This window comes from Symphalangus syndactylus, chromosome 11, assembly GCF_028878055.3.
Source record: "Symphalangus syndactylus isolate Jambi chromosome 11, NHGRI_mSymSyn1-v2.1_pri, whole genome shotgun sequence".
In the NCBI taxonomy this organism is placed as follows: domain Eukaryota; kingdom Metazoa; phylum Chordata; class Mammalia; order Primates; family Hylobatidae; genus Symphalangus; species Symphalangus syndactylus.
In genome coordinates this window covers 53,183,057-53,251,424 of record NC_072433.2, presented here as the reverse complement: position 1 = coordinate 53,251,424, position 68,368 = coordinate 53,183,057, and the positions used below count along the sequence as shown (strand labels likewise).

The 68,368-nt window shown below is 50.9% G+C and overlaps 3 protein-coding genes across 14 annotated transcripts in view; 2 read left to right on the top strand and 1 right to left on the bottom strand.

The window, feature by feature from the left end:
* The window catches only part of ITGAX (integrin subunit alpha X), a 29,898-nt gene extending 5,525 nt beyond the window's left edge, over window positions 1-24,373 (top strand). For 3 of the 11 annotated variants that reach the window (XM_063611906.1, XM_063611905.1, XM_063611913.1), the window contains 22 exons: window positions 355-505; window positions 1,127-1,200; window positions 1,366-1,495; window positions 1,998-2,140; window positions 2,322-2,462; window positions 2,552-2,761; window positions 9,771-9,901; window positions 10,021-10,184; window positions 10,316-10,470; window positions 11,069-11,200; window positions 11,289-11,362; window positions 11,932-12,073; window positions 15,645-15,761; window positions 15,846-15,925; window positions 16,028-16,111; window positions 20,816-20,894; window positions 21,005-21,112; window positions 21,230-21,313; window positions 21,514-21,627; window positions 21,771-21,872; window positions 22,144-22,254; window positions 23,114-24,373. In XM_063611906.1, the coding sequence (XP_063467976.1) occupies window positions 355-505; window positions 1,127-1,200; window positions 1,366-1,495; window positions 1,998-2,140; window positions 2,322-2,462; window positions 2,552-2,761; window positions 9,771-9,901; window positions 10,021-10,184; window positions 10,316-10,470; window positions 11,069-11,200; window positions 11,289-11,362; window positions 11,932-12,073; window positions 15,645-15,761; window positions 15,846-15,925; window positions 16,028-16,111; window positions 20,816-20,894; window positions 21,005-21,112; window positions 21,230-21,313; window positions 21,514-21,627; window positions 21,771-21,872; window positions 22,144-22,254; window positions 23,114-23,191 (2,604 nt within the window). In that variant the 3' untranslated portion in view covers window positions 23,192-24,373. The remainder of the gene's footprint in view (window positions 1-354; window positions 506-1,126; window positions 1,201-1,365; window positions 1,496-1,997; window positions 2,141-2,321; window positions 2,463-2,551; window positions 2,762-9,770; window positions 9,902-10,020; window positions 10,185-10,315; window positions 10,471-11,068; window positions 11,201-11,288; window positions 11,363-11,931; window positions 12,074-15,644; window positions 15,762-15,845; window positions 15,926-16,027; window positions 16,112-20,815; window positions 20,895-21,004; window positions 21,113-21,229; window positions 21,314-21,513; window positions 21,628-21,770; window positions 21,873-22,143; window positions 22,255-23,113) is intronic. The other 8 variants (XM_063611907.1, XM_055297845.2, XM_063611908.1 and 5 more) reach the window with 5 other exon arrangements.
* A 9,174-nt stretch (window positions 24,374-33,547) lies between these two features.
* Window positions 33,548-67,292, top strand: ITGAD (integrin subunit alpha D). Of its 2 annotated transcripts, none has more exons than XM_055298198.2 (30): window positions 33,548-33,666; window positions 34,493-34,598; window positions 37,597-37,700; window positions 37,834-37,904; window positions 38,031-38,145; window positions 42,348-42,478; window positions 43,769-43,914; window positions 47,779-47,932; window positions 48,030-48,180; window positions 48,705-48,778; window positions 50,686-50,815; window positions 50,977-51,119; window positions 51,317-51,457; window positions 51,546-51,755; window positions 53,119-53,249; window positions 53,370-53,527; window positions 54,736-54,890; window positions 55,145-55,276; window positions 56,498-56,571; window positions 56,792-56,933; window positions 58,363-58,479; window positions 58,589-58,668; window positions 58,769-58,852; window positions 63,226-63,304; window positions 63,464-63,571; window positions 63,683-63,760; window positions 63,956-64,069; window positions 64,213-64,314; window positions 64,579-64,689; window positions 66,129-67,292. In XM_055298198.2, exons 1-30 carry the CDS (start codon window positions 33,636-33,638, stop codon window positions 66,240-66,242), a joined length of 3,486 nt encoding a protein of 1,161 aa, XP_055154173.1. In that variant the 5' UTR covers window positions 33,548-33,635; the 3' UTR covers window positions 66,243-67,292. The 2 variants fall into 2 exon arrangements, with proteins under 2 accessions (XP_055154173.1, XP_055154172.1); XM_055298197.2 differs by having other exon boundaries at window positions 33,586-33,666; window positions 51,543-51,755.
* Window positions 67,293-67,505: 213 nt separating this feature from the next.
* On the bottom strand, window positions 67,506-68,164 carry COX6A2 (cytochrome c oxidase subunit 6A2). Its single transcript, XM_055298990.2, has 3 exons — window positions 67,997-68,164; window positions 67,759-67,895; window positions 67,506-67,631 (listed from the first exon to the last, which is right to left on the bottom strand). The coding sequence occupies exons 1-3, from the start codon at window positions 68,067-68,069 to the stop codon at window positions 67,548-67,550; spliced, it is 294 nt and encodes a 97-aa protein (XP_055154965.1). The 5' UTR covers window positions 68,070-68,164; the 3' UTR covers window positions 67,506-67,547.
* Window positions 68,165-68,368: the final 204 nt, after the last annotated feature.

Sequence of the window (68,368 nt, the reverse complement as noted above, 5' to 3'; positions counted from 1 at the left end):
TCTTGCTATGTTGCCCAGGCTGGTCTCAAATTCCTGGCCTCAAGCAATTCTACCACCTTGGTCTCCCAAAGCACAGGGATTACAAGTGTGAACCACTGCCAACAACATCCCTTTCAAAGATAGAAACACCAGCTCTCTCTGCTCTTACTGCCTTAAGGATGAAAACTCTGCCCCAGACTGGAGACCATGATCTTTTCTCCTAAACTCCCTGATGCCGTCCGGGCTTCGTGTTTCTCCTGTGTCCACAGGGTGTAATCATGTTGATCTTGTGGGGTTATTGGAGGATGTTGCACCCAGTGCACACAGGCACATTTGATTTATTATTTTTACTGAGTTGATCTTTTCTGGGGACAGGTTGGATCAGCTTTTCAAAACACAAATTCTTGGAAAGAATTAAATGACATTGCATCGAAGCCCTCCCAGGAACACATATTTAAAGTGGAGGACTTTGATGCTCTGAAAGATATTCAAAACCAACTGAAGGAGAAGATCTTTGCCATCGAGGGTGAGTCTGAAGGGAGCTCTTCGCTTGGGGAATCCTCAGCCGTTAACACCTTTTCACTTAGAACCCGAGGCTCCGTGAAACAGGTAGACAGCATCCCGGTACTCCTGCTTTGCGGGGACCCTGATAGCCACGTCTGTCAGCTTGTCCCCACTGACGTCCCCCAGCACTGTCAGAGCCGCCCCAAAGTGGCCCCAGGATGGCCCTGCTCCCCACAGAGAATGATCTCACACCACCACCGGCTCCACTGCAGAACAAAAAGCAGTGCCAGGCCCAACCTAGGAGACCCTTCCACCCATACTGGGCCCTACCCAGCCCACGTCCCACCAGCCACTCACTCCCCTGGGCAAGGGGCACACGGACACCTGGCCCCCTCGGGTCTGCATGTAGACCTGTGGGGGGCCCTGATGAGGACCAGATCGGTGCTGCCATCGCTGTCCACATCCATGGAGCAGAGGGGGGCCCCGAAGTCGGAGCTGATCTGGAGGGCAGAGCCTGGTCCCTGTCACAGGCACCAGCTCTCCCTGTAGCCTCCAGTCTTAGCTTCTCCTAAAGCTGAAGTGTTCTTGGACCTGGCAAAGCCCGTCTCCCTCCCTGGCACTCAAGCGTCATGCCTTCCCCCAGGTACAGAGACCACAAGCAGTAGCTCCTTCGAATTGGAGATGGCACAGGAGGGCTTCAGCGCTGTGTTCACGCCTGTAAGTAGGGCCCCTTAGGCCGATGATGTGCTGTAAGGGGAGGGGGAGCAGGGAAGGCCAGGGTGGGTGTCAGGTGGGTAAGAGGCGCGGGCGGAAGGCATATCTCTGGTACAGGCTGTCTTCCTGCTCCGGCCTCTGTTCAGCCCTGGAATCCTTTTCTCCCAGGATGGCCCCGTTCTGGGGGCTGTGGGGAGCTTCACTTGGTCTGGAGGCGCCTTCCTGTACCCCCCAAATATGAGCCCCACCTTCATCAACATGTCTCAGGAGAATGTGGACATGAGGGACTCTTACCTGGGTGAGAAACAGCCAGGGGTTGGGGACAGGTGGGAGATGCACTGCCCAGGGTGGGGTCCAGGGTTCTGGGGAAGGGGGATGGGGGCTGTGCTGCCTGGGGTGGGTTCCAGGGTTCTGGGGAGGAGGGATGGGGGGCTGTGCTGCCTGGGGTGGGGGTCCAGGGTTCTGGGGAGGGGAGATGGGCGCTGTGCTGCCTGGGGTGGGTTCCAGGGTTCTGGGGAGGGAGGATGGGGGCTGTGCTGCCTGGGGTGGGGGTTCAGGGTTCTGGGGAGGGGAGATGAGGGCTGTGCTGCCTGGGGTGGCGGGCCTGGGGAGGGGAGAAGGGGGCTGCGCTGCCTGGGGTGGGTTCCAGGGTTCTGGGGAGGGAGGATGGGGGCTGCACTGCCCAGGGTGGGGTCCAGGGTTCTGGGGAGGGGGGATGGGTGCTGTGCTGCCCGGGGTGGGGGTCCAGGGTTCTGGGGAGGGGGAATGGGGGCCTTTGTGCTGAGGCCTGGGCCCCTCAGGTTACTCCACCGAGCTGGCCCTCTGGAAAGGGGTGCAGAGCCTGGTCCTGGGGGCCCCCCGCTACCAGCACACCGGGAAGGCTGTCATCTTCACCCAGGTGTCCAGGCAATGGAGGATGGAGGCCGAAGTCACGGGGACCCAGGTTGGGCGTGACAGGAACCAAAGGGGAGAATGAGGGTGGGGACAGTGGCCGGGGCTGGGGAGAGGATGGAGGGGCTTTGAGGGCCTTGGGGGAGGTCCTGGTACCTGGGGAGAGGTGGGACCTGGCCCACAGGGCTGCCTCTGGCAGGGACAGGCAGCATGATCCAGGCTCTGTCCTCCAGATCGGCTCCTACTTCGGGGCTTCCCTCTGCTCCGTGGACATGGACAGTGACGGCAGCACCGACCTGGTCCTCATCGGGGCCCCCCATTACTACGAGCAGACCCGAGGGGGCCAGGTGTCTGTGTGTCCCTTGCCCAGGGGGGTGAGTGGCTGATGGGCCTGGGCTGGGTGGGGTCTGGTGTGGGTGGAGGGGTTGGGCGGGTTGGGCCTGGCACTGCTTTTGTTCTGCAGTGGAGAAGGTGGTGGTGTGATGCTGTTCTCTACGGGGAGCAGGGCCACCCCTGGGGTCGCTTTGGGGCGGCTCTGACAGTGCTGGGGGATGTGAATGGGGACAAGCTGACGGACGTGGCCATCGGGGCCCCAGGAGAGGAGGAGAACCGGGGTGCTGTCTACCTGTTTCACGGAGTGTTGGGACCCAGCATCAGCCCCTCCCACAGCCAGGTGAGGCCGTGTCCCATTTCTGTCACTAGAGCAGCCTGCTTCTTGCCTCTCCCACTCTGTCATACTGGAAAACTCCTTTTTTACTTTTTCCTACCTCCCTTGCCCAGCTCTGAGCACCTTGTAGTAGTGGCGTGGTCTCAGCTCACTGCAACCTCCGTCTCCCAGGTTCAAGCGATTCTCTGCCTCAGCCTCCAGAGTAGCTGGGATTACAGGCATGCACCACCATGTCCGGTTAATTATTGTATTTTAGTAGAGACAGGCTTTCGCCACGTTGGCTAGGCTGGTCTTGAACTCCTGGCCTCAGCTGATCTGCCTGTCTCGGCCTCCCAAAGTGCTGGGATTATAGGCGTCAGCCATGATGCCCAGGCCCCTTCCAGTTTTACAAGGTACACAGGTCAGGCACAGAAAACCCATTTTACAGATGGAATCTGGGACACTGGGAAGACAAGGGCCTTGGTTTGTTGGAGGTTCAGAGTGGGTCCAAGACGGCGAAGGGTGCTCTGGCCTCCTGACCTCTAACCCGGTGCGCAGTCTTCCGGCTCCCTGCTGCTCACCACTTAGGTCCAGCTGTTTCAACCTTCCCTTCCACTCGCCCCTCGCCTCCCTGGGTGCTACATGATTTTATTCCCTTCCTGCCATCGAGGTCCCACCAAATGCCCATCCATCCCTGCAGCCGCCCTCCACCCAAGGGAGCAGGTTCCCTGAGAACAAAGGGCTGCTTTTCTTGGCAAAAGTCAAGAAAGCCCTGTTAAAAAATAGGCAAAGGGGCTGCTCCAAGTGGCTCAGATCTGTAATTCCAACACTTTGGGAGGCCGAGGCAGGAGAATCACTTGAGGCCAGTAGTTTCAGGCCAGCCTGGGCAACACAGGGAGACCCCATCTCTAGAAAAAATTTTAAAAATTAGACAGGCATTGTGGTGCTGTAGTAACTCTAGTCCCAATTACTCGGGAGGCTGAGGTGGGAGGTCACCTGAGCCCAGGAGGTTGAGGCTGCAGTGAGCTATGATTGCGTCACTTCACTTCAGCCCAGGTAAAAGAGCACAATCCTGTGTCAAAAAAAAAAAAAAAAGGGGGGGGGGGCAAAGGATTTGGATAGGGATAGACGTTTCTCCAAAGAAGAGGTACAAAGGGCCAATGAGTGCATAAAATGATTCTCAATGTCATTAGTAATCAGCAAATCGAACCCAGGAGGCGGAGCTTGCAGTGAGCCGGGATTGCGCCACTGCACTCCAGCCTGGGTGACAGAGCGAGACTCCGTCTCAGAAAAAAAAAAAAAAAAAAAAAAAAAACTATAACTATAATGAGATGCCACTTCTCACCTACTAGAATGGCTAGAAACAAAGGCAGATAATGACAGGTGTTGGTGAGGTTGTGGAGAACGGGGCATCCTCCCGCACTGCTGGGGATGATGTAAATCCACGCAGCTGCTTTGGAAATCAGTATGGCAGGTCCTCAAAACATTAAACACAGGCTGGGCACAGTGGCTCATGCCTGTAACCCCAGCACTTTGGGAGGCCGAGGCGGGTGGATAACCTGAGGAGTTTGAGACCAGCCTGGCCAACACAGTGAAACCCCATCTGTACTAAAAATACAAAAAAAAAAAAATTAGCTGGGCATGGTGGTGGATGCCTGTAATCCCAGCTACTCGGGAGGCTGAGGCAGGAGAATCTGTTGAACCTGGGAGGTGGAGGTTGTGGTAAGCCGAGATTGCGGCACTGCACTCCAGCCTAGGCAACAAGAGCAAAACTCTGTCTCAAACAAACAAACAAAAAGTTAAACATAGAGTTGCCATGTGATCTGGCAATTCCACCTATAAAACATGCTAAGTGAGGGAAGCCAGACACAGAAGGCCACATGTATTCAGGCCAAATGTCCAGAACAGGCAGATCTGTAGAGACGGAAAGTAGATGAGCAGTTTCACAGGGCTGGGTGTGGGGGAAAGTCAGGGGCATGAGGGTAACTGCTAATGGGTGTGGAGTCTCTTTTTGGGGTAGTGGAAATGTTCTAAAATTGATTGTGGTAGTGGTTTCACACCTCTCTAAACATACGAAAAGCCACTAAGTCATATACTTTAAAGGGGTGAGTTGTGTGCTATATGGTCTATAGCTCAAAAAAGCTGTTACCAAAAAGAAAAAAGTGCCAAGGAAGGTCCCTGCAGTTCTGTCACACACCAGCTGTCTGATCTTTGACAGGTAACTCACCCTCTCTGTGCTCAGTTTTCTCACTGGTAAAATGGTGATACTAATAGAACCAACCTTATTGAGCTGCTGCTGTGAGGATTAAATGAGTTAGTATGCATGAAGTGCTTATCACAGTGCCTGGCACACAATAGGTGTCATGTTGTTATAATCTGTTTTAATTATCATTAAGATAGTTTAACAACTGGCCAGGCGCGGTGGCTCTCGCCTGTAATCCCAGTACTTTGGGAGGCTGAGGCAGGCAGATCACTTGAGGTCAAGAGTTCCAGACTAGGCTGGCCAACATGGGGAAACCCTGTCTCTACCAAAAATACAAAAATTGGCTGTGCGTGGTGGCGCATGCCTGTAATCCCAGCTACTCGGGAGGCTGAGGCAGGAAAATGGCTTGAACCCAGGAGTCGGAGGTTGCAGTGAGCTGAGATTGCGCCACTGCACTCCAGCCTGGGTGATAGAGTGAGACTCCATCTCAAAACAAACAAACAAACAAACAAACAAACAAAAAACACATAGTTTAACAACTGAAAGGGAATCTAAAGAAGAGGGTGAAAGACTGTTGAGAATAACAAGGGCCCACGTGTTGTCATGAAACTGCAAAGAGTTCGTACCAATTCCCACGACCCAGCACATGCAGGCATACCTTGTTTTATGTGCTTTGCAGATACTGCATTTTTTACACGTTGAAGGTAGGCAGCGACCCTGCACTAAGCAAGTCTATCAGTGCTGTTTTCCCAGCTGTGTGCACTCACTTTGTGTCTCTGTGTTACGTTTGGTAATTCTCACAGTTTCAAACTTTTTTGTAACTATCATGTCTGTGATGGTGATCTGTGACCAGTGATCTTCGATGTTACTATTGTCCTCGTTTTGGGGCACCATGAAGCATGTCCATATATGAAGGTGAACTTCATCAATGTGTGTGTTCTGACTGCTCCACCACCGATAGCTCCCCTGTCTCTCTCTCCGTCTCCTGTGGCCTCCCTATTCCCTGCAATGCAATGATACTGAAATTAAGCCAAATAATAACTCTACAATGGTCTTCAAGTGTTCAAGTGAAAGGAAGAGTCACATGTCTCTCACTATTTATTTATTTATTGAGGCAGGGTCTCACTCTGTCACCCAGCCTGGAGTACACTGGTGTGATCTTGGCTTACTGAAACTTCCCCCTCTGGGGTTCAAGTGATTCTCCTGCCTCAGCCTCCTGAGTAGCTGGCATTACAGGTGGGTGCCACCATGCCTGGCTAATTTTTGTGTTTTTAGTAGAGATGGGGTTTTGCCATGTTGGCCAGGCTAGTCTCGAACTCCTGACTCTAAGTGATCTGCCTGCCTTGGCCTCCCAAAGCACTGGGATTACAGCGTGAGCCACCATGTCTGGCCACATATCTCTCACTTTAGATCAAAACCTAGAAATGATTAAGCTTGGTGAAGAAGTCATGTCAAAAGCCAACACGGGCTGAAGGCCTTTTGCACCAAACAGCCAAATTCTGAATGCAAAGAAAAAGTTATTGAAGGAAATTAAGAGTGCTACTCCAGTGAACATATGAATGATAAGAAAGTGAAACAGCCTAATTGCTGATATGAAGGAAGTTTGAGTGATCTGGATGGAAGATCAAACCAGCCACAACATCCCCTTAAGCCAAAGCCTAATCCAGAGCAAGATCCGAATGCTCTTCAATGCTATGAAGGGTGAGAGAGGTGAGGAAGCTGCAGAAGAAAAGTTGGAAGTCAGCAGAGGTGGAAGTCAGCAGGGTTCATGAGGTTTAAGGAAAGAAGCAATCTCCACAACATAAGAGCACAAGGTGAAGTAGCAACTACAGATGGAGAAGGCGCAGCAAGTTCTGATGAAGGTGGCTACACTCAACAACAGGTTTTCAATGTAGATGAGATGGCCATCGATGGAAGAAGATTCCATCTATGACTTTCAGAGAAGTCAATGCCTGGCTTCAAAGCTTCAAAGGACAGGCTGACTCTCTTGTTAGGGGCTAAAGCAGCTGGTAGGACTTCAAGGTATAGCCAGTGCTCATTTGCCATTTGGAAAATCCCAGGGCCCTGAAGAATGATGCTAAATCCACCCTTCTTGTGCTCTAGAAATGGAACAAAGCTGGGGTGACAGCACGTCTGTTTACAGCATGGTTGACTGTTTTAAGCCCATTCTGGAGACCTGCTGCTCAGAAAAATAGATTTCTTTCCAAAGTTTGCTGCTTATTGACAGTGCACCTGGTCACCCAAGAGCTCTGATGGAGATGTGCAAGGAGATTAGTGTTGTTTCCATGCCTGCAAACACAACACCCATTCTGCAGTCCATGGACCAAGGAGTAATTTCGACTTTCAAGTCTCATTATTTCAGAAATACATTTCATAAGGCTATAGCTGCCATAGATAGTGATTCTTCTGATGGATCTGGGCAAAGTCAATTGAAAACCTTCTGGAAAAAAATTCACAATTTTAGGTGCCATTAAGAACATTCGTGATTCATGAGAGGGGGTCAAAATATCAACAGTAACAAGAGTTTGGGAGAAGCTGATTCCAATTCTCACGGATGACTTTGAGTGGCTCAAGGCTTCAGGGGAGGAAGTGACTGCGGATGTGGTGGAAATAGAGAACCAGAATTAGAAGTGGAGCCTGAATTGCTGCGGTCTCGATGAAACTTGCACAGATGAGGACCTGCTTCTTACGGATGAGGAAAGAAAGTGTTTTTTTTTTCAGATGGAATACATTCCTGGTGAAGATGATATAAATATTGTTGAAATGACAACACAAGATTAAGCATATTACATAAACGGGCCGGGCACAGTGGCTCACCCCTGTAATCCCAGCACTTTGGGAGGCTGAGGTGGGCAGACCACTTGAGGTCAGGAGTTCGAGACCAGCCTGGCCTACATAGGGAAACCTCATCTCTACTAAAAAAATTAGCTGGGTGTGGTGGTGGATGTCTATAATCCCAGCTACTCAGGAGGCTGAGGCAAGAGAATCGCTTGAACCTGGGAGGCAAAGGTTGCAGTGAGCCCAGATCACACCACTGCACTCTAGCCTGGGCGACCGAATGAAAGTGTGTCTCAAAAAAAAAAAAGAAGAATATTATATAAATGTAGTTGATAAATCAGCATAGAATTTGAGAGGATTGACTCCAACTTTCAAAGAAGCTCTACTGTGGGCAAAATGTTATCAACCAGCATCGCATTCTCCAGAGAAATTTCATGAAAGGAAGAGTCCATCCAGGCAGCAAACTTCCTCACTGTCTTATTCTAGGAAATTGCCATAGCCACCCCAACCTCCAGCAGTTGCCACTGTTATCAGTCAGCCATGTCACCATCAGGCAAGACCCTCCACCAGCAAAAAGATTATGCCTTGCTAAAGGCTTAAATGATTGTTAGCATTTTTTTACCAATCAAATATTTTATTTTTATTTTTGAACTTTTATTTTAGATTTAGAGGGGGTACCTCTAGCCTTTGTAGACTCCCTCAGTAATTGGGAAATTTCTCTTTTTATTTTGTTATTATTCCTTTTTTTCTTTTCTTAATTTTTATTGTTTAGAGGCAGAGTCTCATCATGTCACTCAGGCTGGAGTGCAGTGGCACAATCATAGCTGACTGCAGCCTCGAATTCCTGGGCTCAAGAGATCCTCCTGCCAAAGCCTCCTGAGTAGCTGGGACGACAGGCACAAGCCAGTGTGCCCTGCCCATTATTATTACATTTTTTTTTTTTTTTCAAGACAGAGTCTCGCTCTGTCACCCAGGCTGGAGTGCCGTGGTGCAATCTCCACTCACTGCAACCTCCGCCTCCCGGATTCAAGCGATTCTTCTGCCTCAGCCTCCTGAGCAGCTTGGATTGCAGGTGTGTGCCATCATGCCCAGCTAATTTTTGTATATTTAGTAGAAACGGGGTTTCACCATGTTGGCCAGGCTGGTCTGGAACTCCTGACCTCAGATGACCCACCCGCCTCGGCCTCCCAAAGTGTTGGGATTACAGGCATGAGCCACCACGTATGGCTATTATTATTACTTTTAATGTCTGCTAGTTCCAGGGTGCACAGAGATTTAAAGGGCACATTCTTCCAGGGACTGGGCATAACATGAGCACTGGGAATGAAGGTGATAGGTTCTACAGGGGAGGCAGTGCCCGGGAGGGTGGATCTGGGTGTGGGTGCGACCACTCCCTACCCCACCCCAGCTTTTTCTTGTCCTTTGACGAGACAGTGACAGCAAGAAACAAAAAGGGGACTTGGGCCTGGGGTCGGATGGTCTGGTGTTAGGTCTGGAGTCGGCCTCTTAAAGGCTACATGGGGTTGACACTGTCCCAAACCTCTCTCCTGCATCTTTGCAACTAGGGAGGTGAGGTTGGACGAACTCTGAGGTCCCTTTCAGCCTTAATACTAATTGTGATATATTATTGACTGCTGGCCGTATCCTGGGTGCTGTTCTAAGAACCGTAGGAATTCCTCTCCTGCGCACGGCTAAACTCTGAGCTAATAGTATCATTATGTGAAAGATGAGGAAACGGAGGCACAGACAGATTGAGTCCTTGCCCTCAGCCTCGTGGCTCATACGTGGAGGAGTCAGAATTGGAACTAGAGACTGATTGAATGAATGACACTCGGGTCACCAGGACACCCTTCCAATCTCCACTCTTACATCTGTTTCTTAGCAATCATCTCCCAACTCCTACCTCCTCTTTGCAGGTTCTTCTTGGTGACATCTGTTCACAACTCACCCCTTCTCTCCCTTTCCGACGGTCCTACCTCCATATTCCCCTTGTTACTTATTTCCAACTTCTTCCCTCACTTTCCATCTTGATTCACCCTTCTCTCTTCTGGCCAGCGGATCGCCGGCTCCCAGCTCTCCTCCAGGCTGCAGTATTTTGGGCAGGCTCTGAGTGGGGGTCAAGACCTCACCCAGGATGGACTGGTGGACCTGGCTGTGGGGGCCCGAGGCCAGGTGCTCCTGCTCAGGTGAGAGCAGCCTTTCTCGGAGGCTCCCCAGGTGGTCCTAGGTCCAGATGGGGGTGCCCACCCCACGTGGTGCTCCCAGGAGCCGATGGCCTGTCCTCAGCTCGGTGCTCTGCCCGCAGGACCAGACCTGTGCTCTGGGTGCAGGTGAGCATGAAGTTCATACCTGCCGAGATCCCCAGGTCTGTGTTTGAGTGTCGGGAGCAGGTGGTCTCTGACCAGATCCTGGGACAGTCCAGCATCTGCCTTTACATTGACACACGTTCCAAGAACCTGCTTAGGAGCCGTGAGTCCCCTCTCCTCCAACCCAGGACACCATGACCTCTGGAGGCCCCCATCCCAGGCCCTGTCTCCCACCCTGCCCATTGTCCACCCAAGGAGTTCCTGTCTCAACGCTGTCCCTGCGACTGCCTACAGGTGACCTCCAAAGCTCTGTGACCTTGGACCTGGCCCTCGACCCTGGCCGCCTGAGTCCCCGTGCCACCTTCCAGGAAACAAAGAACCGGAGTCTGAGCCGAGTTCGAGTCCTCGGGCTGGAGACACACTGTGAAAACTTCAACCTGCTGCTCCCGGTGCGTCTGGGCATGAACGTGGGTGGCGGCCACGCTGGGGCTGGCAGAAGGCAAGGCAGGGAGAGAACAGGCTGCATTCCGGCCTCCCTGTGGCTCAGCCCAGCACAGCACCAGCCATGCAGGACATGCTTACTGCTTGTTAGCCAGAGAGTGAGTGAGGGAGCAAATGAGTGATGAGATTGGCTGCAATTGCCAGGGGCCACACGGTTGGATTTCAGGAAAGAGAATTGGGCAGCCTGAGAGAGCTCTGGGGCTTCCGGCTGGGCTTTTTTTCAGGCATTCACTGGACACGCGTTTTTCCAGCTGCTCCTGGGAGACAGGCCCTGCCCTGGGGGCCAGGGGCATAGGGGTGGCCAAAACAGTCATTGCTGATCGGGAGGTCTGGGGGGAGGAGGAAAAAAACAAAGACAAACCAGGGGAGAGAACAGAGAGGGTGTCAGGGAGGCCTCCTGAAAGCGGTGACGCTGAGCAGGCCCTGGAGGAAGCGGAAGCCGCGTGGGAGCTGGGCAGGGGCAGGATAAGAACTGTGGATGGGGCCGAGCGCAGCTCTGCACAGTGCTTCCCTTACCCTCCGCTGTCCCCCACACCCGTCCCCCAGACCTGCGTGGAGGACTCTGTGACCCCCATCACCTTGCGTCTGAACTTCACGCTGGTGGGCAAGCCCCTCCCTGCCTTCAGAAACCTGCGGCCTATGCTGGCCGCCGATGCTCAGAGATACTTCACGGCCTCCGTGAGTCCTGGCGCTGGGGTCTCCCAGAGAGGGCGCACAGCGTGAGGCCTGGGTTTTGGAGAAAACCCCCCGTTGCCTTCCCACGCAGCTACCCTTTGAGAAGAACTGTGGAGCTGACCATATCTGCCAGGACGATCTCGGCATCTCCTTCAGCTTCCCAGGGTGAGCGCCCCCACCTTAGACCTGCCCTACTGCCCCAGCCTCCTTCCTGGAATCTGGGACTCCTGTCTCTGGCTCTCCCTAACATTGTCTCATTCTATACTCAAAACCCAGGTGTCTTGGCTGGCACGGTGGCTCACGCCTGTAATCCCAGCACTTTGGGAGGCCGAGGTGGGAGGATCTTTTGAGGCTAGGAGTTAGGGATCAGCCTGGGCAACAGAGCGAGAACCCATTTCCACAAAAACAAAACAAAACAAAACAACAACAACAAAAAAATCACTTGAGTGTGGTAGAGCATGCCTATAGTCCCAGCTACTTGGGAGGCTGAAGCTTAAGGATTGCTTGAGCTCTGGAGTTGGAGGCTGCAGTGAGCCATGATCACGCCACTGCACTCCAATCTGGGTGAAAGAGCAGGACTCTGTCTCTCAAAAAAAAAAAAAAAAGAGGAAGAAGAAGAACCCAGGTGTCCTGTCCCCTGTCTGTCTCCCACATCCCCACCCACCCTTTTATCCCAGACCATTTCTAGCCTCAGTCACAGAATCATCTTCTCCTTCCCCTCCCCTGATACCCAGCTTGAAGACCCTGCTGGTGGGGAGTAACCTGGAGCTGAACACAGAAGTGATGGTGTGGAATGACGGGGAAGACTCCTACGGAACCACCATCACCTTCTCCCACCCGGCAGGACTGTCCTACCGCTACGTGGCAGAGGGCCAGGTGCTCCCTCTGGGGAAGGAGGAGGAGGCTGGGCTGGGCATTAGTGTAGATTCCCATGCGGTTCAGAACCTGGGCTGGGCTTGGAGGTGGTAGTGCCATCTGGGGCACGCCTCCGCTCGTGTGGTGTGCAACTTTGGGCATCACAGTTTAAGGACACTAACTATCAGGAATGATTTCCTGAGAGGCCACTAATGTGGAGACAGACGGGAACCTCCCCAAATTTCTTTCTATTCCATATTATATCAATATTCCTTTTTTAAAGGAAAACATATCTCAGCCTTCAAATATTTTAAAACACTGTTCTGTAGAAGCAAGGGGTTGAATTTATTGGTCACTCTACATTAAGGCTTGGCAACCTTTTTCTATAAAGGGCTAGATAGTAAATATTTCAGCTTCGTGGTCCACGTGGTCTGTGTCACAGCTGCTAACCTCTGGTGTTGTGGAATGAAAGCAGCCATTGACATGGATGAGTTTATGAATGAATATACCTGCGATGCAGTAAAACTTTATAAAAATAGGTAGTGGCTGTTGTTTGCCCATCTCTGCTTTAGAATGCAGAACTAGGACCACAGGGAGTCAAAGAGAACCAGATTTTTTAAACAAAAGTGTTATTATGGCTGGGAGTGGTGGCTCATGCCTGTAATCCCAGGACTTTGGGAGGCTGAGGCAAGCGGATCACCGGAGGTCAGGAGTTTGAGACCAGCCTGGCCAACATGGTGAAACCCCATCTCTATGAAAAATACAAAAATCAGCTGGGTGTGGTGGCGGGCGCCTGTGATCCCAGCTACTGGGGAGGCCAAGGCGGGAGAAGTGCTTGAACTCGGAAGACGGAGGTTGCAGTGAGCCGAGATTGTGCCACTGCACTCCAGCCTGGACAACAGAGTAAGACTCTGTCTCAAAAAAAAAAAAGTTATTAAGAAAAAGTTAAAACATTTACAAAAGTAGAAAGTAGTTCAACAAAACTCCCCAAAACTTGTCACCTAAATTCAACAATTAGCAACATTTTGCCACGTTTGTTTCATCAATTGTTCCCCTTTGCTAAGGTATTTTCTTTCTTTCTTTATTTTTGAGACAGGGTTTCGCTCTGTCACACAGGCTGGAGTGCAGTGGCACAATTTCAGCTCACTGTAGCCTTGGCCTCCTGGGCTCAGGAGATCCTCCCATCTCAGCCTCCTGAGTAGCTAGAACCACATGCACACACCACCACGCCTGGCTAATTTTTTTATTTTTTTGTAGAGTTGGGGTCTTACCATGCTGCCCAAGCTGGTCTCTAACTCCTGGGTTCAAGCAGTCCTCCCATCTTAGCTTCCCAAAGTGTTGGAGTTACAAAAATGAGCCACTGTGCCTGACCTGCTAAAGTATTTTAAAACAAATCTCAGACATGAGGGTCATTGTACTCCTCGTTATTCACTCTGCTATGGTTTGAATGCATCACCCAAAGTTCATGTGTTGGACACTTAATCCCCAATGTAACAGTGTTGAAAGGTGAAACCTTTAAAAGGTGATTCAGTTATGAGGGCTTTGCCCTCATGAATGGATGAATACTATTATCTCAAGAGTAGATTAGTTATTTCAGGAGTGGGTTTCCTTCCTTCCCTCCCTCTCCCTCCCTCCCTCCCTCCCCTTTCTTTTTCTTTTTCTCTTTCTTTCTTTCTTTCTTTCTTTCTTTCTTTCTTTCTTTCTTTCTTCTTTCTTTCTTTCTTTCTTTCTTTCTTTCTTTCTTTCTTTCTTTCTTTCTTCTCCTTCCTTCCTTCCTTCCTTCCTTCCTTCCTTCCTTCCTTTCTTTTTCTTTCTTTCTTTCCTTGAGAGGGTCTTGCTCTGTTGCCCAGGCTGGGGTGCAGTGGCACGATCTTGGCTCACTGCAGCCTCTGACTCCCAACTTCAAGCAATTCTTGTGCCTCAGCCTCCTGAGTAGCTGGGATTACAGGCACCCACTGCCACGCCCAGCTAAGTTTTGCATTTTTAGTAGAGATGGGGTTTCACCATGTTGGGCAGTCTGGTCTTGAACTCCTGACCTCAAATAATCCACCTGCTTCGGCCTCCCAAAGTACTAGGATTACAAGTGTGAGCCACGGAGCCTAGCCCAGGAGTGGGTTTCTAATTAAAGGATGAGTTTGGCCCCCTTTCCCTCTCACCCTCACATGCGCTGTCTTGCACATGCAGCACAAAGGCCCTCACCAGATGCTGGTGCCATGTTCTTGGACTTCCCAGCCTCCAGAACCACAAAGCTTCTATTGATACATTACCTAGTTTGCGGTAAACTGTTATAGCAGCAGGGAACAGACAAAGACACACTCTATAGTTCTGAACAATGGGGACCTCTTATATGACCTCAACACTGTTATCACACCCAATGAAATAAGTGATTCCTTGGTATTAAGATCATAGTCAAAATTCTGTAATTGTCTCAAAAATATCTTTTACTTCTGGTCTATTTGAATGAAAATTCGAACTAGGTCCACACATGATGTTTGGTTGTTATTTCTGCTGTCTCTCTTAGTCTAATATTCCCAATGGAAGCGCATTTTGATTAACGTAGAAAAGAACACAGCAGGAAAGGCCATCTCTTGCATGTGAGGGGTGATCACTGTCAATGAAAGTGCTCCTAGACATATCAACCAAATGTAATGGGTGGACCTTTGTTGAATATTGATTTTAACAAATGAGCTGTAAAATAACATTTTTGGAGACAATCTAAGAAAATAGAACATGACCAGTATATTGGTATATTAAGGAGTAATTGTTAATTTTGTTGGCTGTGATTTATTGGATCTGTGGTTACATTTAAAATATCCTTATCTGTTGGTGGTATACACTGAAGTATTTCTAGATGAAACAATATGGTGTTTGGAATGTGCTTTAAAGTGTTCAGAAAGAGAACATAGTAGAAAAAAGAGTAGAAAAATGTTGGTTACTTAAAATGAGTGATGGTTATATGGGGTTGATTTTCCAGTCTCTCTATTTTTGAATGTGTTTCAAATTTTCCATAATAAGAGGCCTTTAAAATAACAATAAAAAGGTGAACATTTTAATACATTTGAGGTTTCTACTTTGGAAGAAAGTTTGACCAGATAGCTATGGGGGAGCTTTTAAAAACGTAGCCTTGGCTGGACATGGTGGCTCACACCTGTCATCCTAGTGTTCTGGGGGGCCAAGATGGGAGGATTGCTTGAGGCCAGGAGTTCAAGACCAGCCTGGGCAATATAGTGAGATCCCATCTATAACAAATATTTTTTTTAAATTAGCCAGGCATGGTGGTGGTGTGTGCCTGTAGTCCTAGCTACTCGGGAGGCTGAGGCAAGAGGATGGCTTGAGGCCAGAGTTTGAGGCTGCAGTGAGCTGTGATTGCATCACTCCTTTCTAGCCTGGGTGACAGAGTGAGACCTGGTCTCAAAAAACAAACAAACAAACAAACAAAAACATAAGCTTAAGGTGGGCTCCAGGAAGCTTCATCACTACTTCTTGGCGTGTCTTTGGAATGCTGTTATATTAGGTTGGTGCAAAAGTAATTGTGGTTTTTGCCATTGCTTTCCATTTCAACTAATACTCCTCTACTTTTTCTCATGCCTAGAAACAAAGGCAGCTGCGTTCCCTGCGCCTGACATGTGACAGCGCCCCAGCTGGGAGCCAGGGCACCTGGAGCACCAGCTGCAGAATCAACCACCTCATCTTCCGTGGTGGTGCCCAGGTCAGCCTGGCTTCTGTCCCCTCGCCACTCCCCTGCCCCACCCTGTCTTTACTGCTCTGTGACCTCTCAGTTCCTTTTCCTCAGATCACCTTCGTGGCTACCTTTGACGTCTCCCCCAAGGCTGTCCTGGGAGACCGGCTGCTTCTGACAGCCAATGTGAGCAGGTGAGCCGGGCCAGGCCAGGGGCAGTGCCCCTCATCTCCAGCCTCACACCCCATTTTCCTCCTCTGGGGCCTTTGGCAACTGGGTCTCTCCTCTTTCTCCAGTGAGAACAACACTCCCAGGACCAGCAAGACCAGCTTCCAGCTGGAGCTCCCGGTGAAGTACGCCGTCTACACTGTGGCTAGCAGGTCAGCAGGTACCCCACTGCAGGAAAAAAGGCTCTTTTCTCTGACCCTGATGGGGGTGGATCTCACCCCCTGCAGCAGCTGAACATGAGATGTTTTAAGTTTTGTGTGGTAGATAATACTGCCAGCAGCACTTACCAGTCAACACATTTGTTTTGTTTTGGTTTTTATTTCCTTTTATCTTTGATTCTATTATTATTATTATTATTGTTTTTTGAGACAGAGTTTGCTCTTGTTGCCCAGGCTGGAGTGCAATGGCATGATCTCGGCTCACTGCAACCTCCACCTCCCGGGTTCAAGTGATTCCCCTGCCTCAGCCTCCTGAGTAGCTGGGATTACAGGTGTGTGCCACCACACCCAGTTAATTTTTGTATTTTTAGTAGAAACGGGGTTTCACCATGTTGGCTAGGATGGTCTCCAACTCCTGACCTCAGGTAATCCACCCGCCTCGGCCTCCCAAAGTGATGGGATTATAGGCATGAGCCACCATGCCCAGCCTATTTTCTAAATTTTTATTTCAACTTTGATGTTAGATTGGGGGGTACCTGTACAGATTTGTTACATGGGAATATTGCATGATGCTGAGGTTTGGGGTACAAATCCCACCACTCTGGCAGTGAATGCAGAACCCAATAGGTAGTTTTTCAACCCATGCCCCTCCCTGCACCCTCCAGTGGACCACAGTGTCTATTGTTTCCATCTTTGTGTCCATGTTTGCTCACTGCTTACCTCCCACGTGTAAGTGAGAACATGTGGTGTTTGATTTTCTGTTCCTGCACTAATTTGCTTAGGATTATACTCCAGCTCCATCCATGTTACTGCAGAGGACATGACTTCATTCTCTTCATGGCTGCATAGTATTCCGTGGTGTATATGCACCGTGTGTATGTACATTTTCCTTATCCCACGGATGGGCATCTAGGTTGATTCCATGTCTTTGCTATTGTGAATAGCACAGCAATGAACATATGAGTGCATGTCTCTTTTTGGTAGAATGATTTATTTTTGGGAAAGGGGGGATATATCCACTAATGAGATTGCTCGCTCAAATGGTAGCTCTGTGTTTAAGTTTGTTGAGAACTTAAACTACTTTCCACAGTAGCTGAGCTAATTTCCTTCCCCACCAACAGTGTGTAAGGGTCCTTTTTCTCTGCAGCCTCATCAGCATCTGCTGTTTTTGACTTTTTAATAATATTCACTCTGACTGGTGTGAGATGGTTTCTCATTTTGGTTTTGATTTGCATTTCTCTGATGACTAGTAAGGCTGAGCATTTTTTCATACATTTTTTGGCCGCTTGTATAATGTTCTCTTTATTTTACTTTTTTGTTAATGTGTTATTACTGAAACACCATATATATTATTTTGAGAAGTGTCTGTTGGTATCCTTTGCCCATTTTTTTTTTTGAGATGGAGTCTTGCTTTGTTGCCCAGGCTGGAGTGCAGTGGCGTGATCTTGGCTCACTGCAACCTCTGCCTCCCAAGTTCAAGTTCAAGCGATTCTTCTGCGTCAGCCACTGGAGTAGCTGGGATTACAGGCGTGCACCACCACGCTCAGCTAATTTTTGTATTTTTAGTGGAGACAGGGTTTCATCATGTTGGCCAGGCTGGTTTCGAACTCCTGACCTCAAGTGATCCACCCACCTCGGCCTCCCAAGGTGCTGGGATTCTGGGCGTGAACTATCATGTCTGGCTGTCAACAAGTGTTTATTGTGGGCTAGTTATGATAATAATAATTGTGATGTTATTATCATTATATCCCAGTTTTAATAGAGGTTACTGAGGCCTTTCTCAAAAGCACCAAGATTCTCTTGGCTTCCCCAGGAGATATGAGACATGTCCCTACCTTTGATCTTCTTCTAAGCCTCACTGGGGAGCAGCATCCAAGCCCGAATTCCATCTAGGGCCACTGTGGTTCTGTATTACAGGGGCGCAGGGGATGTGGGTTTCCGAGATGGGGCTAGGACCCCTTGTGAGGAGAGGCCTCAGTTAACACGGAAGGGTCCACAGCATCGAGGGGCCCTTGGCATCTGGACAGGACATTTCTTCTTGTCTTGGGAATACACTTGTACACTGCAGGGCTTTTAGAAGCCCCTCTTCCTCTTCCTAGTACCCTTGGGGAAGGATAGGGACAGATGGCCTGCCTGCCACAGAGGCTGTATGTCAGGGAGAAGCTGGATAAAAATATAGGGCCAGCTGGGTGGGGCGGCTCATGCCTGTAATCCCAGCACTTTGGGAGGCTGAGGCGAGTGGATCACCTGAGGTCAGGAGTTTGAGACCAGCCTGGCCGTGGCCAACATGGAGAAACCCCATCTCTACTAAAAACACAAAAATTAGCTGGGCGTGGTGGCAGGCGCTTGTAATCCCAGCTACTTGGGAGGCTGAGGCATGAGAATCACTTGAACCCGGGAGGTGGAGGCTGCAGTGAGCCGAGATTGCACCATTGCACTCCAACCTGGGCGACAAGAGGAAAACTCTGTCTCCAAAAAAAAAAAAAAAAAAAAGGGCCTTGAAACGCTGTCAGAGAGGGTGAGATGGTGAGATAAGGTGTTTGAAACTAAAAGGTCAAGTGTTTCAGCAGACACCTTCCTTCAACCAATGCTTTCCTCGAATTTGCTGTGTGCCAGGCAGGGTGCTGTGGTTATTTTCCATACATTCATTTGACATTCATCGAAGAGTTACTGAGCCCCCATTACGTGTGATCCAAACCAGACATGAACCCTCGCCCTTGTGGGGTGTGCCTTGCTGGATGTTCTCCTGTGCCTGGTGTTTCCCACCCTCACCTGCACCTGCATGCGTGGAGGCTCCCAGCCAGGTGCACGCTCTGAGCTCATGTGCTGGGGTGTGCCCCAGGCTCTCATAGCCCTTGGCAGGGGACCCACAGGCAGGGGTCACCTCCTCTAGGCATGTGTGGTCCACAGCTTGGCCACACACGGCAGATGTGACTCTGTGGGTTAGGGCACAGGGAGTGCCAGGTTGGGGCAGTTTTGGGGGAGGCCAAGGTGGGAGGATCGCTTGAGGCCAGGAGCTCAGGATCAGCCTGGGCAATATAGTGAGACCCTAGCTCTACAAAAAATTGGCAGAGGAGGAATGAGGCTTCACAGTAGGCGTGGTGGGCTGGCGTTTGGACTATGCCAGCTAGAGGACAGGTGCTAGAAGAGTGAAGCAGTGAGGCAGTGGTGAGACCGGCCACCTGTGTGATGGTCCCAGCTGCCTACCAGGTCTCCAGGCTTGTGCCCAAAAAGGGCTCAGGAGGTGTTAAACTGAGACCTCATGAAGAGTCTGCTGTGGGCCCTCCCTCACCTCCAAGCCCCAGGCCCGGAAAAGCCAAGGAAATGGGAAAAAAGGGCCCCCGGGGAGGGATGTGGGGGACTGGGAAGGGGCAATGCTCAGTAGCATTTGGTCAACAGCGTCAGCCTGGGCCACCCCTGTGCTGAGTCCCACAAAGCCCTGGCATCCTACATCCCCACAAAGGGCTGGAAGGAAAGCGGAGGGGCAGGCCCTGGCCCCTGCTCTCCTGCAGTCAGTGGCAGAGCTCTCTGCTCCGTTCATTGCACTGACTACCCAGCCCCACCGGCAGCCTCCTCTACAGGCAGCTATGAGCTCTTTGCACTCATTTTTTTTTTTTTTTAAGAGCCCAGGTCTTGCTCTGTTGCCCAGGCTGGAGTGCAGTGGTGTGATCACAGCTCACAGCAGCCTTGAACTCCTCTTGGGCTCAAGCGAGCCTCCCACCTCAGCCTCCCAAGCAGTTGAGACTACAGATGTGTGCCACCACGCCTGGCTAATTTAAAAAATTGTTTTGGAGAGATGGAGTCTCGCTATGTTGCCCAGGCTGATCTTGAACCCTGGCCTCAACTGATCCTCCCACCTCAACCTCCCAAAGTGGTGGGATTGCAGGTGTGAGCCACTGCACTCAGCCAATTAGCACTTGTTTGAAGCCCAGCCGTGCTTTTCTAGACTCTCTCTTTTTTTGTTTTTTGAGACCAAGTCTCATCGTGTTGCCCAAGCTGGAGTGCAGTGGCACCGTCTCTGCTCACTGCAACCTCCGCCTCCTGACTCCAAGCAATTCTCGTGCCTCAGCCACCCAAGTAGCTGGGATTACAGGCACCCGCCACCACACCTGGCTAATTTTTGTATTTTTAATAGAGACGGGGTTTCTCCATGTTGGCCAGGCTGGTCTTGAACTCCTGACCTCAGGTGATCTGCCTGTCTCAGCCTGTCAAAGTGCTGGGATTATAGGCGTGAGCCCTGTGCCTGGCCTCTAAACTCTCTCTCTCTTTTTTTTTGAGAGAGAGAGTCTTGCTCTGTCATTCAGTGGCGTGATCTCGGCTCACTGCAAACTCTGTCTCCCGGGCTCAAACAATCCTCCTGTCTCAGCCTCCCGAGTAGCTGGGATTACAGATGCACACCACCACGCCCGGCTAATTTTTGTATTTTTAGTAGAGACAGGGTCTCACCATGTTGGCCAGGGTGATCTCAAACTCCTGATCTCAGGTGATCTGCCCATCTGAGCATCTCAAAGTGCTGGGATTACAGGCATGAGCCACCGCGCCTGGCCTCTAAGCTCTCTTATAACCTAACTCAGCCACAGCCCTCATTCCAGGACATGCCAAGGCCCCGCCGACCACCTGTCCTCTCATGCTGTAGCCAATGCCTTCTGCAGATGCCCCGTGGTAGTTCACATCCACCTATGCCTCTTCTCTCTCCAGCCACGAACAATTCACCAAGTACCTCAACTTCTCAGACTCTGAGGAGAAGGAAAGCCGTGTGGCCATGCACAGATACCAGGCAGGTGGTGGAGACGCAGGAGCCTGGGCTGGTGTGGGAGGCTGGGAGCCGGAGACTGGGGAGGGATGTGGGCTTCGGCGTGGGCTCTGCCCTCAGTGCCCTCTGTGCAGGTCAATAACCTGGGACAGAGGGACCTGCCTGTCAGCATCAACTTCTGGGTGCCTGTGGAGCTGAACCAGGAGGCTGTGTGGATGGATGTGGAGGTCTCCCACCCCCAGGTACCCAAGGACTGCATGTGGCTCCTCCACGAATGTCCTTTCTACCTGGATTCCTTGTGCTCCATGTGGGTCCTTGATGTCCCAGCTAAGACACTTGTTCTCTGCATTTTCCCCCAGAACCCATCCCTTTGGTGCTCCTCAGAGAAAATTGCACCCCCAGCATCTGACTTCCTGGCGCACATTCAGAAGAATCCCGTGCTGGTGAGGAGGGCTCTGGGCCAGCCCTCACTGTAGGCCACACATCAGAGGAATTTAACCCAGGAGTTCATGTTCCACATCCATCCTGCTGAAGTACCCTCTTGCATTCGGATATGGCTGCTGCCCTCAAATCACACCGTGTAATGCTGCCTCCCACCTTCACACTCATCTTTCTCAGCCCCATGCTATTTATCTGCCCCCAGGACTGCTCCATTGCTGGCTGCCTGCGGTTCCGCTGTGACGTCCCCTCCTTCAGCGTCCAGGAGGAGCTGGATTTCACCCTGAAGGGCAACCTCAGCTTTGGCTGGGTCCGCCAGGTGTGTGGGTGCAACGACAGAGCCCCTGCCCCAGACTCAGGCGGGACCTGGCATGTCTGTGCCCATCTGCAAGCCAGGGCATCCCCAGAGCTCTGAGCCTCCCCCGGAGCCAGTTCCACAGGTTTCTCCCCACCCCTTGGCAGACATCGCAGAAGAAGGTGTCGGTTGTGAGTGTGGCTGAAATTACATTCAACATATCCGTGTACTCCCAGCTTCCAGGACAGGAGGCATTTATGAGAGCTCAGGTAGAGACCGTGTGGGGGGCAGTGACGAGGCTGGAAAGAGGGCCCCTAGGTCTACATCTGTGGTGCTGGGTGGGGGTTTGCAAGCCTGGGGGGAGGTGGGTGAAGGTCTCTGGGCAGGAGAGCTGTCCCTAAGGGCACAGGTGCTGCTGTGTCTCACCTCTTGGAACAGGGCCTGGGGAAGGAGGGGAGGGAGTTAAAGGTTGGGGAGCCTGGGAGGAGTCTGGGATAGCAGGAGGACGGGAGCGCTCTGACAGGGTCACTTCCACTTCAGACGACAACGGTGGTGGAGAAGTACGAGGTCCACAACCCCACCCCCCTCATCGTAGGCAGCTCCATTGGGGGCCTGCTGCTGCTGGCACTCATCACAGCGGTACTGTACAAAGTGAGTGTTTTATGCCACTCTTGACATAACCAGCATCTGGTCCCGCTCTTTTTGCAGAGTGAGAAGGAGCTCACTTTGAAGGCAGAGGCACATTCTTACTGGGTCACTTCATATGAGAAACTGCCTCCCACCTGCAATGTCACCTGTCCCTGGTGGCCCCCTACTTTGTGATTCCCAGGCTTCCTCTAATCTTTCTCCCTTTCTTTCCTGCTCTTCTCCATCATTCTATGTGTTTCCCTTGACAGCAGATTATCATATAAAAGCACAGACCTGGGTTTGAATATCGACATCACCACGGGTTCTTTTTGTCTTTGACCATAGGCCAGTGTCTGCTCCACTCTGGGCCTTGATTTCTCAATGTGAAGGTGATTCTACCCCAGCTCACAGAATTTTGGCTAAATCTAGGCTGGGCGTGGTGGCTCATGGCTGTAATCCCAATAGTTTGGGAGACCAAGGCAGGTGGATCACTTGAGGTCAGGAGTTAGAGACCAGCCTGGCCTACCCGGTGAAACCTCGTCTCTACTAAAAATACAAAAATTAGTTGGGCATGGTGGCAAGTGGCTGTAATCCCAGGTACTGAGGAGGCTGAGGCAGGAGAATTGCTTGAACCCAGGAGGTGGAGGTTGCAGTAAGCCGAGATCACGCCACTGCACTCCAGCCTGGGCAACAGAGTGAGACTCCATCTCAAAAAGAAAAGAAGTTTGGCTAAATCTGGATGACATGATGCATGTGAAGTTCCTAGTGCAGTGCTTTGAACCTAGCAAGGATTCCAGAAATAGTGACCCCACCCCCTCAGTCATCTCTTTTCTTCTCTTCCACTGAATGGACTTCCTGAGTTTCTTCTTCGTCCTCCCCCCAGGTTGGCTTCTTCAAGCGTCAGTACAAGGAAATGATGGAGGAGGCAAATGGACAAATTGCCCCAGAAAACGGGACATAGACCCCCAGCCCGCCCAGTGAGAAATGATCCCCTCTTTGCCTTGGACTTCCTCTCCCCCGCGAGTTTTCCCCACTTACTTACCCTCACCTGTCAGGCCTGAGGGGGAGGACCCATTGCACCACCGAGAGAGGCTGGGATGAGCCTGCTTCCTGTCTTTGGGAGAAAACACCTTGCTTGGGAAGGGGCCTTTGTCTTGTCAAGTTCCAACTGGAAACCCTTAGGACAGGGGCCCTGCTGTGTTCCCCAAAGGACTTGATTTGCATTTTCTACTAGAAATACATGGACAATACCCCCAGGCCTCAGTCTCCCTTCCCCCATGGGGCACGAATGATCTTTTCTTTTCTTTTTTTCTTTTCTTTTCTTTTTTCTTTCCTTCCTTCCTTCCTTCCTTCCTTCCTTCCTTCCTTCCTTCCTTCCTTCCTTCCTTCCTTCCTTCCTTCCTTTCTTTCTTTCTTTCTTTCTTTCTTTCTTTCTTTCTTTCTTTCTCTTTCTTCTTTCTTTCTTTCTTGAGACGGAGTCTCGCTCTGTCACCCAGGCTGGAGTGCAATGGCGTGATCTCGGCTCACTGCAACCTCCGCCTCCCGGGTTCAAGTAATTCTGCTGTCTCAGCCTCCTGAGTAGCTGGGACTACAGGCACACGCCACCTCACCCAGCCCGATCTTTCTAAAATACCGTTCTGAACACGCTGCTCATCCCCACCTGTCTTCAACGGCTCCCCGTTACCCTCAGGACAATGTCTGAACTCTCCAGCTTCGCGTGAGAAGTCCCCTTCCATCCCAGAGGGTGGGCTTCAGGGCGCGCAGCATGAGAGGCTCTGTGCCCCCATCACCCTCGTTTCCAGTGAATTAATGTCTTGTCAGCATCAGCTCAGGGCTTCATGGTGGGGGTCTCAGTTCCGATTTCCCAGGCTGAGTTGGGAGTGAGATGCCTGCATGCTGGGTTCTGCACAGCTGGCCTCCCGCGTTGGGCAGCATTGCTGGCTGGGAGGGAGGAGCGCCCTCTAGGGAGGGACACGGCCCCGATGCGGCTGCAGCTCACCCAGCCCCAGGGGCAGAAGAAACCCAACCACTTCTATTTTTTGAGGCTACGAATATAGTAACTGAAGAAATGCCACGACACGATTATTTTTTTTAAAAATGTACTTTAAATTTTTGTGTTAATAAATTAAAACACGCACAAAAAGATGCATCTACCGCTCTTGGGAAATATGTCAAAGGTCTAAGAAAAAAAAAGCCTCTGTGGATGTGAGTTGGATGTGAGTCCTGAAGGATGACACCGATGGGGTCCCTTTACCACGGTGGACCCTGGCCAGCCCTGAGGCCTGGGGCCAGGACAAGAAGTTAACCAGAGTAGGGTTGTGAATATCCCTCTCTTGGGAGTAACCTGACCTCTTAATCTGCTCACTCCACTCTCAGGGCTGGTGCCGATGGGAAGCTGGTGGAGCTGTCGGGTGGAGGGGGCATAGAATAGAGAAGGGACAACCGCCAGTGGCTACTTTTCCACCTGGAAAGGTCTCTGGAGTGACCAGTACTCACAAGCGTTTCCTACAAGTCCTAGGATGTGTCGAAGGGCACACTGTCTGCATATAGTGAGTGATTGAAGAGCACGTTGGGGTCCCACATTAAGAGCTGCTGCCCACAATAAGGTCATTCTTGTTATTATGCCACCATCCTGGCATAAAGTTCATCATGGTGCTTGGCACTGAGCTGGGGGCCACACGGGACAAGCGATTCACCAGCAAGGGACCTGGGCCGTGTGGATGTTTCAGTTAGAAAAACAGAAGGGAGGCAGTTGAGTGATTTGAAGGGAAGATGGAAAGTGGCCCTTTACCTCCAGCCAAAAACGTCTCTCCTATACATCAGCAGAGGGTCCAAAATCCCTGTGGATTTTGAAGCTTTTGAGTCCCCAGGACGACTAATTATTATGCAGTTTCCCCAGAAAAGGAGTCAGATGATGAGACTTTGTAAGAATTCAGCCCTAGTGGCTGGGCACAGTGGCTGATGCCTGTAATCCCAGCACTTTGGGAGGCCGAGGCAGGGAGGATTGTTTGTGCTCAGAAATTTGAGACCACTCTGGGAAATATATTGAAACCTGGTCTCCACAAAAAATTTAAAAATTACCCAGGCATGGTGGCATGTGCCTGTAGTCCCAGCTACTTGGTAGGCTGAAGCAGGAGGATCACTTGAGCCTGGGAGGTTGAGGATACAGTGAGCTGTGATTGGACCACCACACTCCAGCCTGGGCAACAGAGCAAGATCGTGTCTCAAAAAAAAAAAAAAAATTGACCCTAGAGCGGTGTTTCTCAAAATATGTTCCACGAACCACTGGTGGTCAGTGATGGTCTTCTAAGTGGAAGGTTTTGGAGAAAAAGAGCAAGAAACCCATACATCTCAAACATTTGAAACTGGTGATTTGCACAGAAATAGTGTTGTAGCCTTAATAATTGTGTGGCACATGGACTCCAGGGACTACAGTGGGCTCTTGTTTAAATTCAGGTAACAAGTTGTTATTTTCTATTTTATTTTATTATTATTATTTTTTGAGACAGCCTCACTTTGTCGCCCTGGCTGGAGTGCAGTGGCATGATCTCGGCTCACCGCAACCTCCGTCTCCCGGGTTCAAGTGATCCCCCTGCCTCAGCCTCCCAAGTAGCTGGGAGTACAGGGGTGCACCACCATGCCCATTTTTATTTATTTATTTATTTTTGAGACAGAGTCTCACTCTGTCACCTAGGCTGGAGTGCAGTGGCATGATCTTGGCTCACTGCAACCTCCACCTCCCAGGTTCAAGTTCAAGCGATTCTCCTGCCTCAGCCTCTGGAGTAGCTGGGATTACAGACACACACTACCATGCCCAGCTAATTTTTGTATTTTTAGTATAGATGGGGTTTCACCATGTTGGTCAGGCTGGTCTCGAACCCCTGACCTCATGATCTGCCCGCCTCAGGTAAAGCAATAGAGATTTCTTAGAACAACTGCTACATGTAGCTTTCCTATTCAAAAGTGATTAATGTTGTCACCGAATACAGAGGAGACAACAAAACTACAGTGTCATAAATCAAAGGTGCTTTTTAAAGTAGCAAAAGTAGGTACAAGTCACATAATTTCCGAGAAGCTTGTAGAAACAGCAGTAGAGTTCATACCTGTATTGAAAGGTTGTTTTTGGCTCCAAATAATAGAAAAAAACAAAAGCATGTAAGAGCAGACAGAAGGCCTTTATTACTCTGCAAGAGGTTCAGGTGCAGGTTAGTGTTTAATGCAGAGTCTCAGCATTGACAGATTCTTTCTGATCTTCCAATTGATCGTCCTTGGGGGGACGGTTTAGTTCTTTCCCATTGACTAGGGTTGAGTCAAATTCTATCCCCTTGGTTGCATGCAGTGCTGAGAAGGTGAGCATGTGCTTTTCACAGGCTTAATAAAAAGAGGTAGCTCCAGCCAGGTGCAGTGACTCATGCCTATAATCTCAGCACTTTGGAAGGCCGAGGTGGGTGGATCACCTGAGGTCAGGATATCGAGACCAGCCTAACCAACATGGCAAAACTCCGTCTCTACTAAAAATACAAAAATTAGCCGGGCATGGTGGCGGGTGCCTGTAATCTCAGCTACTTGGGAGGCTGAGGCAGGAGAATCACTTGAACCCAAGAGGTGGAAGTTACAGTGAGCTGAGGTCATGCCACTGCACTCCAGCCTGGGGGACAGAGTGGAACTCTGTCTCAAAAAAAAAAGAGGAGGGGTAGCTCCGCCAGCTAGGAAGGTGGCAGTGTTGGTGGCTATTGGCTAGGCTACCTACAGTGTCTGGCAAATATTATGCTTGAAGACTATGCTGTGAGCAAGATTCCTTTGTGAAGGAACAGCTTGGACATTGTGTAATGTCAGAGGTATACAGCAGAATAGCAGTGACTAACGCTTGTGTGGGAGAGCAAGCATGTTACCTCGTACTTGGAATAAGTCACTGCCTTACAAAGTCTGAATCAGCTTTCGTCTTTGTGCAACGCATGTATGTGGGAGCTTTTCAGCTGCTGAAACCTCTAGCAACAGAAAAGGAGGTTTTGTTGTTCGTTTGTAATTAATGTTAATCCTATGAGTGGTGGGAGAGATAGTGAGGTAGATCAGCAGGACTTGTTTTCTGGTCACAACCCAGCTAATCAGAACATGATCTGGTCAAGACGGGATGCACTAAAAAAACAGCCCAAACCAGCAGATGGCCAGGAAAGCAAACTCTTGTTACTCTCACCACTTATTAGCATAAAGACACACCCACCGGTGCCATGACAGTTTACAAATGCCATGGCAACACACCATAGCAGCGGTCAGCAAGTTACCTCATATGGTTCTGGAAAGTCCCCACACCTTTTCCAGAAAATTCTGAATAACCCACCCCTTAATTTGCATGTAATTAAAAGTCAGTATAAGTACAGTTAGCCAGCAGCCCACTGGCTGCTACTGTGGGCTCACTGCCTATGGGTTGTCCTGCTCTGCAAGGAACAGCCAACTTGCTGCCACTGCTGCTTCAATAAACCTGCTTTCTTCCACCACAGGCTCACTCTTCAGTTCTTTCCTGAGCAAAGCTAAGAACCCTCCCTGGCTAAGCCCCAATTTTGGAGCATGCCTGCCCTGAATCAGTAGAATGGGCTAACTACTTATGGTGCACTCAGGCTAAAGTGGCTGATGCTTGCAGGGCACTATTCACAGAGCACACGGTAGTTCGCAGGATGCCTCTCACCCTTGACTTAGTGCTTAAGAAAGGAGGGAAAATGGTGAACATGATCAAATCATGGCCATTGCCTATTCGTCTTTTCAGTATTGTATGGAGAAATAGACAAGTAGGAGATTGCTTTTCACATTAATGTCAAAGAGAAAGATAGTTACTTGGAACTTAAAAAAATTAATTGTGATAAAATATACATAACATAAAATTTACCATCTTAACCATTTTTAAGTGTAGCCAATCTCAAGAGCTCTTTCTATCTTGTAAAACTGAAACCCTATACCCATTAAACAGCTCCCAATTCTCCCCTCTCCCTGACTCCTGGCAACCACAATTCTTTCTGTCTCTATGGATTTGACTGCTTTGGCATGTCATAGAAATAGACTCATACAGTGTTTGTCTTTTTGCGACTGGCATATTTTGCTTAGCATAATGTCCTCAAGGTTCACCCATGTGGTAGCATGTGTCAGAATTCCCCTCTTTTTGAAGGCTGAATAATATTACATTGTGTGTATATACCACGTTTTGTTTGTCCATTTGCCCATCAATGGGCATTTGGGTTGCTTTTTTTGGCTCTTGTGAATGATGAACATGGGTGCACAAATATCTCTTCAATACCATGCTTTCAATTCTCTTGAGTATACACCCAGAAGTGGAATTGCTGAATCATATGGTAATTTTTTTTTGAGACAGAATCTTGCTCTGTTGCCCAGGCTGGAGTGCAGTGGCACAATCAGAGCTCACTGCAGCCTTGATCTTCTGGGCTCAAGCGATCCTCTTGCTTCAGCCTTCTGAGCTTCTGGGACTAAAGGTGTGTGCCATCATGCCTGGCTAATTTTTTTTAAATTTTGCCAGGCACGGTGGCTCGTGCTTGTAATCCTAGCACTTTGGGAGGCTGAGGCAGGTGGATCACCTGAGGTCAGAAGTTTGAGACCAGCCTTGCCAACATGGTGAAATCTCGCCTGTACTAAAAATACAAAAATTAGCTGGGTGTGGTGGCATGTGCCTGTAGTTCCAGCTACAGGCAGGATAATTGCTGGAACCCGGGTGGCAGAGGCTGCAGTGAGCCGAGATTGCACCACTGCACTCCAGCCTGAGTGACAGGGTGAGACTCTGTCTCAAAAAAAAAAAAAAAAATTGTAGAGATGGTGTCTCACTGTGTTGCCCAGGCTGGTCTTGAACTCTTGCCCTAAAGTGATCCTCCTGCTTCTGCCTCCCAAAGTGCTGGGATTATAGGCATGAGCCACCATGCCTGGCCTAGCTAAATTGTCTTTAATGTCGCATGTCTGCAAAAAACACATCTATAAAGCCAGAAAAGTTGAGCATCCAACTTTTTATGACTTAACTCTCACGACCTGGCAATTTTTGTAGCAAGGAGCCTGGGCTGGTGGTTTTAGGAGAACTGAGTGAAAAAAAGAAATACATTAACTAGATTGGATGCAAAGTGCCTGTTGGTCATGGGTGTTTTCTGCTGGCCCCTGTTCATCTGTGCCTGTTAGCCCACCCATGGGTGAGTGGGGCAAAGTGGCCAAACTGATTCTTAAGAGGGGCGTACATACAGAATCCAAGTTAGTCATGATTTCATTTCCAGCCTGAGTGAATGTGTGCCCAGAATATTTTATAAAGTTTATCAGCTCAGAGGGGAAAACCTGTCTCCACACTACATGGTTTATACAAACCTGTCAGGAATTCAGCATGACGAAGGAACGCACAAAACACGTGTGAACAGATAAGTAAAAGGATCTACTGAAAATCTTCAGGATAGTATATTGTGTGACATGACCAAGAATTTGAAGTCAACATCTGTATTTGTGCCCTCTGGACAAGGGTATCATCCCTGATGATATAAAAATTAATTTTGGGCCGGGCGTGGTGGCTCACGCCTGTAATCCCAGCACTTTGGGAGGCTGAGGAGGGCGAATCACCTGACATCAGGAGTTGGAGACCAGCCTATATCAACTAATAATACAAAAAAATTAGCCGGACGTGGTGGCGTGCCCCTGTAATCCCAGCTACCCAGGAGGCTGAGGCGGGAGAATTGCTTAAACTCAGGAGGCCGAGGTTGCAGTGAGTCACACCACTGCACTCTAGCCTGGGTGACAGAGTGAGACTCCGTCTCAAAAAAAACAAAATTAATTTCGAGGCCAGGTGCAGTGGCTCCAGGTGCAGTGGTTCATACCTGTAATTCCAGTGCTTTAGGAGGCCAGAGGATTGCTTGAGCCCAAGAGTTCGAGATCAACCTGGGCAACATAGTGAGACTCCATCTGTAGAAAACAAACAAACAAACAACAACAAAAAAAAAACCAGAGGTGGGAGGATCACTTGAGCCCAGGAGTTCGAGGCTGCAGTGAGCTATGGTCATACCACTGCCCTCTAGCTTGGGCAACAGTGCCAGACTCTGTCTCATAACAACAACAACAACAAAAATTAATTCTACTTTAACTGTCAGTTTCATGATATCCTTCCATTAAGAAAAATCTTTTCTATCTGATGAACTATTGGCTAGGTTTTCTTTTTCTCTGCTTTTGACTAATGCATTTAATTACTTTCATTTGCAAACTCTATCCTTCTCATCAACTTTGTATTTTAGATGTGTCTATTGACAGCCTGGCTTCCCTCAGCGATCACTGTGATGAGCAAAGTAGATGAATAGGTAAAATTCAATGCAAATATTCCAGGGCATCCAATCCATACCCCAAATGGAAAAGGGGAGAATTGGAAGCCGGCAATTTGAATACATTACTATGGATGCATTTTTCTCATGGAGGGGGAAAAAGTGATTTGGAGAGAGAGAATTATGAATGCATGTGAAGAATGAAGTCAAATTTCCTGGGAGGAGGGGAAGACCAGGAGAAACAAAACCAAATCCTGGCTGTGGCCTCTAAGGCCTGGGGACCTGGAGTTGTGCTCTCCAGGCAGACACAGCTCATTCTGGAGAAAGGCTGCAAAAATATTCTCCTTCACATTGATCTGAAAACAATTATTAAATTCGTTGTTTTCTTATTTATCTAAGTGCAACTTTTTAAAACTTACTGAGAGAAGACGGGCACGGTGGCTCACTGCTGTAATCCAGTACTTTGGGAGGTCAAGGCAGGTGGATTACCTATGGTCAGGAGTTCGAGACCAGCTGGCCAATATGGCAAAACACCGTCTCTACTAAAAATACAAAAATTAGCCAGGCATGGTGGTGCATGCCTGTAATCCCAGCTACTCGGGAGGCTGAGACAGGAAAATGACTTGAACCCGGGAGGCAGAGGTTGCAATGAGATGAGATTGCGCCATTGCACTCCAGCCTGGGCGACAGAGCAGGACTCCATCTCAAAATAAAAATTAATTAATTAATTAAAAATTTACTGAGAGCTGGTGGTTCCTTTAAGGGTGGAGCCGCCATCAAGTCCCCAGAGGATGCCCTGAATTTGGGGGCATCACCTTCAGCTGCTGTGGACTCCGAGCCTTGGCAGCTCCCGCTCCAGGCCTGGGAGAAAGATGATTTCCCGGCAGCGTGCGGTGATTGTGAGCATTTGACTATCTTACTGCATTTTGCCTTTATCATTGGTCTCCAAAAATGAGTGGAAAACAAAAAATTTTGCTGAGGCAAGCGATAATACAAGTTAGGGGAAGTTGGAGAATTTTATAGTTGCTGGTATCAGCAAATCGTGAGTTTCAAGCACTGCTTACAGAAGGAAGTCCAAAATTAAAGGGGACACAGAAATGTGTAAAAGATGAGGTGCGGTGAAGATGGAGAAAATGAAGAGATCTTTAAATTTCTGAATTATGAAGAATCGCCAACAAATTATTTTGTGGTTCCAAATACAGGGAGAAGTTCACAGATCCACAGAACTGATGACAGGGTGCTGCCAGCCACAAACCTTTCAGCACAAGAGGGAAGGCTGCTGCTCCACTTTGCCTGGGCAGTCTTTGTAAGGCGGTAGATAAGTCAGCCTTGAAGTTAGCAATCACAGCCCTCGGCTGGGTTTCCCGCAAGGGCATCGTTAATGCATCACAATTAATTTCTTCTGTCCATTAAATGTCAGTTCTCAGGTAAATTGATGTAAAACTTTTGTATAGAAAACTATTTCATATTATTTGCACTTTATGTTTAATTACATTTTAAATGTTTTGTTTGTTTCATTTTGTTTTGTTTTTGAGACAGCGTCTTGCTCTGTCGCCCAGGCCGGAGTGCAGTGGCGCAATCTCGACTCACTGCAACCTCCACCTCCCGGGTTCAAGCAATTCTCCTGCCTCAGCCTCTTGAGTAGCTGGGATTACAGGTGCGCACCACCATGCCCAGCTAATTTTTGTATTTTTAGTAGAGATGGGGTTTCACCACATTGGCCAGAGCTGGTCTCAAACTCCTGACCTCAGGTGATCCATCCACCTCGGCCTCTCAGAGTGCTGGGATTACAGGTGTGAGCCACTGCGCCTGGCCTATTCCTAGCCTTTTATATATAGAACTTTTTTTTTTTCACATTTTAAAGGAACATTTATGTTTAATCATGGAATACTTCAAACATACAGAAAAATCACAGAAAATAAATAACAACCACTCATTTATCTTCTCCCCAACCGCATGTAATAAATGTTAAAATATTGTGTTAAATGCTAAATTTAACACATGCTAAAGGTTCCTGGCTGGATGTGGTGCCTCACGCCTGTAATCCCAGTACTTTGGAGGAGGAGGTGGGAGGATTGCTTGAGTCCAGGAGCTTGAGACCAGCATGGGCAACATAATGCGATCTCATCTCTACAAAAAACAAAAAAATTAGCTGGGCATGGTGGTGTGCATCTGTAATCCCAGTGACTGGGAGGCTGAGGTGGGAGAATTGCTTGAGTCTGGGAATTTAAGGCTGCAGTGAGCCCTGATCATGCCACTGCATTCCAGCATAGGCGACATAGCAAAACTTGTCAAAAAAAAAAAAAAATTTCCTCTCTGCCCCGCCATAGACAACCACTCTTCTGATTTCTATCTTCGTAGATGAATTTTACCCATTCTCTAACTTGTATATGAAAGGAACCAGACATTAGGCATTCTGGTGTCTGGTTTCTTTCACTTAAGATAAAATTGAGTTAACCTGTGTTGTTGTACAGAACTGTAGTTTGTTCTTTGTTATTTATTGTAAAGACAGGGTCTGGCTATGTTGCCCAGGCTGGTCTCGAACTGTTGGCCTCAAGCAATCCACCTGCTAAGCTCTGGGACCACAGGCATGAGCCGTGGCATCTGATCTGTAGTTTGATCTTATTTCTTGCTGAGTAGTAGCCCATGGCATGACTTTGTTATTTTGGGTGTCCATTCTCCTCTGGAGGGGCTCTGCTTTTTGAAACCACACCCTGGCCTAGCTCCCCTTCTCCCTGCCTCTCTCCAGGCTCACATCCACATGCCAAGGCCTCTGCAGCCGTTCTGCTTCGTGTCCTTCCACTCCTGTGGGATCTCAGAGAGCTATGGGGCTCCCTGGGTACCAACTGGCTCCTGAGGCCTGGGGGAGGGTGGTCTTCCGGGAGAAGGAAGCCAGGTCCCTGCAGGTGGCAGAGGGGGACAGAATGAGGGTTTTTCCCCAGGGTGTTTTTGGTCCCTGCCCCCACTTCTGTTCCATCATTAACCAGGGCCCTCCTACCCACTGCCCCCTTCCTTCTGCTGCGTGGAGGCCCTGAATCATTATTTTAACTACCCCCTGGGAGGGTGAGCACCTTCTGTGCTCTGTCCCCAACCTTCCACTTCCCCTCGACGCGCTGCTCAGGGATGACCTTCAGCACCGTGCTTCTTCTGAGTGGTAAGTGGGGCCAGGGGGCTGGGGAGAAGCTTGGAGGAGTTCTGAGGGAACTCCATCTGCGAGGGCAGGCTGGGGGCTGGTGGTCGGCTCCAACCACTCTCATGAGGAGCTGAGGCAGGGGAATGCTTCACGTGCGAGTGGCCCGGAGTCGGGAGAGTGTGACCTGAATGAAGAGGGGCTCAGGGGCTGTGCTCAGGTGGCGACTAAGCTACCTCTCCAGCTGGCTATGTTGTCCCAGGCTCCCCCACTCCCGCTCATGCAGTCCCTGGTGTGGGTGAGAGAAGTCTCCCCAGCCTTCCCCGGGAGTGGAAGGCCACAGAAGCCACCAGGGAGGGGGAAAGGTTGGACATCACCTTCCTGGGCCTGTTTCCCCCAAGTCCTGACGGCACGTAGGGAAGGGTCCTCCTGCTGAAAACTGCATCAGAGCCACATTCATGTGCCATCAAAAATCAGGCTTGGCTGGGCACAATGGCTCACGCCTATAATTCCAGCACTTTGGGAAGCTGAGATGGGCAGATCCCCTGAGGTCAGGAGTTTGTGACCAGCCTGGCCAACATGGTGAAACCCCATCTTTACCAAAAATATAAAAATTAGCCAGGCATGGTGGCGTGCACTTGTAATCCCAGCTACTTGGGAAGCTGAGGCAGGAGAATCGCTTGAACCCAAGAGATGGAAGTTGCAGTGAGCCGAGATTGTGCCATTGCCCTCCAGCCTCGGCAACAGAGCGAGACTCCATCTCAAAAAAAAAAAAAAAAAGAGGCTGGGACGTCCGAGGGGTTGGGGCTTCTTTAACTCCCAGCCCCCCCACCCCCCAAATATTCCTCAGTCCTGGCTTCTTATCATGGATTCAACCTGGATGTGGAGGAGCCTACGATCTTCCAGGAGGATGCAGGCGGCTTTGGGCAGAGCGTGGTGCAGTTTGGTGGATCTCGGTAGGCCCCACTCACCCTCCTTCCCCAATCTCCACTACATCAAGTCCTGTGGATGGGTACACATGGGTTACCCCAGGGAGGTGTCCTGGAGGAAGGGCAGCAGGGGTGAGAAGTCTTTCCTTGGCTCCTTGGAGGCCCTGAAATCAGCACGTATTATTCTCAATCCCAGGAAGGGCCACAAAACTCTAGACAAGACCCCACCTTACCTCAGGAGGGAGGCCTTGAACCTGCCTTCCAGGCAGGGCTCACTTCTTGGGGCCAGTACAGTCACACAGGGCCCACACTCATTAAGTTTGGAGTTTAATGTTCTGCCCTTGACCTCTTGAAATTCCTGATTATTTTATTTTTATTTTTATTTTATTTTTACTCCAGCTCTGTTGCTCAGGCTGGAGTGCAGTGGTGCAATCACAGCTTACTGCAGCCTCAAACTCTCAAGCACAAGTGATCCTCTCACCTCAGCCTCCTGAATAGCTGGGACCACAGGTGCATGCCATCATGCCTGTTTTTTGTTTTGTTTTGTTTTACGTTTTACAGAGACGGAGTCTTGCTATGTTGTCCAGACTGGCTGAACTCCTGGGCTCAAGCAATCCTCCTGCCTTGGCCTCCCAAAGTGCTGGGATTACAGGTGTGAGCTACCCTGCCTTGCCAATTCTTAATGATCTGTGCATTTGTGTTTTGTAAGTAAAGAATGACGGCAGGGCTGGGCACCATGGCTCACGCCTATAATCCCAACACTTTGGGAGGCCGAGGTGGGCAGATCATCTGAGGCCAGGAGTTTGAGACCAGTTTGGCCAACACAGCAAAACCCCGTCTCTACTAAAAATGCAAAAAAAATTAGCCGGGTGTGGTGGCAGGCATCTGTAATCCCAGCTACTTGGGAGAGTGAGGCAGGAGAATCGCTTGAACCTGGGAGGTGGAGGTTGCAGTGAGCCGACATCGTGCCACTTGACTCCAGCCTGGATGACAGAGTGAAACTCCGTCAAAAAAAAAAAAAAAAAAAGTCATGGGAGAAGGGAGATGCACTGGGGGTTTGGAGCCTTAGCTCAGCAGCAGCCCCACCTCCCACTGCCTCCTGGGAAAGGGGTGTCAGCTGCTGGCTCCCCCACCCATGTGGGAGCAATGACCGCTGCTACCTTCTGCCCCTGGCATGAGCTGGGTAAAGTCAGTTGGGGCGCTCACCCTGGGGGTACCCTGAGGGAGTGGGACACTACATAGTAAATAAAAAATGCTAGGACAGGTTGAGGAAGAGAGAGAAGAAAGGTAAGAGCCCCCTAACCCCAAAAGACCCCACGGTTTTATTTCAAATTGGGACCCACAAATTATGAACCTGCCCCCACTTCCAGGAGCTCACATTCTCCTGTCCCAGAGAGTTCAAGTCACAATGTGACACAGGTGTCACCAAGGTCTGGGGGGCACAGGCAGGGAGAGAGCAGACCCAGGAGGACTCCATGGAGGAAGTGGTGCTGGCAGTGAGCCCCAGTGGACAGGAAGGCTCAGTTGGTCACAAGGAGCTATAAGAGGTCACCGAGCTCCAACTGCGCGCCCCTCTCCCTTCCTCATGTGACCAGCAGTCTGGGGGGATGGAAGCAAGCACCAGGAACAAGGGTTTTGTTTTTCTTTATTTGGAAATGTGGTCAACTGAAGTGCACAAATCTGAAAGACCCAATCTGATGAAGGATTCACATGAGCGTGCCTGGGTGAGCCCTACCTAGGTCAGCTGCTCCTGTGTAAAATCCCACAGGCACAGGGCTGCTGTGGACCCCTTCTCATTAACCAACAAACCCAGAGAACCCTTGGTCAGACTTCTGTCACCATCAGTTTTTCAGGACACATTTTAAAAAAAGAATACATTGGCTGAGTGCAGTGGCTCATGCGTATAATCCTAGCACTTTGGGAGGCCGAGGCGGGTGGATCACCTAAGGTCAAGAGTTTGAGACCAGCCTGACCAATATGGTGAAACCCTGTCTCTACTAAAAAATACAAAAACTAGCCTGGCGTGATGGCAGGTGCCTGTAATCCCAGCTAGCTGGGTGACTGAAACAGGAGATTCGCTTGAACCTGGGAGGTGGAGGTTGCAGTGAGCTGAGATCACGCCACTGCACTCCAACCTGGGTGACAGAGTGAAACTCTGTCTCAAAAAACATACGGGTTGATGGGTTACACTAAAGTTTTGCTCATCGTTTGTATCAGCAGGTTCCAAACTGCTACCTCTCTAGTCAATGCTCAGATTTTCTTCACAAAGCCTTAGGCATCCCCTGAATCATGATGCACAGGGATTGTAGCTTTCTGTAAAGGAGTGGCACCTAGAAGGAGCCCTCACATGGCCATTTAATGAAGCCTTGCTTGGCGCATTAAAATACACCAGTATCTGTCTGCTTTTCTCACTGGGGTGAGGAGATTGTGGGTAGTGAGAGAAAACATTTCCAAAATTAAAAAACTTTCCCACTCAGGGAGTTTTGCAAATAAACCACTGACTTTACATAACTATAGATATAGTTATGGATCCTAGTACACTGCTTTACATTGGCCAATTGAAATTGCTTATACAATATTTAAATTGGTCCATTGAATTACAGAATCAACTATTTGTTTTGAAAGCACATGTCTTCAGGAAATTGTTCCAATTAACTTGAGATGATCTTATTTCTTGGGTGGCTCAAAATAATGGCAACTCAAAAACGCAATGTGCTTTGGTCTTTAAATAGTTTTGTTTTTTTTTTTTTTTTTTTTTTTGGTGAATGTTAAAAAAATTTCTAAACATAAATACACACATAAGTACGTATGCACGCTCAAAACCAAATAAACCCCAGCATGGCCCCTGGGCATCTGTGGGTTACACTCGGGCCCTGATTTCTGAATATTCTCCCAAGTGGCAAATGCCAGGAATTTCCCCCACAGAGTCTCACTTCCCCATGGAGGGACACTTTCTCGCCCCCAAGTGCCCGCTGCTCCCACCCCTCCTGTGGCTGCAGTGACATGGCCACGGTTGTGTCTCCAGACTCGTGGTAGGAGCACCCCTGGAGGTGGTGGCGGCCAACCAGACGGGACGGCTGTATGACTGTGCAGCTGCCACCGGCACGTGCCAGCCCATCCCGCTGCACAGTGAGTGACCACCTGGGAATTGGGCCCCTCAACCCTCCTGGACCCAACTGTGCCCCCGCTTAGCTTCCAGTCCAGACCCTCCCCGCAAATGAGTGTGTGCTGTGAGTGAGACCCTGCGTGTCTGCCCTCGCAGTCCGCCCTGAGGCCGTGAACATGTCCTTAGGCCTGACCCTGGCAGCCTCCACCAACAGCTCCTGGCTCCTGGTGAGTGAGTGTCTCGGGCCACGGGGGGTGGGGTGGGGCGGGGGTGTTGTCGGGGAGGAGGCTGGGGCTGGGGGTGAAGGAGGAGGGGCTGCTAGGGGCTCCTGGCTCACAGGCTTCTGCCTCCAGGCCTGTGGCCCGACCCTGCACAGAGTCTGTGGGGAGAACTCGTACTCAAAGGGTTCCTGCCTCCTGCTGGGCTCGCGCTGGGAGATCATCCAAACAGTCCCCGACGCCCCACCAGGTAGGTCCCTGGCAGGCCGTGGTTCCCTGTGGAGCACATGCTGGCACTGAGGGTGAGCAGTCGTGAGGCCTGTGTCTGGGCCCCTGTGCCCTCCCTGGAGGGCCAAGTGTGGCTAGGAGAGAAGCCAGGAGGGGAGGGCGGCTCAGGCAGGAGCCCTGCTGCTCCAGGGTAGAAGTTTTTTGTGGGGTTTTTCTTTATATTTTTTCTTTTTAAGACAGGTTCCCCGCCAGGCACGGTGGCTCAGGCCTGTAATTCCAGCATTTTAGGAGGCTAAGGTGGGCGGATCACCTGAGGTCAGGAGTTTGAGACCAGCCTGGCCAATGTGGTAAAATCCCTCTACTAAAAATACAAAAACAAAACAAAACAAAAAAAATAGCTGGATATGGTGGTGCGCACCTGTAATCCCAGCCACTCGGGAGGCTGAGGCAGGAGAATTGCTTGAACCCAAGAGGCGGGGGTTGCAGTGAGCCGAGATTGTGCCATTGCACTCCAGCCTGGGTGACAAGAGCAAAACTCCATCTCAAAAAAAACACAAAAAACAGAGTCTCTGTCAGGCTGCATGCACCACCACACCCTGCTAATTTTTTTGAGACAGAGTCTTGCTCTGTTGCCCAGGCTGGAGTGCAGTGGTGCAATCATAGCTCACTGCAGCCTCGAACTCCTGGGCTCAAGTGATCCTCCTCCCTCAGCCTACTGAGTAGTTGGGACTGCAGGTACATGCATCACACCTGGGTAATAAAAAAAAATTGTTTTTTGTAGAGAGGGAGGTCTTGCTATGTTACCCAGCCTGGTCTTGAACTCGTGGGCTCAAGTAATCCTCTGCCACAGCCTCTCAAAGTGTTGGGATGACAGGCGTGAGTCCTTGTGCCTGGCCTGAGGCATGAAAGTTCTGATGGAGGCAGAGAGGAGCCCCACTGTGCAGGCTGTGGAGGGCACAAACATCTTCCAGTTGCCAACAGGTGCATGGCCACTTCTTGAGTTTCAGAGGAAGGACCTTAGGGTGGTAAAGACGTGGTGAGGAAGATAAATCCATGAGGGAGGTGTTTCTTCTGGATGGTTCACTGCTGAGCTTCCAGGATTCCCCAAACTAACTTTCCTCTCAAAGAGAAGCAAACGACAGGGCTGCGGAAAACGCGATGTGCAATTTTGTCAGTGCTCATGTCTTCCACAGAGAACAGGGCCTGGGGACACCACCATGACATCTCTCTGAGGGTTGGTCTGCATCACGGTGGTGCCCAAGTTTGTTTTCCATGGGCACCAGGCTTCATTCCCTTGAAGCTTCATTCCCTCAAAGCCATTCAGTTTCCTCATTGGTAAAATAGAGCTCAATAATCAGGGGGTTATGAAGATGAAAGGGATTGAGGTGCATAAAGCGCTTGGAACCCTGCCTGGCACATACTATGTGATAGCCCCTCTGACCCATCTTCCAGCTGGGGACTGTGTGCTGGGACTGGGAGGAAGATACAGGCAAACTGTCTCATCTGCGGTGCGAGAGGGAATGCCAGGGGCCGCTCAGGGTGCTGACCGAGGGTGGGGCTTCAGACCAGAGAGGCCATGATGACAAGCATGCTGGGCCTTTAGACAAAGGTGGAACAGCAGCAGAAATATTCCCAGAGCAAATGGTGAGGGTGGAGTCTATGGAGGGGACCAAGGGAAGGGGGAAGGGACATCCAAGGCTCTTGGGGGGACCGTGCCCAGGCTAAGATGTCTCTGAAGCCAGGTTAGGGAGGTGGCACTTAAAAACAAGGGGTAAATGTCTTCTCACAGCCATCTGTGGAACTCGTGAGGTGGGATGCCTGATGCAAATGGGACTGGAGCACAAAACTGGTGCAGGCAAGGAGGGTGTGGGTCCAAGTGGAAGGGACCAGGGTCCACTGAGGATCACCTGTGTGCCAGGCAGTGCTGAATACCTGGTACAAATCACCTTATTGCATCCTCACAACATCCCAGGTGGTGGGCAGGCCCATTCCCATTTTACAGATATGAAAACCAAGGTTAAGATAGATGAGTTCCCATCGATAGCAAGAGGCAGAGCCCAGAGCTTGAGCCATCCTTGCCTGATTGGTGGGGTCCTTTTTCAAAAGGATAAGTCCAGGCTTCTGCTAGTGGAAGCCCAGGGGATACAATAAAAAGATCGAGAAACAGAAGAGACATTGTGAGAGGATTTGCCACAGACCTGGCCTGAGAGAGGATGAGAGGGTGGTTTCTTGATGCAGCTGAAAAAACAGGCACCACTGCAAGATGTTGGCTGCCCAGATGTGGGCAAAAACGGGGAGCTCCTGGGGGGATCTGCAGCCTGCCCCGTGTATGCCAAGATTTGCTGGTGATTGAAGAAGCAGGAAGGAAGTGACCTTCTGTTTCTCCCCAGCACCCTTGAAGCAGCAAGTGGTTGAGCAAGTGGGGTGGGGGAGAGGAAAGAGGAAAAGGCATTTTTTTTCTGCAGTGGTGGGCAGGGGGCACAAACCACAGCCCTGTGGTGTGGGCCTCACACCTTAGTGCTCTGGTGGCCTGATCTCCCACCGCCCTGTGGGCAGCACAGGATGTGGCTGCTGGTGGAGGTACCAACTGGGCCCTGAACACAGGCCACACCCCCCATGAGCCTGGGGACGGCATGAAAAGTCTTGTTTGTTTATGTGCATATGGTGTGCCCTCAAGATTGCAGAGTGAACTCCATAGACTCTGAGGTCACTTGAGAATGTTCTTTTTTTTTGAGATGGAGTCTCACTCTGTCGCCCAGGCTGGAGTGCAGTGGCACAATCTTGGCTCACTGTAGCCTGCACCTCCTGGGTTCAAGTGATTCTCCTGCCTCAGCCCCCTGAATGGCTAGGATTACAGGCACCCGCCACCATGCCTGGCTAATTTTTTTTGTATTTTTAGTAGAGATGGGGTTTCACCATGTTGGCCAGGCTGGTTTTGAACTCCTGACCTCAAGTAATCCGCCCACCTCAGCGTCCCAAAGTGCTAGGATTACAGGCATGAGTCACCACTCCCAACTGGGAATATTCCTGGGCGCCGCCCCATGGGAATGTGAAGGGTGGACGCAGTGCAATCATAACAGAGGCCCAAGGCCAGCACAGGGGTGCTTTCCTGTCATCCCAGCACTTTGGGAGGCTGAGGTGGGTGGATCATTAGAGCCCAGGAGTTTGAGACCAGCCTGGGCAACATGGCGAAACTCCGTCTCTACAAAAAGATACAAAAATTAGCCAGGCAAGGTGGTGCACGCCTGTAGTCCCAGCTACTCAGGAGGCTGAGGTGGGAGAATTGCCTGAGCCTGGGGAGGTCGAGGCTGCACTGACCTGTGATCACACCACTACACTCCAGCCTGGGTGACGGTGAGACTCTGCCTCAAAAAAACAAAAAATTAAAAAACCAGAGGCCTCAGCCAATGCCTGGGGGGCTCAGAGTGCAGCTGGCCCTTCAGACGCTGAACCAGTCATCGGTAAAGGTTTCCTCCAGGTGCAGGAGGTGTCCCCGTGGGCAACAGTTCCCCTCTGCCTAGCATGATTCCTGGGAAGGGACTCAGCTCAGAGCCAACTCCATGTAGCTGGAAATCAGGACCTCTGACCTGACCAGGGTAGGGTGGGGTCTGGGGTGGATCCCCACCCCACCCCCACAGCATCCCTAAGGCATATCCTACAGGCCTCGAAGGTGCCTGGCACATGGTGAGAATGGTGCCAGCGGCTGACCCTGGCAGAGGGCCAGGACTTGTCTCCAGCACCCATGTGCGTGTTGCTTTATCCTTGCAGTAATCCCACGTGGTAGCCACTGCTATTACCTTCATTTTACAGATAGGGACACTGAAGTCCAGAGAAGTTAAGTAATGTGCCTGAATTCACCAATTAGCACGTGGCTGAGCTGGGGTTTAGCCCAGGCACACTGGCTCCAGAACAGGCGCCCTGAACCACTTTGCTAAACATTTGCCCTTGATGCTTGTGGCACCCCTAGCATCTGTGTTTAATGAATATTTGTTGATTAAATGGATGAGGAACCCACCTGGGTCCTGTGTTCTCATCCCCCTCTTTCCAGGCCATGTCGGAGGAAGGGAGCTGGGGGCTGGGGTGGCAGATTGGGGCCTCCTCCAAGGAGGGGTCGGAAACCAGGTGGGGATGCCAAGAACAGCCCCCGGGCTCTGTTGAGCAGGAGCTGCAGGAGGGGGCTGGGCCCCCGCAGTGCGTCTCCGATTCCTCCCCATTCCCCCACAGAGTGTCCACATCAAGAGATGGACATCGTCTTCTTGATTGACGGCTCTGGAAGCATTGGCCAAAATGACTTTAACCAGATGAAGGGCTTTGTCCAAGCTGTCATGGACCAGTTTGAGGGCACTGACACCCTGGTGAAGACTGGGCACCTGGGGCTGGGGGTTGGGGGATGGGGGAGGCTGGCCTGGGGGAGGCATCCTGGGAGGCATGGGGGCAGGCCAGTGAGCTGTGCGGGATGGGGCTGGGGTGGAGAATGAAGCTATGGTCCCAGCACAGGCCCAACTTGAGCCCTGACCTAGGAGGCCACCACTGACATTTGATAATGTATCCAAAAGCTACAGGAAATACAATGTTTCTGCTGTTTAAAAACATTGAAAGTGTTTAAAAAATAATTTTGCTATGAAATTTGACTGACTATAACTCAGCCAAGTGATTGATGATTTATTATATTTTCTATGTAACTAATGATTTATTTTTATTATTTTATTTTCCAATAACTAGTGCCTATGTATGTGCAAAAAACCCCCCACTTTTTGTTTTTTAAACAGGGTCTTGTTCTGTCATCCAGGCTGCAGTGTGGGGGTGCAATCATAGCTCACTGCAGCCTTGATCTCCCAGGCTCAAGTGATCCACTTGCCTCAGCCTCCTGAGTAGATAGGACTACAGGTGCATGCCACCATGCCTGGCTAATTTTTAAAAATTTTTATTTGTAGAGATGGGGTCTTGCTATATTGCCCAACCTGGTCTCCAACTCCTGGCTCAAACAACCCTCCCACCTTGGCCTCTCAAACTGCTGGGATTACAGGCATGAGTCACTACGCCCAGCCTCAAATTCTTGAGAAGTGAGGAAATACACAAATTGATTTAATGTGTGATAAAATTTTTAAAAAGCTAAGCATAGCAAATATTGTGGTTGGCAAAGTTATTTTTAATAAGCTGTGAAGGAAATATTTGGTTTAGATTTTCCAGTTTATATTTTGTATTTTTGGGCCAATGAATTTTCTTCTCTGGGTTTCAGTATATTATTTGTAGGGCCTCAAAACACATGGGAAATGGTTTGTAAATCCAAAATAAGTCCAAAATAAAGTTTATTAAAACCAAAAACAATATGGCTTGGTGTGGTGGCTCACACCTGTAATCCCAGCACTTTGGGAGGCTGAGGTGGGAGTATTGCTTGAGGCCAAGAGGTCGAGACCAGCCTGGGCAACATAGTGAGACCTTGTCGCTACCAAAAACAAAACTAAACTAAACTAAAAACAAAGCCAGGCATAGTGGCGTGTGCCTGTAGTTCCAGCTACTTGGAGGCTGAGTCAGGAGGATCACTTGAGGCCAGGAGTTTGAGAGACCCTGTCTCTACAAAAAATTAAAATAAAAACAATAGTAACAGGCACTGAGCCCTGGGCCCTCCCCACTGGCCTTTGCAGTTTGCACTGATGCAGTACTCAAACCTCCTGAAGATTCACTTCACCTTCACCCAATACCGGACCAGCCCGAGCCAGCAGAGCCTGGTGGATCCCATCGTCCAACTGAAAGGCCTGACGTTCACGGCCACGGGCATCCTGAAAGTGGTGTAAGCATCCCCGACCCCGGCTTGCCGATGTGGCTGCCACCCCCACTTCCTAACCCTGGGTCAGCACAGCTCTTCTCAGAGGCTAAGGGAGGCTCCAGGGAAAGGGGCTACCAAGGGGCATGTCGGGGCTGCAGGGCGAACCTCCCCCTGAGGTGCTCCTGGTTGCCTCGCTGCCGGTCTCCCTGATATAGGACTAGGCTCCTCTGCAGCTGTGCCTCCCCTTTGCCTGGTTCTGCAGAGCCTGGACCCCAGGACCCCTCCCCACCCCACAGCAGCCAGAGGCCCGGGCTTTGGCTCAGACACATCAGGCTCCCATCCTGGCTCACCGTGAGCTACTCTGGGTGTAACCCTGGGGGTGATGGGCTCTAAGTCTCGGTGACTCTCAGATGAGGATAAACTCACAGCTTACGATTGAGATCATGTGTGTGGGGTGCTCAGCCGGCGGCACGCAGGAGGTGTCGGATAAATGCCTGAGGTCTTATCAGAGGATGGAGCAGTCAGGGACTCAGGAATTGTCACGCAAGGTCGTCCTGGTGCATTTCTCCCCACTCACCTCCTCCCCTGCATCCCTCACCCCTGCGCACCCCCTGTGCTACCCAGGCACTCACCGTGGGTCTGCCCCGTGCACATGCGGTCTATTCCTAAAACGATGTAGGAGGTGGGACCCCCGAGAAGGGCATGTGGTTCTTGTGGGAAGGAGCTCGGCTGAAGGTCGGGGATCCTTGGCTTCCTCTACACACCTCTGGGAGCGGCCCTGGGGTGGTGCTAGAATTTGGCTTAAAAAAGAGATGCTCCCGCCAAACGCACCCTCTTTACTTCTGGGAGGCTCTTCTGCCTTGAATGGTGGCCCCTTGTGACTCAGCAACCCAGAGGAAGGCCTCTGTCTGTCCTGTAAGTTTAAAGTCACATGGGAGTCCCCTTCTGGAGTCTCCACCTCACCCCTCAAAGTTCTCCCAGTGGCGGGGCCTGGGGAAAAAAATGAATGAGGCAGGGGTGACCGAGTGATTCTCACCAACTCCAGTCCTGCTGTCATGCCCAGAGTGCAGGAAATTTCCCAGCAGCCTCCGCTCCCCAGAGCCAAGCCCATCTCAGGGCTGGACTCAGCCAAGGATTGGACCTTCCTGCTCCCGGTCCTTCCCTTCCCTCCCTCCCTTCCTTTCTCCCTCCCTCCCTCCTTCCCTCCTTCCTTTCTTCCCTTCCTCTCTTCCTCCCTTTCTCCCTTCCCTCCCTCACTTCATTCCTTCTCTCTCTCTGTTTTGTATTTTAGACAAAGTCTCGCTCTGTCACCCAGGCTGGAGTGCAATGGCACAATCTTGGCTCACTGCAACCTCCATCTCCTGGGTTCCTGGATTCTCCTGCCTCAGTTTCCCAAGTAGCTGGGATTACAAGTGCACACCACCATGCCCGGCTAATTTTTGTATTCCCAGTTCAAGCAATTCTCCTGCCTCAGCCTCTGAGTAGCTGGGACTACAGGCCTGCACCACCACACCTGGCTAATGTTTGTATTTTTAGTAGAGATGGGGTTTCACCATGTTGGCCAGGCTGGTCTCGAACTCCTGACCTCAAGTGATCTGCCCGCCTCAGCCTCCCAAATGCTGGGATTACAGGTGTGAGCCACCATGCCCAGCCTCTTCCTTCTCTTTCTTATTTTCTTCACTTTCTTTCTTTTCTTCTTTTTTTAAAAAGAAGTTTTATTACAAAAAAACAAAAACAAAGCAAAACCCAAACGGCAATAATGGTAAGGAAACTTTTTAAAAAAGAAGTATTATATTATCCACAGTCTCTCTAGTCAACTGCCCTACAGTATTTTAGTAACATCAAGGGATACTTACAAGTGAATCAATAAATCTCAGCTGCATAGCACAATGCCACTTCCATCTTCATCTTTATTCAGGCTTATTTTGTATGGTCACATTCAGGGCAGAAGCTATTTTCATCCTGTTTGGGTTTCTTCCCCCTCATCTAGGTCCACAATTTTTTGTTTTCCTGTTTTTTTCTTTTTTTGAGACAGGTCTCACTCTGTCACCCAGGCTGGGGTGCGGTGGTACGATCACGGCTCACTGCAGCCTCAAGCTCCTGGGCTCAACAATCCTCCTGACTCAGCCTCCCGAGTTGGGATCACAGGTGCATGCCACCACATCTAGCTAATTTTAAAAAACATTTTTTGTAGAGATGGGGTCTTGCTATGTTTCTCAGGCTGGTCTTGAACTCCGGGCCTCGAGAGATCCTCCTGCCTCAGCCTCCCATACTGCTTTCCTTTGAAATGGCTGTGTCTACTAACAGGCTAGGTCATGACTGGCTAAACCCTTTCCCCAGTGTTGGATATTTGGGTTATTTCCATTATAGTATTTGGCACCTGTGTGTATTTGCTCTGAGTTTATCTGAGTTTATAGAGTTACATGAGCAGGTAGTTACTTTTCTTTTTTCTTTTTTTTTGAGACGGAGTCTTGCTCTGTCACCCAGGCTGGAGTGCAATGGCATGATCTCGGCTCACTGCAACCTCTACCTCCCAGGTTCAAGCAATTCTCCTGCCTCAGCCTCCTGAGTAGCTGAGATTACAGGCACATGCCACCACACCTGGCTAATTTTTGTATTTTTAGTAGAGATGGGGTTTCACCATGTTGATCAGGCTGGTCTCAAACTCCTGACCTCGTGATCCTCCCATCTTGGCTTCCCAAAGTGCTGGGATTACAGGCGTGGGCCACTGTGCCCGGCTGATAGTTACATTTTTAATTGTTTGTTACAGCTGTTATCGAATTAGTAGTCACCGTAGGCCATTCACTGTAAAAGCTTGACCTTGTTTAATCTTCAGGATAACCTGACACTACTTGTTTCAGTTATCTACTGTTGCCTAACAAATCATCCCCAAATTAAGTGGGTTAAACAACCCAGCACTAAGCTGGTTTCGGTGTCTGGTGCCTGTGGGGGATATGCTGGAAGGTAGGCTTGGTGGGGATGGCTGAGCCTCTTACTTCAGGTGGCCTTCCTCCATGGGTGCCTCCAATAGGGCAGCCGGACTTCTCTCATTGTGGCTCAGGGCTCCCAAAAGTGCAAAAGCAAAAGAAACCAAGGCTTCTGAGACCTATAACCGGCATGGTGTCACTTCCACCGCATGCTACTGATGAGAGTGGGACTCAGCCAGGCCAGGTCCAGTGTGGGAGGGAACCAGGTGTGGTTCACTGGGGGCCATCTTTAGAGACAGCTACAGCACAGTTATCCTCATCATGCATGGAGAGAGGCAGAGGCCCGGAGAGGTTAAGTCCCATGCCCAAAGTGTGTCTGACTCCAAAGCCCCTGCTTTGAACCACACTGCCTCTGGGGAAGAGAGTTCAGCCATGGATAGAATTTAGAAACAAAGAATGTGACTTCTTTTATTATTGATCTAATTATGGTTTGCGTGGCTTTCAAAAATGGCCAAATTAGCTGGGCGTGGTGGCTCATGCCTGTAATCCCAGCACTTTGGGAGGCTGAGGCTGGTGGATCACTTGAGGTCAGGAGTTTGAGATCAGCCTGGCCAACATGGTAAAACCTCCTCTCTACTAAAAATACAAAAATTAGCCAGTCATGGTGGTGGGCACCCATAATCCCAACTACTCAGGAGGCTGAGGCAGGAGAATCGCTTGAACCCGGGAGACGGAGGTTGCAGTGAGCCGAGATTACGCCACTGCACTGCAGACCCTGGGCATCAGAGCGAGACTCTGTCTCAAAAGAAAACCAAAAATGGCCAAATCAATTCCTTAATATGTCTGATAGAATGTGAGGGTGCCAGGACTCCCCAGCCTCTCCAGATGAGAGCACTGCAAATGATGTCTTTCCAGAGTCAATCACATCTCAGTAGAGTCATCTTCCTTTCCTCCCCGACAGGACACAGCTATTTCATCATAAGAATGGGGCCCGAAAAAGTGCCAAGAAGATCCTCATTGTCATCACAGATGGGCAGAAGTACAAAGACCCCCTGGAATACCGTGATGTCATCCCCCAGGCAGAGAAGGCTGGCATCATCCGCTATGCTATCGGGGTGTGCCTCTTCTTTACCCCTGCCCCATGCTCAGCCTGCACCTCCCTCAGGTGCAGAGCTGCTGGGCTCATCCTCCTCAGCTGCCTCTCTGCTGCAGGTGGGACACACTTTCCAGGAACCCACCGCCAGGCAGGAGCTGAATACCATCGGCTCAGCACCTCCGCAGGACCACGTGTTCAAGGTGGACAACTTTGCAGTCCTTGGCAGCATCCAGAAGCAGCTGCAGGAGAAGATCTATGCAGTTGAGGGTAAATGGAAGCAAGGGTGCGCCTGGGACCCAAGGGATCCCCACCCAATTATCCCATGCAGTCTTTTGTTTGTTTGTTTGTTTGTTTTTTGAGATGGAGTCTCACTTTGTCCCCAGGCTGGAGTGCAGTGGCACGATCTGGGATCACTGCAACCTCTGCCTCCTGGGTTCAAGTGATTCTCTCGCCTCAGGCTCCTGTGTAGCTGGGATTACAGATGCACGCCACCATGCCCAGCTAATTTTTGTATTTTTAATAGAGGCGGGGTTTTGTCATGTTGGCCAGGCTGTTCTCCAACTCCTGACCTCAGGTGATCTGCCAACCTTAGCCTCTCAAAGTGCTGGGATTACAGGCGTGAGCCACTGTGCCCAGCCTGTCCCGTACAGTCTTGATGGGCCATTCCTGTTCACAACTCACTCAAAATTGCTGTCCGGAACCCAAGCCTCAGATCATGTTCTCCTCCCTGTGTTCTGAGTCCTCATGGGTCTCACAGCTTCTAGGAACTTCACTGACCTGTTTCCCTACAGGAACCCAGTCCAGGGCAAGCAGCTCCTTCCAGCACGAGATGTCCCAAGAAGGCTTCAGTGCAGCCCTCACAATGGTGGGTAGAGCCTGCCCTCAATCCATAGCTCTTGGATATCAACTCTGCACCCACCCTGGGCTGGGGGCTGGGAGCCAGACATCAACAAGAGCAGACCCCGTCCTCAATTTCACCCTCTCGCCAGGCAGAGGCCCCCACGCCGTGTGTCAGGGGCCAGGAGCATAGCAGGGAGGAGGGTAGCCTGGGTTCCTGCTCTCAAGGATCATGTATTCTAGTGGAGGAGACAGTAAGCAAGAGCCTCTCAGATAGCACTAAGCATCAGGGTAGAGAGAGAGATAGCCAGAGGAGGCTCAGTAATGGAAAAGGCCAGCCCTGGACCAATCAGGGGAGACTGCTCTGGGCACAGGACAAAGCAAGTGCCAAGGTCCTGAGGCAGGACCCAGGTCCTCGGCGGGAGAGAGCCAGGCTTGCCAGAGCCCAGGCAGCCTGGAAGGAGAGGGCTGGAGGCTGAGAAGGACCAGGTGGGATCAAAGATGTGGTTTGGAAGTGTGTGTGTGTTCAAAGAATCCAGATGGGGCCAGGCACTGTGGTTCATGCCTGTAATCCCAGCACTTTGGGAGGCTGAGACGGGCGGATCACTTGAGGTCAGGAGTTTGAGACCAACTGGCCAACATGGCGAAACCCCGTCTCTATAAAAATACAAAAAAATTATCGCTTCTCGGCCTTTTGGCTAAGATCAAGTGTAAAATACAAAAAAATTAGCCAGGCGTGGTGGCTCATGCCTGTAATCCCAGCTACTTGGGAGGCCAAGGCAGGAGAATCGCTTGAACCCAGGAGGCAGAGGTTGCACTGAGCTGAGATCATGCCACTGCACTCCAGCCTAGGTGACAGAACGAGACTCTCTCAAAAAAAAAAAAAGCAAAAAAAAAAAAAAACAACCCAGATGGGTTTACTTCAGAGTAATTTCGGGGTGTCTAGGGAGTGGTGAAATGAAACAAGATTGGTCAAGAATTGCTCACTCAAGGTAGGTCACACGTACTTGGAGGTTCATTATACACTTATTTCTACTTCTGTATGTGTTCTAAATTATCCATATCAAAAGTTCAAGAAAGCAATAAACAAAGCACACACAGGAGGAAATGCCTGCGGCTCCCTGAAGGAGCTGAGGAAGACCTCACAGAGGAGGCGACATTGACGTTGACTTTTCCAGCCGGGCATAGTGACTCACACCTGTAATCCCAACACTTTAAGAGGCTGATGTGGGAGGGTCACTTGAGGCCAGGAGTTTGAGACTGGCCTGGGCAACATAGTGAGACCCTGTCTCTACAAAAAATACAACAAAATTAGCCAGGCATGGGTGGCACGTGCCCGTGGTCTCAACTACTCAGGAGGCTGAGATGGGGGGATTGCATGAGTCCAGGAGTTCAAGACTGCAGTGAGCTAAGATTGTGCCACTGCATCACAGCCTGCGTGACAGAGCAACAGCCTGTCTCAAAAAAAAAAAAAAAGGATGAACTTGACTCTTCCAGGGAGGGGAAATGAGCTGAGTCCCAGAAAACAAGAAGGGGAGGGAGGTGTCCCGGCCAAAGGCTTGATGTGCTTTGGAACAGAGGGAGGCTCCATGGCTTTGATGGGGAAGGGTCATAGGTACCACCGTAAGGGCCTTGGCGATGGTTTTCCAGCAGGGGTGGCTGCACATTTGGGTTTGGGGAAGCCTGGCACTGGGGCAGTAGACAGAGAGGCAGCGGTGAGCACAGCGCAGGCAGACAGAATGGTGAGTGAGAGGAGAGGGGGCTGGCGGAGCAGTGGCCGTGGGGACAGGCAGAGGCACAGAGGCTGCTGGTGTGGGCCGGGAAGACAGAGAAGAAAAGCCTGGATGGTGAGTGATGCAGGCGGCAGGCGTGTCTCTGGGATATGCTGTCTTCCCGCTCTAGTCTCTGCCCAGCCCTGGAATTCTTTCCTCCCAGGATGGCCTCTTCCTGGGGGCTGTGGGGAGCTTTAGCTGGTCTGGAGGTGCCTTCCTGTATCCCCCAAATATGAGCCCCACCTTCATCAACATGTCTCAGGAGAATGCGGACATGAGGGACTCTTACCTGGGTGAGAAACGGCCAGGGGGTGGGGACAGGTTGGAGATGCACTGCCCAGGGTGGGGTCCAGGGTCCTGGAGAGGGGGGATGGGCGCTGTGCTGCCTGGGGTGGGTTCCAGGGTTCTGGGGAGGGGAGATGGGGGCCTTTGTGCTGACGCCTGGGCCCCTCAGGTTACTCCACCGAGCTAGCCCTGTGGAAGGGGGTGCAGAACCTGGTCCTGGGGGCCCCCCGCTACCAGCATACCGGGAAGGCTGTCATCTTCACTCAGGTGTCCAGGCAATGGAGGATGAAGGCCAAAGTCACAGGGACGCAGGTTGGGCATGACAGGAGCCAGAGGGGAGGATGAGGGTGGGGAGGATGAGGGTGGGGAGAGTGGCCGGGGCTGGGGAGAGGATGGAGGGGCTTTGGGGGCCTTGGGAGAGGTCCTGGTACCTGGGGAGAGGCAGGACCCTGGCCCACAGGGCTGCCTCTGGCGGGGACAGGCAGCATGACCCAGGCCCTGCCCTCCAGATCGGCTCCTACTTCGGGGCCTCCCTCTGCTCCGTGGATGTGGACAGCGATGGCAGCACCGACCTGATCCTCATTGGGGCCCCCCATTACTATGAGCAGACCCAAGGGGGCCAGGTGTCCGTGTGTCCCTTGCCTAGGGGGGTGAGTGGCTGATGGGAGCTAGGCTGGGGGTCTGGTGTGGGTGGAGGCGTCGCCTGGGTTGGGGTCTGACACTGCTTGTGTTCAGCAGAGGGTGCAGTGGCAGTGTGACGCTGTTCTCCGTGGTGAGCAGGGCCACCCCTGGGGCCGCTTTGGGGCAGCCCTGACAGTATTGGGGGACGTGAATGAGGACAAGCTGACGGACGTGGCCATTGGGGCCCCGGGAGAGCAGGAGAACCGGGGTGCTGTCTACCTGTTTCACGGAGCCTCAGAATCCAGCATCAGCCCCTCCCACAGCCAGGTGAGGCCGGTCTTCAGCCTCTTCTAGTCCCAGCTCCTTCCCATGTCCTGAGTTCACTGAACGCAGCCTCCTGTCTCTGTCACCATTCCCTTCCTTGTTGCAGTGGTTTGTCAGCTAAGCACACGTCATCTCTCTTCTCTCCTTTGTTCCAGAAAGCCTTCCATCTGTGTGGGCAGCTTAATGGTTAAGAGAGCAGGCTTTGAGGTCAGAGGCCAGTTCAAATCCCTGGCCGGGCTGGCCATCCTGAGCTGTGTGGCCTTATGCAGGTGACTGACAGCCTTGGTCAGCCTTAGTTTCTTTCTATAAACCGCAGAAATGATAAAACCAACTCCTTAGACTTCTTGTAGAAATAACAGTGAGAGTGCTAAGGCAATCACCACTGCACTCACTGAAGGTTCATGAGTGACCTGACCAGTGATGAATACACAAATATATTATATGCCTATTGTTACGCTCTTACTTCCTCACCAACCTGCACCCTCATGATGGGTTGGACCCAAAGAGCCCCCTTCTCTGTTTGGGGGTCCCGAGGTCCTCACCTTGTTTGCCTTTTTTTTTTCTTTTTCTTTTTTCTTTTTTTTTTTTTTGAGACAGAGTCTCACTCTGTCGCCCAGGCTGGAGTGCAGTGGCATAATCTTGGCTCACTGCAACCTCTGCCTCCCAGGTTCAAGCAATTCTCTTGCCTCAGCCTCCTGAGTAGCTGAGATTACAGGCATGTGCCACCACACCCAGCTAATTTTTGTATTTTTAGTAGAGATGGGGTTTCACCATGTTGGCCAGGCTGGTCTCGAACTCCTGACCTCAGGTGATCCACTTGCCTCAGCCTCCCAAAGTGCTTGGATTACAAGCGTGAGCCACTCCGCCTGGCTGTATTTGCTTTCAATTTCTATCTCCACATCTCTCCTTTCCAATTTCTCTCTTCAGATCCTCTTTCACCACAATCTGTTTTCCAAATCTCTCTTCTCAAAGCTTTCCCATCACCTGCCTTTGACTTCTGCCTCTCCCATCTCTCTGGCTAGCGGGTCGCTGAAAAGATGAGCAAACGGAGGGACAGACAGATTGAGTCCTTGCCCACGGTCTTGTGGCTCATACGTGGAGGAGTCAGAATTGGAACTAGAGACTGATTGAATGAATGACACTCGGGTCACCAGGGCACCCTTCCAACCTCCACTCCTACATCTATTTCGTAACAATCATCTCCCGACTCCTACCTCCTCTTTTCAGGCTCTTGTTGGTGATATCTGTTCACAGCTCACCCCTTCTCTCCCTTTGCCACGGTCCTACCTCCATATTCCCCTTGTTACTTATTTCCAACTTCTTCCCCCATCTTCCAGCCTGATTCACCCTTTTCTCTTCTGGCCAGCGGATTGCTGGCTCCCAGCTCTCCCCCAGGCTGCAGTATTTTGGGCAGGCGCTGAGCGGGGGTCAGGACCTCACCCAGGATGGACTGATGGACCTGGCTGTGGGGGCCCGGGGCCAGGTGCTCCTGCTCAGGTAGCGACTCCCCAACATCCTGCCCTCCCGCACTATGTCTGATTCACCGGTGCTGCCCCCCCAGCCACGTTATCCTCCCAGAAGCCAATGTTCTGTCCTCCCCACTACTCTGGCCCTCAGGAGTCTGCCGGTGCTGAAAGTGGGGGTGGCCATGCGATTCAGCCCTGTGGAGGTGGCCAAGGCTGTGTACCGGTGCTGGGAAGAGAGGCCCAGTGCCCTGGAAGCTGGGGACGCCACCGTCTGTCTCACCATCCAGAAAAGCTCACTGGACCAGCTAGGTGCGTTTCCCCCATAAAGGGGGCCCCGGCCCCTCATCCCATTAGGGGCCCCAATGCCATCCTGAGGATGGGATGGGCCTAGGAATCCAATCTTACCTCCACATCCACTCACCACCTGTGCCAGAAACCTGGCTCATTCTCTCCCCTCTTCCTCACACCTGGGCCTGTGGATTCTGTCTCCAGGGCTGACCTGAAGTCCACCCAGTTCTCTCCTGGGCCCCAGCCACTGCCTTCTCCCAGCCCCTGATTCCCTTCCACCTATACCAAAGTCATGACATGAAGCAGTTCCCACATTTGTTCTTGCACCCTCCCACCCATTTTCCACAGAGGAACCAGAGTGGACTGGTCCTAAAATCCAAATCTGGACTCCTCACTCCCCTGCGTAACCCGCCTTGCATTTACAAAGACTCCAGTCCTTCCCTCCAGTGCCCTCTCTGACTTGGCCTCCTGGCCTCTCTGGCCTCACGGCATCCCACTCCTCCTTACTAGGCACGCTTTTCGTAAATGCACCAGCTTCGCTCTCCCTTCTGGTCTTAGGCCCTGTTCCCACAGTCCCAGACGTTCTCCTCACTCCTCACCTGGCTCCTGCTCATTCTCCAGGCGGCTGCTTAGCCATGGTCCATCCGGGATGGCAGCCTGGCCAGGTCCAGTGAGCGTGCTCTCCTTAGAACCACAGGAGAGCCTCCCCTCACACTGATCATGCTGCAACATCACGGCCCATGTGCTTGGCTTCTTTCTTAGATTGTGGGTTCATGAGAGTGGGGGCCATATCTATCCAGCTAGCTAATCTATCATCTATCTGCCAAATCTATCATCTATTATCTATTAATCTAATCACCTATATAATCTATCATCTATCTACCAATCTATCACCTATTAGCTATCATCTATCACCTATCTAATCTATCCTCTACCAAATCTATCATCTATTATCTATCATCTATCTAATCTGTCACCTATTTAATCTATCATCTATTTATCTGTTATCTAGCCATCCATCCATCCATCCATCCATCCATCCATCCATCCATCCATCCATCCATCATCTATCCATCCATCTATCTTCTCCACATGTATCCCCAGCACGTGGTATAATTCATGGCCCATAGCAGTGTCCGGCAAACATGTATTGCATGAACAAATAAATGAAAACAAAGCATTCTAGGTTATTTCTGCCTTTTCATTTTCCACTCTCCCCTGCACTTCAGGTGACATCCGAAGCTCTGTCAGGTTTGATCTGGCACTGGACCCAGGCCGCCTGACTTCTCGTGCCATTTTCAATGAAACCAAGAGCCCGACTTTGACTCGAAGAAAAACCCTGGGACTAGGGGTTCACTGTGAAACCCTGAAGCTGCTTTTGCCAGTGAGGACTTTGGGTTCTGGGAAGGGGGAGGGAGGAGGAGCCCAAGGCTGGCCTGGAGCATCCCCGTTCTCTGCTGAGTGAGGTGGGAAGGGTTAGGATGTTGGGGCTGGAGAGAGGGAAGTTAGGGCAGGAGAACCTGGCTCCACGGCTTGGAGGGAGCACTGTCAGGGCGGTGGGGAGTGGATGCAGTGGAGGAGGACTTGTGGTGGAGCGTAGAGAGGACAGCAGGTTCTTGACAGCCTGTTCTCCCTCAGGATTGTGTGGAGGATGTGGTGAGCCCCATCATTCTGCACCTCAAATTCTCGCTGGTGAGAGAGCCCATCCCCTCTCCCCAGAACCTGCGCCCTGTGCTGGCCGTGGGCAAACAAGACCTCTTCACTGCTTCTGTGAGTCTTCCGATGAAGTCCCAGGGATGTGCCGACTTCATTTTGTCTCCATGCGCTTAAGAATCCACTGTAGCTCCCCATCACCCAACCACATCCAGTCCAGAAACCTGACTCCAGTCTCTCCCTTCCTCCTCACACGCAGGCCTGTGGGTTCCATATCCAGGACTGACCTGAAGTCCACCCATTTCCCCTCTTGGTCCCAGCTGCTGCCTTCCTCTAGCCCCTCGATTCTCTCCCACCTACACCAGAGTCGACACAAAGTGATTCCCATATCTATTGTTGCACCCTCCCACCCATTTTCTATAGAGGAGCTAGAGTCGACTGGTCCTAAAATGCAAATCTAGTCTCTTCACTCCCCTGCGTAACCCCCCTTGCATTTACAAAGACCCCAGTCCTTCCCTCTGATGTCATCTCTGACTTGGCCTCCTGGCCTCTCTGGCTTCACGGCATCCCACTCCCCCTTACTAGGCACACTTTTCGTAAATGCGCCAGCCTCGCTCTCCCTTCTGGTCTTAGGCCCTGCTCCCACCTCCATTCATGCACCCAGGAACTGTACATATCTCAGGCGGTTCCCACTTTTCCCTAGTACAGACTCTCTTGTTCATTCCCAGATCCCTTCCAAGTTTCCTCATTCCTATCTCTGTGCCTTTGTCCCTGTTTTGCCCCTCATTTAGAAAACACTGCCTTCTGCCTTCTCTCCCCGTCTCCCCCCAAAGCTCCAGGCTTTCCTCCCTCTCTTCTGAAGGCCACACTCAGCAGCTGCTGCTCCTTCTCTGGTCCCTGTTACACCAAGGTGGTGCCACAGCAGATATCACATGGCTGTTATAACCGTCTCCATCTACATTTGAGGCTGTCTTGGGACTGTAGCTTCTTTGAGCATAGGAACCATGTCGAATTTGCCTGTCATTTCAATCTTCCCCCAGCCCTCACCCAACCCAGAACCTGCACAATTATTGGCACTTAATAATGTTTGTGGAATAATTGTTCCAGGATAAGCTGGATGTGACTCAACTGAACTTTATGTCCCTTGAAGCCAAGGATCTTGTCTTATCTTTCTTTTATATGCCAACCTCCAAACCGCACCTGCGCCCCTTGTTGGTGTCCAGCAAAGTGGTGGGGGCAGTGGCTTAGTAATGCTCAATGTTGGTGAGTGCTTCTAAGGAGGGGCTTGGAGAAAGACTAAGATGTCAGATGGGAACAGAATATACTATTTTGCTGCAGCTCCCCTTCGAGAAGAACTGTGGGCAAGATGGCCTCTGTGAAGGGGACCTGGGTGTCACCCTCAGCTTCTCAGGGTGAGCTGTAACTCCTTTCATATCCAGACACTCGGCCTTCCGAGTCCCCCATCCTCCTAGGATGCTTGTGCTGCTCTCTAGCTCTCTTTCTAACAAAAGTGATGTTGACTGGGATGTTATTGGCCCAGAGCTCTGGAGTTCCTGGGATCCTGCCCTGCCCTTCCCAGTTCCTGCCTATTTCCAGTGGAGTCCCACTCCCAGCCTCGTCCTTCCCCTTCAGCCTGCAGACCCTGACCGTAGGGAGCTCCCTGGAGCTCAACGTGATTGTGACTGTGTGGAACGCGGGTGAGGATTCCTATGGAACTGTGGTCAGCCTCTACTACCCAGCAGGGCTGTCGCACCGACGGGTGTCAGGAGCCCAGGTAACAACTGCTGTAGGCTCTAGTGGGAGGGGGCCTCTCCCCTGCCCTGTAGCCCCGGGAGTTACAGAGTGTTCTTCAAAATTGTTCTGTGATGATATGTGCTCTCTCTCTCTCTGTCTGACACACACACACACACACACACACACACACACACAGAAAGTGCATAAAGCATATATATGGCTTAATGAAGAATATTAAACAAACCATAGAGTTAACATCCAGATCAAGAAATAAATCGCGCTAGCATCCCCAGAACCCTCTCCCCTTGTACCTTTCCCCATCACAGCTCCATCCTCTCCCCAAAGGTCATCACTATTCTGACTTTGTGGTCATCATTTCCTTGTATCTCTCTCTTTCTCCTTTCCCCCTCCTTCCCCCCTCCCTCCCTCCCTCCCTTCCTTCCTTCCCTGCGTCCCCCCCTCTCTCTCTTTTTTTTGAGACCGAGTCTTACTCTGTCATCCAGGCTGGAGTACAGTGGCACAATCACCACTCACTGCAGCCTAGACCGCTTGGGCTCAAGCAATCCTCCCACGTCAGCCTCCTGAGTAGCTGGGACTACAGGTGCATGCCACTACGCCCAGCTGATTTTTATTTATTTATTTATTTATTTTTTAGAGACAGGGTCTCACCATGCTGCCCAGGCTGGTCTCAAACTCCTGGGCTCAAGTAATCCTCCCACCTCAGCCTCTCAAAGTGCTGTGATTACAGGCGTGAGCCACCACACCTGGCCATATTGTTTCTGTGTGTGGGTCTTATTTAAGAAACACTTCCAGGTTATGAAAATAGCCCCCTATATTATATTCCAAAAGCTTCATGGTTTTGCTTTTTCACATTTAAGTATTTAATCCAGTTGGAATTTATTTTAATTTATGGAGTGAGGTAGGGATCCAATTTCTTTTTCTTCTTTCTCCTCCTCTTCCTCTTGTTCTTTCTTTACTTTTCTTCTTCTTTTTTAAATTATTTTGTATGGGTCAATTTTCCTGGCATTGATGGAAACTGATTGAAAAGTCTGTCCTTGGCTGGGCACAGTGGCTCACACCTGTAATCCCAGCACTTTGGGAGGCGGAGGTGGGTGGATCACCTGAGGTAAGGAGTTTGAGACTAGCCTGGCCAACATGGTGAAACCCTATCTCTACTGGAAATACAAAAATATTAGCCAGGCCTGGTGGCAGGCGCCTGTAATCCCAGCTACTCAACAGCCTGCGGCAGGGGAATTGCTTGAACCCAGGAGGTGGAGGTTGCAGTGAACCATGATCATGCCATTGCACTCCAGCCTGGGTGACAAGAGTGAAATCTGTCTCAAGAAAAAAAAACAACAAAAAATGAAAAGTCTGTCCTTTTCCCTAGTGCTCTGCAGTGCCACCACTGCTGTGTATCAAGCCCACACATGCATGCAGGTAACTTTTTAAAATTCATTCTCCTCCCCTAGAAGCAGCCCCATCAGTGTGCCCTGCGCCTGGCATGTGAGACAGTGCCCACTGAGGACGAGGGCCTGAGGAGCAGCCGCTGCAGCGTCAACCACCCCATCTTCCATGAGGGCTGTAATGTCAGTGCTTCCCCCCAAATCCCCATCACTGTCCTCCCTTGTCCCAATCTGTCCTTCACTCTGCCATGCCCTTCCTTTTATCCCCATTCTTTCCTTCTTCTTCCCTCAGGGCACCTTCATAGTCACATTCGATGTCTCCTACAAGGCCACCCTGGGAGACAGGATGCTTATGAGGGCCAGTGCAAGCAGGTGGGTCCAGGCCAGGGTATCCCCCACCCTCCATTGCATGCCCCGGCTAGAGACCCCTCTCCTGGATTCCTTCCCATTGGTCCCCCCTTTCTTTCTCCAGCAAGAACAATAAGGCTTCAAGCAGCAAGGCCACCTTCCAGCTGGAGCTCCCCGTGAAGTACGCAGTCTACACCATGATCAGCAGGTGCCCAGTCCCTGGCCCTCCCCTTGGACCTCTGGCCTTCCTCTATGCCTGGTACTCCCTCTGAGTCCCAGCCTGCTCTTCCAATGATGCACAGCTAAGCTCTCCTGTTTTGGGATGCCTTCGTGGGTGAACAGCCATATATAATGACATTTATGCTGCATAAAGATGTTTCTGGGCTGGGCGCGGTAGCTCACGCCTGTAGCACTTTGGGAGGTTGAAGCAGGTGGTTCACCTGACGTCAGGAGTTCGAGACCAGCTTGGCCAACATGGTGAAACCCAATCTCTACTAAAAATACAAAATTAATTAGCTGGGCGTGGTGGTGCCTGCCTGTAATCCCAGCTACTCGGGAGGCTGAGGCAGGAGAATCACTTGAATCCGGGAGATGGAGGTTGCAGTGAGCTGAGATTGTGCCACTGCACTCCAGCCTGGGCAATAGAGTGAGATTCTGTCTCAAAAAAAAAAAGGTGTTTTTGTCAACAATGGACCCACATTTACAACGGGTGGTCTCCTAAAATTATAATGGAGTTGAAAAATCTCCTAATGATATCATAGCAGTTGTAACATTGTAGTGCAACTCATTGCCTTTTTTATGTCTAGATACACAAATACTTTCCATTGTGTTACAATTGCCTACAATATCCAATACAGTAACATGCTGCACAGGTTTGTAGCCCAGGAGCAATAGGCTATACCATATCACCTAGCTGTGCAGTAGGCTCTACCATCTAGGTTTGCATAAGTGCAACCTATGATGTTTGCACAATGATGAAATTGCCTAAGGCCGGGCGCAGTGGCTCACGCCTGTAATCCCAGCACTTTGGGAGGCTGAGGCAGCCGGATCACCTGAGGTCAGGAGTTCAAGACCAGCCTGGCCAACATGGTGAAACCTTGTGTCTACTAAAAGTGCAAACATTAGCCGGGCTCAGTGGCACACGCCTGTAGTCCCAGCTACTGGGGAGGTTAAGGCAAGAGAATCACTTGAACTTGGGAGGCAGAGATTGCGGTGAGCTGAGATTGTGCTACTGCACGCCAGCTCGGGGGTGACAGAGTAAGACCCTGTCTCAAAAAAAAAAAAAAAAAAAGAAAAGAAAAAAAAAAGAAAAAGAAAAAGAAATTGCCTAACGATTAATTTCTTGGAATGTATCCTTGGTGTATTTGTACCCTAATAATATATGCCATAGCTCTTGCTGCTTCTCTCAAATCAACTTGCTGGTGGGACACACACACTTTGCCACCACTGTGCCTTTCCCCCTCTCCCTCCAAAAGGAAGGCTTCCTTTTTTAACATGAAACAAATCCTGTCCTTTGTATTAAATGTGAATGTGCTGAAGCACAGCTGCTAGATGGAGATCAAGGCTTTTCTGAGCACCCTGAATTGGGGAGCTGTGCCCAACAGGATATGGTCTGTCGCCACACAGAGGAAAGGAAAGGTCGGGTTTCTATAAAACTCAGAGCGGGGCAGAGGTGTGAGAAACTGTTGGGAAGGTCTCTAAGAGCCCGGCCGAGGCAGCGCAGGAAGGGCAAGTGTAGGGCTGAAGGCAAGAGGGTTCTGCAGGTGGGTGGAGGTGTAGGGGCAGGCAAGGCTGGACGCAGAGCAAGGCATCCCACACACTGGGCTGAAAGCCTGTAACATTGCTGTGGGACAGTTTGCTGCTATTGCTTTTTTTTTTTTTTTTTTTTTTTTTTTGATGGAGTCTCACTCTGTCACCGAGGCTGGAGTTCAGTGGTGCAATCTGGGCTCACTGCAACCTCCACCTCCCAGGTTCAAGTGATTCTCCTGCCTCAGCCTCCCGAGTAGCTGGGTTACAGGCATGCACAACCACATCTAGCTAATTTTTTGTTTGTTTGTTTTTGAGACGGAGTTTCACTCTTGTTGCTTAGGCTGGAGTGCAATGTTGCGATCTCAGCTCACTGAAACCTCCGCCTCCCAGGTTCAAGTGATTCTCCTGCCTCAGCCTCTCGAGTAGCTGGGATTACAGGCATATGCCACCACGCCCGGCTAGTTTTGTATTTTTAGTAGAGACAGGGTTTCTCCATGTTGGTCAGGCTGGTCTTGAACTCGCGACCTCAGGTGATCCGCCCCCCCCCCCCCCATGGCCTCCCAAAGTGCTGGGATTACAGGCATGAGCCACCACACCTGTCCACTGTTGCTTCTGATGTATTAAGTTGTTAGGGGAAGAAGCGAGGGAGATCAAGTAATATCATTGTCCTTTCAAGCCACATGTAGGTTTCCCTTTCTATCTACAGGAAAATACTTACAATAAGAGCTTACAGTTATATATACCCATGTCAGGCATTGTTTTATGTTGCTGTTGTTTTATGGTGGTTTTCTTGCATCATCTTAAATACTTTATATGTATTTACATTTATTTAATCCTACCAATAATTATATTGTTATCCCCATTTTCACCAACAAAGACATCAAGAAGTGAAATACTTTGTTCCTGTCAATTTCTAAGTGAGCAACAGAACCAGGAATCAGACCCAGACGGTTTGGCTACAGAGCCCATGCCCGTGGCCGTACATGGCATGTCTCTCCAAGGACTGGGGAAACCTGGGTGGTTTACTTAGACCTGAAAACAGGCTTAGGCTGTGCATGGTGGCTCATGCCTGTAATCCCAGAACTTTGGGAGGCCAAGTGCTGGGATTACAGGCATGAGTGGGAGGATGGCTTGAGCCCAGGAGTTCAAGACCAGCCTGGGCAACATAGTGAGACCCCATCTCTACCCAAAAAAAAATTAAAAATTAAAATAAAATAAAATTTTAAAAATGAAAAGAGGTTTAGAACTAGATTTTAAGGTGAGAAAACAAAAGCATAGAGAGAAGGGTTTGGGGTGGGGGGCACAGAGGAAAACCGGCATACTTAGGGAAAAATAAACCCTAAGATTTATGGAGGAGTCCCTGTGTGCTGGGCACTACCAAGCCCTGGTCACAACTCTACTACAGCGAGGTTTGCATCTCCATTTTAAAGAGTGAAAAGCTACAGGTTCCAGAGACGTGAAGGGGCTTGCCTCGGTGACTCAGGTAGGAAGTGGTCGACCTGAGATGTGAAACCAGGTGGTTTGACACTGGAGCCTGTGTTTTTAGTCATCAGGCTGATGGGGGGTGAACTGCTGGGGCCATTCCTGTGCAGCTGGTCCGGCTGCTGTGTGTGAGGTGCAGGCCCCTCTGCTGGTCTGCTTACTTTTGCTGTTTGTTTGTTCGTTTGTTTTGAGACAGGGTCTCACTCTGTCGCCCAGGCTGGAGGGGAGTGGTGTGAACGTAGCTCACTGCAGCCTCGACCTCCTAGTCTCAAGCAATCCTCCTGCCTCAGCCTCCTGAGTAGCTGGGACCACAGGCGTGTGCCACCACTTGCAGCTAATGTTTGTATATTTTTTTTTTTTGCAGAGACGAGGTCTCTCTGTGTTGCCCAGGCCAGTCTTGAACTCCTGGGCTCAAGCGATCCTCCTGCCTTAGCCTCTCTAAGTGTTGGGATTACAGGCGTGAGCCACCTCGCCTGGCCAGCTTGCTCATTTTTACTAAAACTTTAGATGTTAAGTGGTGGGAGGGCAGGGAGTATGGCTTAACTTGAATCCCCAGTGCCAACCACACAGCCTGTGTTTGCTGAAGGAAGTTTGGGTGGAAAGACCCCACCTGCTGCCTGGAACACTGATGTCCCTTCCACAGGCTTGTGCACAGGCACCATCTTCCTTCACATTTACTCACCTGCCCCAGGACAGCCAAATCTAATTTCTTCATTCCCACCATGAAGGGGCCCTCACTCCATGTCTTCCTGAGTGATCCAGCTCTCATTCCTAGAGTCCCCTTAGGCTAACTTGTGCTGCTGCAATCTCTGCAAGCATTACCAGAGGCCAAACACTACCTATTAGAGAAAGCAGTGCAAACGCCTTTGCCCCATGTAGGAGACGTGAGGTTTAAGTTGGGTCTTTAAGTGTAAATTTCCAAAACTGGAGACAGTAAGAACGTTCCAAGGAGGAGCTTGAGCAAAGTCATGAGGCTATGAAAGAGCCAGCAGTGTGCAGGGCAGAGCTAGTGGACCTGGGTGATGGGGGCAAGGGATATCAGAGGGAGGGGAGCTGAAGCCGAGGCAGCAAAGGTTATGTGGGACCATCTTTTACTTATTTACTTTGAATAGGGACAGGGTCTCACTATGTTGCCCCAGCTGGTCTGGAACTCCTGGGCTCAAGCAATCCTCCTGCCCCAGCCTCCCAAAGTGCTGGGATTACAGGCATGAGCCACTGTGCCCGGCCAAATAATGTCCATCATTATTTCCCTGAGACATCTGCCCAGCCCAACAGAGCTCTCTGCAGTAGGACAGGGCACAGCTGGGGACAGTTTCAGGGCTGTTTTTCACCCACAGGCTCTCTCTCCAGGCAGGAAGAATCCACCAAGTACTTCAACTTTGCAACCTCTGATGAGAAGAAAATGAAAGAGGCCCAGCATCGATACCGCGTGAGAGTCTAGGGAGTATCCATGTCTGCCTTCCACGTTGTGGATGAAGTTGGAAGTTGGTGGAGAAGACGGAGAGGAGCCCTGGGGTAGGGCCAGGAGGGAAATAGGATTTGGGAGGCTCCAGAGACCACAATAACACTCTGCCTTGATTTCCTGCAGGTGAATAACCTCAGCCAGCGAGATCTGGCCATCAGCATTAACTTCTGGGTTCCTGTCCTGCTGAACGGGGTGGCTGTGTGGGATGTGGTCATGGAGGCCCCATCCCAGGTACCTGCCTGTCTCTCCTCTTTCTTCAGACTGACATCCCATAGCACAGCACTCCCTCTTACCAGGGACATGTTGCTCATTCTGTGGCTAAGTGCTTCTCTCTCTCCCCAGAGTCTCCCCTGTGTATCAGAGAGAAAACCTCCCCAGCATTCTGACTTCCTCACCCAGATTTCAAGAAGTCTCATGCTGGTGAGAAAGTCCCTGAACCCCCACCACAAGATCAGCCCCCACCGGGGATACTGGGAAATGTACTGCTAGGCCGCAGAGTTCCATGCACGTCCTGTAACTGCTCATCTGTTCCCCACCCCAAACCTGACCATATTTTTTCCTACAGTTCCCTCCTCAGTGAAGAACCCCTCAGCTTCACCCCTCTTCTGTCCCCAGGACTGCTCCATTGCTGGCTGCCTACGGTTCCGCTGTGACGTCCCCACCTTCAGCGTCCAGGAGGAGCTGGATTTCACCCTGAAGGGCAATCTCAGTTTCGGCTGGGTCCGCGAGGTGTGTTGGGGCAGCGGCAGAGCCCCTGCCCCAGATTCAGGCGGGACCTGGCATGTCTGTGCCCATCTGCAAGCCAGGGCACCCCCGGAGCTCTGCGCCTCCCCCAGAACCAGTTCCACAGGTTTCCCCCAACCCCTTTGCAGACATCGCAGAAGAAGGTGTCGGTCGTGAGTGTGGCTGAAATTACATTCAACACATCCGTGTACTCCCAGCTTCCAGGACAGGAGGCATTTATGAGAGCTCAGGTAGAGACCGTGTGGGGGGCAGCGACCAGGCTGGAAAGAGGGCCCCTAGGGCTACATCTGTGGTGCCGGGTGGGGGGTTTGCAAGCCTTGGGGGAGGCGGGTGAAGGTCTCTGGGGAGGACAGCTGTCCCTAAGGGCATGGGTGCTGCTGTGTCTCACCCCTTGGAGCAGAGCCTCAGGAAGGAGGGGAGGGAGTTAAAGGTTGGGGAACCTGGGAGGCATTTGGGATGGCAGGAGGCCAGATGCTCTCTGATCTCTAAATCAGATGGAGATGATGCTAGAAGAATACGAGGTCTACAACGCCATTCCCATCATCATGGGCAGCTCTGTGGGGGCTCTGCTACTGCTGGCGCTCATCACAGCCACACTGTACAAGGCAAGTGTTTTATCCCACTCTTTTTTTTTTTTTTTTTTGAGACGGAGTTTCCACTCTTGTTGCCCAGGCTGGAGTGCAATGGCGTGATCTTGGCTCACTGCAACCTCCACCTCCCGGGTTCAAGTGATTCTCCTGCCTCAACCTCCCGAGTAGCTGGGATTACCGGTGGCCTGCACCATGCCCGGCTAGTTTTTTGTATTTTTAGTAGAGATGGAGTTTCATCATGTTGGCCAAGCTGGTCTCGAACTCCTGACCTCAGGTGATCCGCCCGCCTCGGCCTCCCAAAGTTCTGGGATTACAGGCGTGATCCACCGCATCCGGCCTTATCCCACTCTTGACACCATCAGCATCCAACCCAAGCCCTCCTACAGACTGGCTGGTATAGTGAGAACTCAGACTGTGGAGGCAGGCAGGCCTGGACACACATTTTGGCTGTATCATGTACTCACTGTTTAATGTTAGGCAAGTTGCTCCACCTCTCTGAGCCTGTTTCTCTTTTTTCTTCTTTCGAGATGGAGTCTCACTCAGTTGCCCAGGCTGGAGTGCAGTGGCACAATCTCAGCTCACTGCAACCTCCACCTCCTAGGTTCAAAAGATTCTCATGCCTCAGCTTCCCAAGTAGCTAGGACTATAGGCACACACCACCACACCTGGCTAATTTTTGTATTTTTAGTAGAGAGAGGGTTTCACCATGTTGGTCAGATTGGTCTCAAACTCCTGACCTCATGTGATCCGCTCACCTCGGCCTCCCAAAGTGTTGGGTTTACAGGCGTGAGCCACTGCGCCTGGCCGTTTCTCATTTTTGAAATGATAACAATGCTTATATCACAGAGCGGCTGAAGTGAGAGAGAAATGAGGCCAGGGCATGTGCACAGATCTGCCTGGATGTATGCTGTCCTGCCACGGGTCATGTGTGTACCTACTGTGCTCGGCGCCAGCAGATGCTCGATATATGATAGCTGTTCGCATAAATGTTCTCGCACACAAACATAAGTTAGCTTAGTTGTTGCCTCCTCTTCTCTCTCAGCTTCTTCTTATTCCCAATTTTCTTCCCTGCCCTCTTACTCAGCTTTTCTTTCTTTTGCTTCTTTTTCTTTTCTTTTTCTTCTTCTTCTTTTTTTTTTATATATGGAGTCTTGCTCTCTTGCCCAGGCTGGAGTGCAGTGGCATGATCTCGGCTCAGGGCAACCTCTGCCTCCCGGGTTCAAGCAATTCTCTTGCCTCAGCCTCCCAAGTAGCTGGGATTACAGGCACACCACCACACCCAGCTAATTTTTGTATTTTTAGTAGAGACGGGGTTTCACCATGTTGGCCAGGCTGGTCTCCAGCTCCTGACCTCAGGTGATCCACCTTCCTCAGCTTCCCAAAGTGCTGAGATTACAGGTGTGAGCCACCATGCCCGGCCTTACCCAGCTTTTCTAATTTATTTCCCCTGATAGCTTGGCTTCTTCAAACGCCACTACAAGGAAATGCTGGAGGACAAGCCTGAAGACACTGCCACATTCACTGGGGACTATTCCAGCTGTGTGGCCCCAAATGTGCCTTTGTCCTAATAATCCACTTTTCTGTTTATCTCTACCACTGTGGGCTGCTCTTGCTTGCACCCATAAATCAACTTACATGAAAACAACTTCTGAATAGATCTGCACTGGCCTAAGCAACCTACCAGGTGCTAAGCACCTTCTCGGAGAGATAGAAATTGTAATGTTTTTACATATCTGTCCACCTTTTTCAGCAATGACCCACTTTTTACAGAAGCAGGCATGGTACCAGCATAAATTTTCATATGCGTAAGAATTGTCACATGAAATGAGGATGTTTATAGCACACTTTCCTTGCATGGAAGAGCTATAACCCAGGGACCTGAGTGCCTCTCTGGGAATAGTTGGGGGAACCTACTTGTGGGCATTGAAAAAGTTTTTTCACTTTCTATGGTGATGGGAGCCTGCAGTCATCTTTTCTTGATGGGGCTGAGAGGCGTATCAGGGGAGAGGGTCAAAGAGTGAGTGTGTGTGTGTGTGTGTGTGTGCATGCACGGGCACGCAGGCATGCATTGGTCACGGGTTTCTTCACACACTTCAGGTTCCTCCGTAATGGTAAGTGGGCAGGCTGTCCTAGGAGGTGAAGAAATGTCCAGAGCTCATTTGAACTCCTGTCCCCCTTGAATGAGGTACTCAGAAGCCAGGAGAGCCAGGCTAGGAGCATGTGATTTCTCATATAGAAGACCCATTGAGAAAGATTATAGAGAATTATCAAAAGATTCCAAATCCAGCATTAGGTCCCAAGGCCTCACACACAGGACTGTGGAGCCTCCCTCTGAAATCCAGATAGCTGGGATTCACAGTCACCAGCGGCTCAGGTGTCAGGCAAGAAGTGGGACTTCAGGATCTGCAGCCCTGGGCTCCCATGGTGGCTCTGCCGAGCTGCCGGAACTTGGACAAGTCATTTAATTCCCGAGAATCTCAGGTCCTCCTCTGGAGAAGGGGAACTAAATTTATACCCTGCTCCCAGCGTTACTGTGAGGATTCGGTGTACGGGGAAGCCCATTACAGCCTAGAGCCCTAATTATTAATTGGTGTGCGTGAGAGGCCTCATTATTACTAGGTGAGAGAGAGGGAGCTGGGATCGCCTACCTGTGAGTGGAGGAGGCTCCCTCGAGCACCCCCGTATCAGCAACGTGGGAAAAGTACGTGGAGCGCCCACCGCGCTAGGCGCATGCGCGGAACAGGGGCGCTGACCAAGCTGGGCGCATGCGCGGAGCGGGCGCCTCTGGGCGCGCTCCCCGTGGCCCCGCCCTCCCTACAGAGCCGCAGACGCGAAGCTTCACACCTTTATTGTGCCTGGGGGCGTCCGGGGCCTCAGGGGTGTTCGTAGCCCGTGGGCAGAGGGTTGACGTGGGTATTGTGGAACAGAGTGTGGTTGCCGTCCCCCCAGGGGAAGGGCTGTGGAGAGAGCGGAGGAGGGAGCGCGCGTAAGCGCCGTGAGTCCAGAGTCCGCGCCCCGCGCGCCCCCCGCGCGCCCCGCAGCATCCCCGTGCCGCCCGCGCGCCCGCGCGCCTGTACCGAGTACCTTGGTGCGGATGCGGAGGTGTTGGTAGGGACGGAACTCGGGGCGCGGGCGGTGGCCCGAGTGGAGATAGGAGTTGAAGGTGCAGAGGGCCACGCTGGGCAGCGCCAGCACGAAGGTCAGCAGACGCCAGGTGCGAGCTGCGGACGGAGCGGGGTGAGCGCGGCGGTCTTGAGGCGGCGGGCCCGGGAACAGGCGGGCAGGGTAGGGGAGCCCCGGGATCCGCCCGCTCCCCACTCACCTCCTGCCCCTCCGTGGCCTCCTTTGGCAGCGCTGGCCAAGCCCCGGGTCAGGGGCCTCAGAGGCAAAGCCATGGTGGTGCGGAGAGCCGGGAACCAGCGCTGTCCTCGCTCCCTTTCCTGGGGCCTGGGGTCACCTTCCCTCTCTGGGCCAATCACCTGCTAAGTCTGGAGCACTGGCGGCTATTCTTAGGGGTTTCTATATTTAAAATGGGGCCTGACTGGCTTGAGGTCGTCTCCAGACAGCTGTTGTCCTGTGCCTCTTATTTTGGCAAGGGGGCATTTAAGTACAATATGCCATTCTTTTTATATAGTTGCAGGGAAACTATTTTGTTCCCTATTCTATGCCTGGTGGCTGGCACACAGTTGGGCTT

What these genes read in the sequence shown, in the direction of transcription:
- ITGAD (XM_055298197.2), top strand. Translation starts at nt 33,636, where the DNA reads ATGACCTTCAGCACCGTGCTTCTTCTGAGTG. An exon ending in TCAGCCCCTCCCACAGCCAG is followed by an intron (nt 51,756 to 53,118) that starts GTGAGGCCGGTC and finishes TCTTCTGGCCAG; the next exon opens with CGGATTGCTGGCTCCCAGCT. An exon ending in TCACAGCCACACTGTACAAG is followed by an intron (nt 64,690 to 66,128) that starts GCAAGTGTTTTA and finishes TTCCCCTGATAG; the next exon opens with CTTGGCTTCTTCAAACGCCA.
- COX6A2 (XM_055298990.2), bottom strand. Translation starts at nt 68,069, where the DNA reads ATGGCTTTGCCTCTGAGGCCCCTGACCCGGGGCTTGGCCAGCGCTGCC. An exon ending in AGGCCACGGAGGGGCAGGAG is followed by an intron (nt 67,896 to 67,996) that starts GTGAGTGGGGAG and finishes CTCCGTCCGCAG; the next exon opens with CTCGCACCTGGCGTCTGCTG. An exon ending in ACCTCCGCATCCGCACCAAG is followed by an intron (nt 67,632 to 67,758) that starts GTACTCGGTACA and finishes CTCTCTCCACAG; the next exon opens with CCCTTCCCCTGGGGGGACGG.